General features: G+C 33.4%; 4 protein-coding genes and 1 long non-coding RNA gene across 5 annotated transcripts; 1 reads left to right on the top strand and 4 right to left on the bottom strand.

Annotated features, from left to right (window-relative positions):
* Positions 1-10915: 10915 nt before the first annotated feature.
* LOC112722726 (uncharacterized) lies at positions 10916-13814 on the bottom strand. The gene is made up of 3 exons (XM_025773857.2): positions 12756-13814; positions 12284-12418; positions 10916-11375 (listed from the first exon to the last, which is right to left on the bottom strand). The coding sequence occupies exons 1-3, from the start codon at positions 13183-13185 to the stop codon at positions 11236-11238; spliced, it is 705 nt and encodes a 234-aa protein (XP_025629642.1). The 5' UTR covers positions 13186-13814; the 3' UTR covers positions 10916-11235.
* A 113-nt stretch (positions 13815-13927) lies between these two features.
* On the bottom strand, positions 13928-17768 carry LOC112722725 (cation/H(+) antiporter 19). The gene is made up of 4 exons (XM_025773856.3): positions 17644-17768; positions 17178-17430; positions 15753-16754; positions 13928-15503 (listed from the first exon to the last, which is right to left on the bottom strand). The coding sequence occupies exons 2-4, from the start codon at positions 17388-17390 to the stop codon at positions 14283-14285; spliced, it is 2436 nt and encodes an 811-aa protein (XP_025629641.1). The 5' UTR covers positions 17391-17430; positions 17644-17768; the 3' UTR covers positions 13928-14282.
* A 5224-nt stretch (positions 17769-22992) lies between these two features.
* On the bottom strand, positions 22993-24562 carry LOC140176407 (uncharacterized). Its single transcript, XR_011867805.1, has 2 exons — positions 24434-24562; positions 22993-24138 (listed from the first exon to the last, which is right to left on the bottom strand). It is a non-coding gene; the product is annotated as an uncharacterized lncRNA (long non-coding RNA).
* Positions 24563-25241: 679 nt separating this feature from the next.
* On the bottom strand, positions 25242-26825 carry LOC112722724 (rhomboid-like protein 14, mitochondrial). Its single transcript, XM_025773855.3, has 2 exons — positions 26359-26825; positions 25242-26285 (listed from the first exon to the last, which is right to left on the bottom strand). The coding sequence occupies exons 1-2, from the start codon at positions 26569-26571 to the stop codon at positions 25479-25481; spliced, it is 1020 nt and encodes a 339-aa protein (XP_025629640.1). The 5' UTR covers positions 26572-26825; the 3' UTR covers positions 25242-25478.
* Positions 26826-46943: 20118 nt separating this feature from the next.
* LOC140176217 (uncharacterized) lies at positions 46944-47450 on the top strand. The gene has a single exon (XM_072206142.1). It carries the CDS (start codon positions 46944-46946, stop codon positions 47448-47450), a length of 507 nt encoding a protein of 168 aa, XP_072062243.1.
* Positions 47451-60948: the final 13498 nt, after the last annotated feature.

The following is a 60948-nucleotide window of genomic DNA, read 5'->3' as shown; positions in this document are numbered from 1 at the left end:
GTGTTTGACCGTAGTTTTAGCCGTTCCGTTGGTTTTGAAACTTCTGCCTCAGACCCTCAGAGACTTCATTTTGATTTCTTTCCTTTTTTCTTTGTAGGATTCGTTGCCCCTTTTAAAAAGATGTCTACCTTAGAGTTTCTTTCATTATGGGTTGACGGTACGGTTCTTGGGGAAGAACCTTGGGTGGATACTGACTACATCACAGATCTCCGCATACGTCATAGGCTTTGTACTTCTGATGAGGATGAGCCGAAATATGAACTGATTGCCCCGGGTCTGGAAGACCGGGTTTGTTTTGGGAGGGCTTCTGAGGCAGCCCCTCATTTTTTCTATATGTATGAGAGCATGATTACCCGCTTGGGTATTTTTCTTCCTTTTTCCGACTTTGAGATAGCTGTTTTATGTCACTGCCATGTTGCTCCTAGCCAACTTCACCCTAATTCTTGGGGTTTTTTAAAAATTTACCAATTTATCAACCATGCATTAGACTTTCTGACTTCTTTGAAGATTTTCTTTTTTCTCTTCCATATGACTAAGTCCTTCAGTGGGCAAAATAACAAACAGCAGTGGGTGTCTTTCCGGACCATACAGGGTCGGAGAGTTTTTACCCTTTTCGATGAATCCTTCCATGACTTCAAAAATTTCTTTTTCAAAGTTCAAGCTGTAGAAGGTCACCACCCCTTTTTCCTGGATGAGAATTCTTCTCCTCGCTTTCCCCTGTACTGGCTAGAGACCTCTTCTTGTAAAAAAATATAGTTTGGATGATTTGGATAAGGTGGAGGCGGCCATTGTGGGGTTCCTCCGAGAAGTATGGGGGAGAGCCCCCTACCTGGATACAAAAAATTTCTCCAGGGGTCTCCGACCTTTGTCCAGACTCAACTAGGTAGCTTTTGTTTGTTTATCATATTTTCCAACCTGATGGTCGCCCGACTTGTTTTTTCAGACTTGTTTTACTGACTTTAGCTTCCTAATTGCTTTTACAGAGATGGCGAAGAAGAATTACAGGGAGTCTTACCAGAGAGTTCAGGAGGCCAAGGCGAGGTCCCGCGCCAGAGTCGGCGGCGCCAGGGCAGCTGGTCCTTCTCTTCCTTCCCCTTCCCCCGTTCTACAATTTGGGGACCCCCACCCAACCTATTGTCATTTCTTCCTCAGCCTCTTCTCTGCCGCCCCCTCCTCCCCGATCTTCCCCTGAGCCAGAAAAGAAGAAGCGCAAGACTTTAGAGTCTAGCTCTTCTTTTGAAGGTGAGGCCAAGGTGGATGTGCCTCAGTTCATTCGGAAGCATATCTATCCTCATACTCGTATAGGTATGAATGATGCTTCTGTTCAAAACCACCTTACTATTCTGGCTCAGGAGAGTATCAGGGCGGCAGGGGTGTCCACAAAGTTCCTTGATATTTTTGAGAAGACTCCCCTTAGCTCTTTAGGTTCATCCTCGAGGGTTGAAGAGCTGGAGGAGAGGCTGCTCTTATATCAAGGGCAGGAGAAGGTGTTGAGGGAGGAGGTCGTCAAATTGAAGGAGGAGAGGAATGGCCTCCAGGAGAGGGAGAGGAAGTTGTAGGCCTAGTGTTCCATGGCGGAGGGCCTGAGGGAGAAGGCGCAGGAGAGTTATTCAAGCTTGTTCGAGGACCTTGTGGAGGTGAAGAAGGATTTGATGAGAGCTCGGGATGCCTATACAGAGTTGGAGGACTCCATTGCTGACGGGGCTGAAGAAGCGTGGAGGATCTTTAAAGAACAGGTCGGAGTTCTTGCTCCCGACCTGGATCTCTCTCCTTTGGATCCAGACAAGATTGTGGTCGATGGAGCCATCGTTTCTCCTCCCACTCCCCGATACGTCACCGAGTCTGATCTAAAGACTCGGGGGCAGAGGATAATGGAGTCCCCTCCCCGACCAAAAGATGCCCCGAGTTCTTCGAAGGCTCCTGGAACTTCCACTCCGTCTCCGATGGATATTTCTCTTCCTGGCCCTGAGAGTGCTCCGACTACTCTCCCTGACTCGGGTGGTGCTCCGACTACTCTCCCTGACTCTGGTAGTGGTCCAACTACTCCTCCTGGCCCTGGTGGTGACGTCCTTCCTAAGTGAAAAAATGTATTGTGGCTATATGGGGGCCCGGCCTGTGGGTTCCCCCTTTTTTAAACTATTTATTTTTATGATGTGGTGGTATTTTGCTGACATTTTCTTAGCCTTTTATGGCTGTAAACAAAATATTTAAAAATACCCTTTTTTGGATAAGGGTTTAGGTTACCTTTCTTTGTCTTGTTGTGCGCATGCTTTTCTGTTTTAGGTTTCAAAAAAACATTTTTGATCCTTGTTTTGAAAAACCTTTTCCTTGGCTGGCTGTCTTTTCCTCTAAGTTTTTCTTAAATTTTTCTTAAGGACTTGGGACGGCCTTTGCCTTGGTGCTTTCAATAGGTTTTCTGATCTCTTTTTGATATTCCTTATACTCAATTTTTTTATTTATTGAGTTCTTATGACTTAGGTTATTTTTGCGATTCGTTTCTTTGCTTCTCGATTTTTTCGACTTATAAGTCGGATGTTTTCCGAGTTTATCACGATTGACCTTTATAACCTCTTTACACCGACTTGTACCTCGTCGTTTTACCCTGACGACCATCTAGGTCGGTTCATGGGATTTTCACGTTTTGTCGAGCTTAAGTCGGCGCGTTTCGTAGAAAGAAAGAAAGCGAGAAGGAATTTATAAGAGATATTGTAAAAGATCTTTATTTATTTGTGAAGGTACCTTATTGCTACTAAGGGTTTTTGACTATCTATGATCCCTTAGTCTCTACTGTGATGCCTCGTTAAAAACCCCCCCTTCAGGAAAAACCCTTTTCTTTCGGGAAAAAACCATGAAGTTGGGAAAAGAGTACATCAGGGAGTAGAGTTCACTTTTAACTGTAGTACCTTTTCATATTACAAGTATGCCACGATTTAGGTAACTCGGTGCCGTTTAAGTCGGTCACTTTGTAATAACCTTTTCCTAAGACCTCACTGATCTTGTATGGTCCCTTCCAATTGGCAACGAGCTTCCCTTCCCCAGATTTGTTGACTCCAATGTCGTTTCTGATTAAGACCAAGTCGTCTAGGGTAAAACTCCCTCGAATGACCTTTTTATCTGGTAGTCATTCTTTGCTTTAATGCCGCTTCTCTTATATGGGCTTGTTCTCAGACTTCGGGGAGCAATTCAAGTTCCTCTTTGTGCCCCTATATGTTTCCGATCTCATCGTGGAAGATTACCCTTGGACTTTGCTCGTCGATTTCTACTAGTATCATGGCTTCCACGCCATAGACAAGTCGGAAGGGTGTTTCCCCTGTGGTAGATTGTGGCGTCGTCCGGTAAACCCATAACACTTGGGGGAGCTCCTCAGCCTAAGCTCCTTTTGCGTCTTGTAGCCTTTTCTTTAATCCTGCCAGTATGACTTTGTTAGCTGCCTCGGCTTGTCCATTTGCTTGTGGATGTTCCACCGAGGTGAACTGGTGTTTGATCTTCATACTGACTACCAGGCTTCTGAAGGTAGAGTCGGTGAACTGGGTTCTATTATCCGTGGTGATGGAATGGGGTATCCCATACCTTGTGATAATGTTTTTGTAGAGGAACCTCTGACTTCTCTGGGCCATGATGGTGGCTAATGGTTCTGCTTCTATCCACTTTGTGAAGTAGTCTATTCCCATGATTAAGTATTTGACTTGTCCTGGGGCTTAGAAAAAAGGTCCTAACAGATCCATCCCCCATTTTGCGAAGGGCCGTGGAGAAGTTATACTGATGAGCTCCTCCGGGGGAGCCGCGTGGAAATTTGCGTGCATCTGGCATGGCTGGCACTTCTTCACAAATTCTGTGGCATCCTTCTGCAAGGTCAGCCAGTAGAACCCAGCTCGGATTACTTTTCTGGCTAGCGACTTGGCTCCGAGGTGGTTTCCACAAATCTCATTATGAACCTCCTCTAGTACTTCAGTGGTCCTTGAGGTCGGTACGCACTTCAGCAATGGTGTTGATATTCCTTTTTTATAGAGGATATTTTTCACCAGAGTATAGTATTGTGCTTCCCTCCGAATTTTTTTGGCCTCTTTTTCCTCTTTGGGGAGGATGTCGAATTTTAGGTATTCGACCAAGGGATTCATCCATCCAAGGTTTAGCCCGGTTACTTCAAGGACATCTTGTTTGTCCTCTGCTTTCACTACAGAGGGTTCTTGGAGAGTTTTCTGGATCAAGCTTCTATTATTCCCCCCTGGTTTGGTACTTGCTAACTTGGAGAGGGCGTCTGCTCTGGTGTTAAGATCCCGAGTTATATGTCTGATCTCGGTTTCTACGAAGCGCCCGAGGTGCTCCAAAGTTTTTTCCAAGTATCTCTTCATATTTGTGTCTTTGGCTTGATACTCTCCATTTATTTGGGAGGTCACCACTTGAGAGTCGCTGAATATTATCACTTTTGTTGCACCAACTTCTTCTGCCAACTTTAAACCTGCGATCAGGGCTTCAAATTCTGCCTGATTATTAGAAGCTGGGAATTCAAATTTGAGGAAAACCTCTATTTGTGTTCCCCCTTCATTAACCAGTATTATGCCTGCACCGCTTCCTGTCTTATTTGAGGATCCATCTACGTATAGGTCCCATGTAGTTGGCTTTTCCTCTTGGTCTCTCGCGTACTCCGCTATGAAGTCGGTGAGGCATTGAGCTTTAATTGCCATCCGGGTTTCGTACTCCAAGTCAAACTCGGAGAGCTCTATCGCCCACTGAACCATTCTCCCTGCAACATCCGTCTTTTGGAGGATTTGCTTCATAGGTTGGTTCGTTCGGATTCTTATTGTGTAGGCTTGGAAGTAAGGCCGTAACCTCCGTGAGGCTATTACTAAGGAGTAAGCGAACTTCTCTAGTTTATGGTACCTTAGTTCAGGGCCTTGTAGAACTTTGCTGGTGAAGTACACGGGATGCTGCCCGACCTCATCTTCTCGTATCAGGGCTGATGCTATAGCTTTGTCTGCTACAGACAAATATAGAACGAGCTCTTCTCCAACTAGAGGTCGGGTCAGGATTGGAGGTTGGCTCAAGAACCTTTTGAACTCCTAGAATGCTTCTTCGCACTCTGGAGTCCATTCGAACTGGCATCCCTTTTTTAGTAGAGAGAATAGTGGAAGGGATTTTAATGTTGATCCTGCCAAGAATCTGGAGAGGGCTGCAAGTCAACCATTCAATTGTTGAACCTCTCTTAAGCAAGTCGGGCTTTTTATTTTTAGGATGGCTTTGCACTTGTTGGGATTTGCTTCAATCCCCCTTTGCGTCAGCATAAACCCCAGGAATTTTCCAGCCTCCACCGCGAAGGTACACTTTGCGGGATTTAGCCTCATCCCATGTAACCTTATGGTGTTGAAGACTTGCGAGAGGTCCGTCAAGAGGTCGGTTTCTTCCTTGGTTTTCACCAGCATGTCGTCTACGTAGACTTCCATTAAGTTCCCGAGGTGGGGAGCGAACACCTTATTCATCAGCCTTTGATATATGGCCCCGACATTCTTTAATCCAAATGGCATGACCACGTAGCAGTAGTTTGCTCTAGGCATGATGAATGATGTTTTTTCTTGATCCGACTTGTACATCGGGATTTGGTTGTATCCCGAGTAGGCATCCATAAACGACAAGTATTGATACCCCGAGCTAGAGTCCACTAGAGTATCAATGCTTGGAAGTGGATATGGGTCCTTGGGACATGCCTTATTCAGGTCGGTATAGTTGATGCACATCCTCCACTTACCGTTTTGCTTCTTGACTAGCACTACATTTGCTAGCAATGTTGGATATTTAACCTCTTTGATGAAGCCGGCTTCCAGGAGTGCTTGTACCTGCTCCTCCACCGCTTGAGCTCGTTCTGGACCAAGCTTACACCTTCGTTGCTGTACAGGTCGTGACCCCGGATATACTGAGAGCCTGTGGGACATGAGCTCGGGATTTATTCCCGGCATGTCGGAAGCTTTCCAGGCGAAGAGGTCGGAATTGTCTCTTAAGAGCTTTGTCAACCTTTGTTTTAAGTTTTTCTCTAGGTTGGCTCCTATGTTGGTATTTTTTCCTTCCTCTTCGCCGACCTGTACTTCTTCAATTTTTTCCCCTGGTTGTGGCCGCAGCTCTTCTTTGGCTCTTGCGCCGCCGAGCTCTATGGTGTGGACTTCCTTGCCTTTTTCTCTCAGGTTCAGGCTTTCATTGTAGCATTTTCTTGCCAATTTCTGGTCTCCCCATATCGTTGCTATCCCCGCATATGTTGGGAATTTCATGCAAAGGTGAGGTGTAGACACCACTGCTCCGAGCCGATTTAGAGTAGTTCTGCCAATCAAGGCATTATATGTTGACCCACGTCGATGACTATAAAGTCTATGCTCAGAGTTTTGGATTTTTCCCCCTTTCCAAAGGTCGTGTGGAGGGGTAGGAATCCTAGTGGTTTTATTGGCGTGTCGCCTAGTCCGTACAGGGTATCAGGGTAAGCCCTTAACTCCTTTTCATCCAACCCTAGTTTGTCGAATGCGGGTTTGAAAAGGATGTCTGCTGAACTCCCTTGGTCTACTAGTGTTATGTGGACATGAGCATTGGCTAGGATCATGGTTATCACCACCGGATCATTGTGTCCAGGGATTACTCCTTGCCCATCTTCTTTTGTGAATGAGATGGTTGGGAGGTCGGGTGCTTCGCTCCTGACCTGGTAAACTCGCTTGAGGCGTCTCTTGCGAGATGACTTGGTGAGTCCCCCTCCCGCAAATCCTCCCGAGATCATATGTATGTGTCTCTCGGGGGTTTGTGGTGGTGGGTCTCTTCTATCCCCGTCATCTCGCTTTCTTTTTCCATGATTGTCTGACCTTTCCATGAGATATCTGTCAAGTCGGCCTTCCCTGGCCAACTTTTCTGTCACATTTTTGAGGTCGTAGCAATCATTTGTTGAGTGACCATACATCTTATGGTACTCACAGTAATCGCTGCGGCTTCCTCCCTTTTTGTTTTTGATGGGCCTAGGAGGCGGTAGTCTTTCGGTATTGCAGATTTCTCTGTACACGTCCACTATGAAAACTTTTAGAGGAGTATAAGAGTGATATCTCCTCGGTCGGTCGAGGCCGACCTCCTCTTTTTTCTTGGGCTCCCTTTCTTTCTCTTTTATCGAGTGGGGGTGCCCAAGTCGCCAACTCGGCTCTCGTAATCTGGCATTCTCCTCCATGTTGATGTACTTTTCTGCTCTCTCTTGTACATCACTCAAGGAGGTGGGGTGCTTTTTTGATATGGACTGCGAGAAAGGACCTTCTCTAAGTCCATTTACTAGCCCTATGATGACTGCCTCAGTGGGTAGGTCTTGAATCTCCAAGCACGCCTTTTTGAACCTTTCCATATAGTCCCGTAAAGGTTCTCCAACCTCCTGCTTTACTCCCAGAAGGCTCTGTGCGTGCTTTACTTTATCCTTCTGGATGGAGAACCTCATTAAGAACTTTCTCGAGAGGTCCTCAAAGCTGGTGACCGACCTTGGAGGGAGGCTATCGAACCACTTCATCGCCGCTTTTGACAGGGTGGTCGGGAAAGCTTTGCAGCGAGTTGCATCAGAAGCATCAGCCAAATACATCCGACTTTTGAAATTGCTTAAATGATGCTTCGGGTCTGTGGTTCCGTCATAGAGGTTCATATTAGGGCTTTTGAAGTTTCTTGAAATTTTTGCCCTCATTATGTCCTCACTGAATGGATCCTCTCCTCCCAGGGGCGACTCTTCTCGGTCGCTTCGGGAGTTCCGACTTCTAAGGGAGGATTCTAGCTTCAAGAGTTTTTCTTCTAACTCTTTTCGCCGCTCTATCTCTTCCCTTAGACTTCGCTCCGCCTCTCGTTGTCGTTCTAATTACTGTTCCAGCTACTCCAAACGACCTTGATGACCATGGACCAACCCCATTAGCTCGGCTGCATGGGGTGGCCCTTCCTTTCCTGATTCGCGTCCATCCGAGGAGTTCACCTTAGGATTTTTAAGTCCCGAGGTGCCTTCTCTGTGCTGGTCGTTGGCTCCCTGGTTGAGGGTTAGGTCTGCGTCATTATTTCCGGTATCTAGATTTTCTTGTTCAGAATCAGACGCCGTATGACCATCCTCTGGTGAATTATCCGCCATTACTGGTTGATCTCTCGGGTCCCCGGCAAGGCGCCAATGTTACGGTGGGTAACCGGAGATTAGTGGGCTGGATTCGTTGGGTTGGCCCAATCGTCTGAGGAGGAAAACTTTCAAGCGGGTTCGCGTCTTTGGGGCCTCCGTCCGACTTGTGAGTATGGGTGAATAGGGGGTGGTACCTGCAAAGACACTCCGATGCCTAAGTCAACAAGGGTGTAAGCAGGTCTAGAGAGTATTAGGACTTAGAGATACCTGAGGGATGTCAGTGTATTTATAGTGGTGAACCAATAACCACCGTTGAAGTAGTTCCACTTTTTAAGGTGGATAACCGTCTCTTTATCTTAGGGAAATTGAGATATGGCTCCTGGAAGTGGGTTGAGAGTTTTTAGGGGCAGTTATTTTAATATTATCTGCCAGCTAATTCTCGTTCCCGACTTCCTTAGAGCAAGTCGTGGCAAGAACCAACTTCTCAGGGGAAGGTTGGTGTAAGGTGAGACTCAATCCTGTGGGTTGGGTCTTTCGTTTGGACCTGGGCCTTAGCATTGAGTCAGGGTATGAACACCAATATAGGTAGATTACACTATTTTCTATTCTATTTTTAAATAAATTTTCGCTTAAAAAAATTAAATTAATAATTTAATAATAACTAAAAGTAATAAATTCTAATAGCCTCCTAATATTTTTCTTACACAACTAAAGTTATTCCAATAGTTTTAAAATTAATTGTCCTTTTTTAATTATATATAATTATTAAAATAATATTAAAATTATTAAAATATGAATTATAAGAAAAATAAAAATATCTTTAATATTATTGTCTTATCAATTGTTTACTTTTCTAAACATTTTTACATTAATATTAAAGAATATAATAAAGAAATTAATTAATAAGTTTTTAAAATTAAAAATAACATTTAATTTGCAACAAAATAAAAAAAGAAAAGAGACCAGTCGCGGAGGAAGCAGCACACATGCATTTAATTATCATCAGACTTTTTTATCCTAGGGATTAACTAGCAACTTAAAAGTCAGGACTTATGCCGTTAAACTATCTAAGTATTTTCGTAATTAGGGGTGACAATGAGGTAGATTTTTGTCTTATTTGATTTCGCTCCGTCTTATAATAATTTGCAGAGAATTCGCCCTATAATTATTCGTAAATAATAAAAAGTTGTACTCTAATTCACTTTTACAGGTATCTACTCTGCCCTTATAATTATTAAATCCAACAAATAAAATTAAATTTTAAAATTTATATAACAATCATCATATAAATAATATAAATTAAAATAAAAATTTAAATATGATACAATATTATTAATTATTTTACTAAATATATTACATATTATATATATATACCGGGGGCGAATAGGACAAGTATTACCTAAACTCGATCCTGTCCTCGTCTCACCTAAGATCTTGCCCGCAGAAAACTCGTTTCGCACCAAAGCAGGTAATTACCCGCCCTAAACTGGTAGAGGCGGAATGAATACCCACAAATTTGAGTAGGATTGTCACCCCTATTCATTGCTAAGTAACCATAATTTTTACGTGAGCCATTGAGCATTGATATTAATGTGCAGAATTAATGTATTTTTTTCCATGTGAAAAGCACATATCTAAGGGTTAGATTTGTGACCTTTAATATTCTTTCTTTTTAACATGCAAATTTGAGGACCATATTTGTTTTTTTATTTAAAATTTTTTTAAACATACAAAATTTAACTCTCAAATTTGTATTAAAATAATTTTTAAATGTGTAAATCAAAACTTTCAACTTATTTTTTTTTCAACACAAATCGATTCCTTCGATTTGTGAACTTAGAAAATTTGACCATTAGATTTCTTTACAAATTTTATTATTCTTCAAATATGAGATTTCGATTTGTTATTTAAAATAAAAAATAAATAAAATTCATATAAAATAAAACACACCAATTAACCATTACTATAAATTACACAAAATCTTCCATATTTAAAGTTTAGCCTTAATTTCAAGCTTAGTTGTTCGTTCAAAATTTTCAGAAAAATTTCATTTAGACATTTTTAATACATTACTAAATGAGTATTTATTCAAATTGCTCCCAAAAAATTTCAAAGTGGATATTTTAATCTTCAACAAAAATTAATTATATAATTAGTCTCCAATCATTTCAAAGTGGATATTTTAATCTTCAACAAAAATTAATTATATAATTAGTCTCCAATATTTTTTATCATAAAACGAATTGGTCCTTTTTGACATCGCTCCATTAAGAACAAACAGAACAATCTAACGTGTTATGTTAAACTGGTGACTCAACTGTTAAGCGCTACGTGTTAAATTAAGACAAATTGATCCCCCCTTAAGAAAACTATTTATCAAGCAGATAGGTCCCAAAAAAATCACATATAAAACAATTAGATCTCTAATCATTTTATTTAACCGTCAACTAAAATTTTCCATTTCCCTAAAACCAAATTTTATACACACAATTTTAATACTACAAATATAATCACAGCAATAAAAATATAATCACAACAGTATAATTAATTTCTGTTGAAGACCAAAACGTCCACTTTAGAATTCTTTGGAACCAATTTGGATAAATAATCCTACTAAATCTTCACTTTCTTTTTATAATATAAAAAATACAATTTTCATCTCTCATTTTTTATTAATTATTTTAAGTGTTAAACTAACATTTGTCCAAAAATCATCAATTACAAATTTTTTATTACAAAAATATAAAATTTAAGTTTCTAATAAATTTATTAAAATAATTTACAAATTTCGGTTGATAATACTATACTCTTATCGTGAATGAATTTGACACCTAAATCCTTATATTATTCCCAACAATAGAAAATATACACACAAACTGTACACAGAGTGATCCATATTGATTGTTAATGACCAAAATTTATGTAACATACTAACATCCTTAACACGAGGAAATGGTCCATCTTAAAATAATAATAACAATGCTCGTAAACAGTGGCAACACAGAAGTTCCAAACTCTGGCTCTTTATTTCACAACAAAAGTCCTAGAAAGCAACACAATGCTCATAACAAAAGGAGATTGTATTTAGCCAAAGATTGCATGATACCCTACAATCTCACTTTCCTTGTTTACATTCTAGTATTCTAGTGAGAGCTACGCATAATTCCATGCAAGTAACCACCCGTCATTATAAGGGAGACTAAGGAAACAACACCTGCTGGAAAGATCTTCCCTGATTTCTTGAAACGAGAACCCATCACCCCCAAAAGTGCAGCCGATATGCCTACATGTATATCAAGAAAAGTAATCACAAAAATCAGACATGAGGGCAAAAGACACGAAACTTACACCAATTGCCTTGCAAGGTTGAGAAACTTGAATGTTTAAATAAATATCAAATACATCAATATATATACATATTCTGGTTCCCAAAGTTAGTCTGGGTTAGGCCATCAGGGAACTCCACACTAGTTCTATTGCTAAAGAGCCTTTACCGATAACAAACTTCAATATATCTTACACAGGAAACCACCAATCCATGCTACAATTATATATATTGGGAATGCATCGTAGTCACTTACAAGGAAGCTACGAATCCTCATTGAAATAATACACCAATAGCAATGCATCAGTCTCTTCAATTATGTGCCAAACATCATAGTCTCTTTTCTTTGTCTTTCTTTGTTAGGTTCAGTAAAATTCAGGGACTACCAAATGATACTTCTACTTCTTTAACCAACTACTTGTCGTAACTCTGACATTCAGATAATTCACCTCCAAAGGAGCTCCAGAGTTTAGACAGGAGTATGTTTTTTAGTCTAGAATTGGTAGATATTAGAGAAACATCAACTACAACAATCTTTTCTCCAAACCACGCCCCCCCCAAAAAAAAAAACACACACACACACACGAAAAAAAGTAAGGTACTAGTGCACCCCATGAAGACATGCGTATATAACTGGCATATGAAATGAAGTGCAACGAAATGATACCACTCAATTGTAATGATGGAATGAAATAATAAAATTACCACTAAATTTTTCGGATGCTCAACTAGAAATGCACCCTATTATAGTAACAACAGATAAGATAGCTGCTTCCTACGATGGACTTCAACCAATGTTGTAGTAATTTACAACAGCCTAGTCAGAGTAAGATATCTTGATCCTTGACCAACAACAAATCACTTACCAAGGCCCACAGATGATGCAAAAACAGGCCTCAGAGGTAGCTCAGTGTAAACATAATACAGCAAAGCGGCAGACACACCACCGGCCAAAAGCGACTTCTGGCTCCCACTCTTCAAATAGCCCATCAGACCACCCACTGCCAACAATGAACAATCACCAACAACAGCATTGTCAGAAGAATGCAGATACCACTGGGGAAAAAACCAAAACAGGATTCTATGACTACAAAATTACTCGATACAATTTATCAAAATTAGCTGCTAGAGATGACACTCTGACTCTTACGTGATCCGAGTTAATTAATATTCAGAATTCCAACAAATCAAACACAAACAAGTTCAACGCTAGTGCTAGCTCATCTTCCTAGGGTTTTCCACACTCCAGGGTTTAGCAACAAACGAGTTTCTTCCACTTTCTAGGGTCTTAACAAAAGCGATTCAAGCGGGTAAAATAAATTGAAAAAAATTAAGTACCTCCTACAAGAGCAGCGTAACCAAGAGTGAATTTCTGAGACATCAAGAGAGCCATCCTCCTCTTATGTTCCGGGTCAGATCCTTCTTTGTCCTTGTTATCGTCGTTCCCACCGCCGCCGCCACCACCACCACCACCGCGGTCTCCAAAACCGTTTCCGGCACTACCACCACCACCGGTATTGTCCAATTCTGGTTGACCTAGGTCAACGGAAGATGCTTTCGAATCGGAAGAGACAACGGCAGCGTACACGTGAGAGCTAGTGTTGGAATGAGTTAAGCTTTGACGCAAGTAACTGAATGCAGGAGTGTGAAACAGCGAAACGGTGGTGGTTGTTGGAAGAGTGTGGAAGGTTCTAGAAGAAGTGGTGGCAGTTGTGGGCCGAAGAGAGAAAGAAGGACTCGTCGATACACCAAACACAGCTTCTGCCATTATGATTGTAATCGCGGATGTTCTTGATCTGTGTTTTTTATTTCATTTTTGTTGGTAATATTGTTTCATTCGGGGGGTTTAGTGTTAATTAAACTTGGATTTTCTGGTGATTTGTGTTCCCGAGTCCCACGTGGAGTCCACCGAAGCTTAGCCCAAGAACGAGGCCCAATCTTCCTTGGCCCCCACTTTCTCATGTATAAAAAAATAACCATAAAAACAGAACTCGCCCTGACCAAAAGTAAAAAATACAGAACTCACAAGTCACACAACTCACAAGTAACAATATTGTTTGAAAAATCGTATTTGCATGATATATCATTAATAATATACTTTTTTATGTTATAGAAAATTAATTGAAAACATTTTTAACTTATTAATAATTTAAGTACTAACAATATAAGATATATATTAGAGTAAAATATTATTTTAATCTCTAATATTTTGATTAAATTTTAATTTTATTTTTAATATTTAAAATGCCTTATTTTTATTTTAAATATTTTATTTTGTTCTATCATAATCTTCTAATAGAAACAAATTTTTTTTTTAAAATATTCTTTTTTTTAATAATTTTCTTTTATATTATGATAAAAATTATAATTATAGAGGTTATAATAGTTATTAAAGTGATTTGAGAACAAAAATGATAGAATAATAAAAAAAAAGATAACAATAAAAAATATTTTAAAAAAATTAATCAAAAAATAGAATAAAATAAAATATTTAAGATAAAAATAAAATATTTTAAATATTAAAAATAAAATTAAAATTTAATCTAAATATCTGGACTACAATAGTTTACTTTACTCTGTACATTAAGAGGAGATATTAACTATAGCTTATAGATTACAGAAAAATATAGTTACTCATAAAGATATAAGAATAAACAAACACTCACCTAAACCTATAATATTAATGTAAAAACATTAATTAATCAAACTAAAAGTACTAACTTATTATCGGAACATCTAAAAACTTGTCCAATGAGCAGCCCACTTGCATATCTTTTACAACACATTTGAAAGTTAGACCATCCTTCAAATCAATATATACGAGGCCGGGTAGTGGGGTACTAAAACAATTAAAAAGAAGTTAGATCAGAGCGGGGTATCAGGCTCCTCAAGTTGATCAATTTCCTCCATGACGAGTGGGTGAGCATCAGCAGCTGGATTATACTGTTGGATGACAACAACAGACGCGGTGGTTGAGAATTCCGAAGAAGCCAAGAAGCTTCCAACAGGGCCAAGTTGAGCAGAGTCACTGTTGTAAACCAAGGGTGCAACGGATGGCATTCTACCAACCAAAATAAGGCTGGACCTACTCATCTCCCTCAAAGCAGCCTCAATGTCGTTTCGGCTATCCACTAGTCTCTCCTCATACTTGATTGACTTCCCCAAGAACTCGTTCCACAACTCCTCGTCTAACTGTTTTTCGTTTTCATCAATCTCTGTAACCACTTTCTGTTGCTTGTCTACTGACACAGCGACAAGCTTCGCCCCGAAGGCCAGGCTCTTCCCCGGTGCTGTAACAAACTTAACAACCGTCAGCGAGATACCCGGGTGCTGTGCCATCCTCATACCATAAGAAAGTGCTTCTCTACAATCACGTCCACCGAAGAACAACACAACTATGTTGTATGACACGTCAGATGCTTGAACCTGGCTTGCGCCGCCTAGTCCACGGTCAACCAAGATCCCTACAGAGCAAGGAGCGTGGCTCAAAACAAGCTCGTTCATGTGACGGAACGAGCTTCCCAGAGACTCCATGGATCCATCAACGAGTTGGTGCTTGTGGAATGGAAGGACGATCATTGCAGCACGCTTTTGGTGAGCGCTAGTGCAGATATCTTCATGGATGTTAGCGAGATCAGAGATAGCAGTCATGGGACGAACGTTAACCTTGTTGAGTTTTCCGTAAGCCTGGAAAGCAATGATCATGTGATCGTTGTTGCCGTTGGCGTCGTCGGGTTTGTTGTTCCAGAAAGGAAGGCCGTTCCTGCGTGCCTTGTGGGCCATAGTGATGGCAGAGGAGCGCTCTGAGAGCTCCATAAGGTGCATGGCGTAAATGCAAAGCTTCCCAAACTTCTTGGTTCCGCGGGAAGATTCGATGAGGTTCAGCAAGGTTGGGATGCTGCGTGTGCTGTGGAAACATGCCAGCATCCTCAGCTCTGTGTCCAGATCCTTGCGCTGGATTGTTTTGTGTTTGTATGGTGCTCCTCTCCGAGCTGGCTTGTACACTGCCATCACTATTGGGGTCGTGATGAAGGTGGTGAAAAGTGCCATCAGAACACAAATTGCAAATGCTTGGTCGTTCAGCACCTGCATTACAAATTGGCATTTTGTAAAATGCAATTTTTGTTTGTTAGTATGGGATTAAGAGAAATGCTAATGTTCATCAGAATATATTGTTTTTTGTTATTAGTTAGCCATTAATTCAATTTTTTTAGTCTAGTCATCTAACAATATATTTTATTCCATACTTTTAAACATTAATAACTAACTGATTATCAAAAACAATAAATTCTGATAGTTCTCTAACATTTCTCTTGGATTAACGAAGTTACATACCTTGCGATCCTTTCCAATGTTAAGAACAATGAGCTCTACCAAACCCTTAGTGTTCATGAGAAAGCCAAGTGCCAATGATTCTCTAAAAGGCACCTTACATGAGAGTGACACCACAACAGTGCCAACAATCTTTCCAAAGCAAGCATTGAAAATAACAAGTGCAAGCAATGCCCAAGAAGTGCCTCCACTAATAGTAGCCACATTTGTCTTCAACCCACTAGACACAAAATATAGTGGCAAGAAAATCCCACTGACCAAGTCTTCAATCTTCTCAATCAAAACCCCAGCAAAAGGACCATCTTTTGGGACAATTATACCAACCACAAATGCACCAAACAGAGCATGGATACCAATTGTATCGGTCAGAAAACTACAAGCCAAAACCAACGTCAACGTGAAGCATATGTAGGTCTCTTTAACCGGCTCCCCAGACAGCGAATGCTTCGCCATTATCACCAGCAAAGGCCTTATGCCATACACAGCAAAGAGTATAAAACCGGCACCACAAAGCAGAACCCAAAGAGAGATTATCGGAGAAGTGTTGTCACCGGAGACAGCTATTGCAAGAGCTAAGAGTATCCATGCTGCAACATCATTCACTGCAGCCGCAGACATGGCAATGCTTCCAACATCAGTGGTTAGAAGCTTGAGCTCGGCGAGGATTCGAGCCAAGACAGGGAAGGCAGTGATAGATAGAGCCACGCCCATGAAAACAATGAAGGCAAGTGGCTGAACACCTTGTGAGATGGTTGCTCTGAGAACAAAAGAGGTTCCAACGCCGAGAAGGAAAGGGAAAGTGATGCCGCACACGGCAATGGCTAAGGCCTTTGGCCCAGTACGCTTAATGGAGCGGACATCAAGCTCAAGACCAACGAGAAACAAGAAGAACAAGAGACCTACATTGGCTATGGTGTCCAGAACTGTTAAGCTCTTCTTTGGAAAGATTGTGTTTAGGAACTTCTGGTTTCGTCCAAATGCAGATGGTCCTAGCAGTAATCCTCCCTGGATCATAATATTCAATGAGAACTCATATTTGCACCATTTTTTTCCCCTTTTTTTATGATATAAAAAATAAAAAGATGTATAAAAGAAGCGTATTCAAAAGTGATGTATAAAAAAAGTTTATGTTTATATTTTTTTTATGTAAAATAATAAAAAAAAATGTGTAAATATTATGTAAAATTTTTCTATAAGAACTCAGTATAATTTCAATAGCTTACAAGTTTTGAAGGGTTAATAGCATAATTAAAATCTGATTTGAATGGAGATCTTATCATGTGAGACAAGAAACAATATAGTTAACAGGGAAAGAAAGTGACAACAGAGAAGTAACAAACTTCTTTTCAAACTGGGATCTAGTTTATCCCTACAAAAAATATGAAAAATACAAATAAACAAATAAAGAGAGTAATTAGAAAAGCTTACGATGATCTCTGCAATAACTCTAGGCTGTCTAAGGGGTTTGCAAAGGAATGCAAGGAATCTGGTGAAGCCAACAACGATACATATTTGAACAATTAGCAATGGAAGAGCATAGTCAAGAGGATTTTCATGGTGGAACGCCCCATTGGACGTGGCTTTCATTGGTGCTGGACATGCTGGTGGTGCTGCTGCTGTTACTGGATTCGGCGTAGCCATTCTTGTGTCTTGTTAATCACTCTCTCTCTCTCTCTCTCTCCTTCACAAGAGATAGAGCAGCATTAAGATGATTCAAGAAACAATCTTTTATAAAAAGTACAATAATTAGTTAATCACAACAATATAATGGAATCACAGTGCAACGTAACCACCCAGCTTATCGTCTAGGGTCAATGAATAAGAGATTGAATCGGGAAGTTACGGAGGGTACCGAAAATAAACAGTATGGTACATATTATATGACAATGTTGACCTTTGAAGGTTTTTTTCTTCTTCTGTATTTTCTTTTGCTATATATGGCTTGGTTCAACAGCTAGGATACGGTTGCGTTTGCAACTTCCGCTTTTCACCTTATTAATTTGGGAAATCAACTTTCATCATACAGCTAAGTCTATCAGACGACTCTAGGTTGTTGTAACTTTTCTTCTTTTATGCCAAGTTTTTTTTTCTTTCATTTTTTTCCTTAAGTGGATAAAAATTGATTTGCAACTATTTTGGTTATTTATTTCTTAATTAGTTGGCTATTATAAGAGGATATGATAAAGAAAATGCGAATAAAGAATGAAGGATAAGAAGAAACGAAGAAAAGATAAGCACAATGAAAATACAAAAAGATAGATAAATTTTTTTTATTATACTTCTATAAAATCTGTTTTTAGTCACTAAAAAAGATTTTTTTTACTAGATTTTCAAAGAACATATTCTTAAAAGTTTAGAACAAAAGGTAAAAATTAAAAGAAACTAGCTAATACACATAATTATCTTAGTTGAATATTTCAATTTTTTATGAAATAAACAAAGTAAATTACTCATCTCTCTTTATTAAAAAAAATGTGCATAAAATAACTAAAAATTTTTATTCATCAAAATTTTGTTAGAATAAGTCACAAAAATGTTTAAATAACTTTTTAACAAGTCGGTTGATAAAATAAGATAAGAGAACTTAATTTAAATTTTTTACAAAAATAAGATAATTTAATAATCAAATTTGATCTTATTAGATTATATTATATTAATTTAAATTTAAAATTCTTAAATAAATACTAAATCAAATATTCAAATAAATCTTAATAACATAACAAAACATAAACTTAATAAATTCAAAAATAAATATTAATTTTGTGACTCTCGCTAAACTTAAAAAATAGAGTAAATTATCGTTTTTGTCCCCAACGTTTGGGATAAATTATATTTGTGTCCCTAACGTTTAAATCGTCCTATTTGTATCTCTAACGTTTGTAAAAGTGATTCAATATTATCCTGCCATTAATTACACATCATGTGCGCTTTAGTTTGAGTTTTTAAAAATATCTTCTTGTAGTTAGAATACAAATGTTTGGGATAGAATCGATGATCTACTTCGAAAAATAGCTCATCAAATGTTGAAACTAATTCCTACAACAGTTACATAATTCACTTTTCTAGGGACATAATTGAATCTAAACACAAATAGTGGGTATAATATTAAAATCGAATATATCCAAGTGAGACCTAATTGAGAATGAATACATCCAAGTGAGAATAATTGAAAAATATAATCTGATTTGTTAATATAATTGATAGTAGGATAACATTAAATCACTTTTATAAACGTTAAGGATACAAATAGAACGATTTAAACGTTAGGGATACAAATAAGACTTACCCCAGACGTTAAAAAAAAAAACATACTTTACTCTAAAAAATATTAATGAACTTCTTGTTGTCTTGACTTAATCAAATGAACTTTATCTTTCTCTTCATGGTTAGCAATTGATGTATCTCTTCATTGCTAAATTCTCAAAGCTATCTTTAAATTTCTTTATGCGTGCTCTAGTAACAAGACTATCCGAAAATATAAAATTTTCATTTTGCCATTTTATCTTAAAATGCCTAAATTATCCTCCGATACATGTATTAGGATATAGTAGACAATTTTTCTTAGTGATTTATTTATGTCATTATATCTTTCCCTTTCCATAGCATCAGAGTTTTATCCAGCGGAGAAAATAGAAAGATGAGTCAATGTCATCACTTTTATCATTTTACAAAGCTTTTGAGTTTTGATTCTAAATTATCTTTAGTTATTTATTTTTGAAAGATCGATTATTTATTACTCCTTATATGTCAAAAAAATATATTTTTTACCAAAAATAAAATATTCGAACCCGCAACCTCTTAATTGAGTATGGAGAAACTATGTCATTTGAGCTATATCTCATTGGCTATTTCAAAAAATATTATGCTCAGATTATTTGGAGTAGTTAAATAAGCATTAATTATATATTGATAATTTTGACCATCATGCAATTTTAAGCATTGTCATGATCTATTTATTTTGTAGATTTTGAATCAGGAACTAATCTCTCTACTTTATAATCTAAATTTCACTTGAATGCAAATAATTAAATAAGAATTAATTCATTCAACTTTATATTTAAACATTTATTTTAGTTGTTCATAGTATCTTTTAATTTGACAGGTTAAACATTAATTCGTCGTTGATCTAAATTTTATATATACAAGATCGAATTTAAATCTCCAATTGATTTTATTAATTCATTCTTTATTATGTTTGAATTCTATTTACTATTTTATTTTCTATAATAACAAACTATGAGAATAAGAAATTACTTTCATAGCCAATCAATTATTTTCAACATAGTTATCAAATTCAGATCAGACCGACCAATTTGACCGAAAAATTAGTGAATCGGATTCTAAACCGATTCAAATTAACATTTTAACCAGACAAGTAAACGAATCGGTCAAACTCAAAAAATTCGGTCAAATTCGATCTAAACCGAAACTCAAATCGAATCGGTTGACCTGCTGATGTCAACAAAAAAGCCTACAACCACTGGGACAAGTCTTCTCTTTGTATTGTATAGTATCTTTTAATAAATATATTACTAACTATTAGACATATCTTAATTAATAATTTGTGTATTAATTTTTTTAGTCATGTAAATTTAAGATATTTTTTATCTTTTTATTCTAATGAATAGTTTTCATATTAATTTAATTTATTTTTTATTTTATACTTACTTTTTTTAAAAATGAATTATTTTTTAATTATATATAATTATTAAAATAAAAATAAACTTTGTTAAATATCTTTAAATTAAAAAAAAATAAGCAAAAAATTTTTATTAATCAATGACATATTTTTGTTATTGATAATTATATAACATCTATTAATATAAATATTTTTTAACATATATTTGAATCGAACGCGCTACACATCCCTATAACCATGTAACCAAGTTGGTCCAAGTCCAAATAGAGTCACGCGCATTAATGACGAGTGAAAACACGCGCTTGAAAACCCTTCGTTACTTCGCGCTCATTATGAAAAAATGTTACTTTTTCCTCAACATGAAACCGCTCATTCTCTTCGAATTTCTCTCAAAATCACTCAAACTTCAGTCACGTTCTCTGCGAAAACCACCACTGGAGAAGAATCGCGAGAAGATTTAGCAAGGAACAACCAGAAACGAACGAAAACAGCAACAGAGATTCGCCTTCCTCCTCCTCCTCATTCTCCTCCTTCTTTTTCGCGTTCTTTCTTCTTCACATGTTTTCTCCTTATCTTCATTCTTTTGTTGTTATTACTGCTATATTTTTTTTTTGTCTTTTTCTCTTTCTCTCCCTTATGAAGAAGCAGTAGAAGGTGAGGAGAAAGAGTTTTAAATTGTGCATAATAGAAATGAATCGAAATGGCCAACTCCACTGAATCGAACATCATTCATATACTGAATAAAACGTCATAAGCATTTAATCATCAAAGAAAAATATACTATGATAGTAAATCCACTGCCCTCTCTAGCCCTTATTTTAAATTCACATATGAAAATTTAGATAGTAAATAGCATATACTATAATTGGCTGTTTGTAATTAACAATATTTTGTTTAACTTGTTTAAAAAACAAAAAATGCTTACTTCAAATGTATATATGTGAATATTAATCTAAATGTTAATGTTAATATTTGTATTTGATTCAAGATAGATTACTCATCTGAGATGTTAATTTATATATCTGTTGGAACTATTTGGCTGCAGTTTTATTCCAGGTTCTCGGTTATTGCAATCACTGTATTTACTAATACATTACGAACTCCAAAAGAACACAGTGAACCGAAATTAATACACTGGGCAAACCGAAAGTTGGAAACACACTGAACCCCTAAACCCTGAACCCTAAACCCTAAACCCTAAATACTAAAACCAGAACTCTGAACACTGAACCCTGAACTGATAAACCCTAAACCCCTAAAATCCTAAAACTCTAAACCCTAAACCTTGAACTCTAAACCCCTAAACCCCTAAAATCCTAAAATCCTAACCCCTAAAACACTAAACACTAAACCCTAAACACTAAACTCTGAACCCCTAAACCTTAAATCCTAACCCTGAATCCTAAACCCTCAACCCTAAACCCTGAGCACAATGAACCAAAATTAATACACTGGGCAAACCGAAAGTTGGAAACACACTGAACCCCTAAACCCTGAACCCTAAACCCTAAACTCTAAACCCTGAACCTGAACCACTAAAGCCTAAACCCTAAACACTAAACCCCTAAAATCCTAAAGCCCTAACCCTAAACCTTGAACTCCTAAACCCCTAAACCCCTAAATCATAAACCCTGAACCCTAAACTCTAAACACTATATTCGTCTAATTATTTTTAGACTCCTTTCTGCATACCAAACCGAACACATGCACATGGTGAATCAACTCTTTAGTAATTACTGAACAAAAAAGTTACTCAGATTTACTCACAGTTACTCACAGTGACTCACACTCACAGTTACTCACAGTTACATATTATCAATTCAATTCAATTCAGATATAGATCACCTCAGTATATTCAATTCACTTCAAATAAAATTAGCAATTTCATTCCATTGAATTCGATTCAAAATTCAATAATCCAAACCTCATCAAATTGATGCGTTTCGGAAGAATTATCAAAATCGCACACTCATTCAACTGATTTAAAGTTGATTCATTCATTGTTTCAATTCAGAAGTGCAAATCAAAGAAGAAAACAAAGAAGAAGATGAACGACGAAGCTAATTACGTTGAAGTCAATCCAGATCCATAATGCAGAGAAGAAAAATGCGAATAGAGGAGAACAACGAATTTAATTAGGTTAAAGAAGAAGAAGGAGAACAGGAAAAAGAAGAAGAAGAACAACATCAAGAAGAAGAACGCGAAAAAGGTTTACGTTATATGGAAAGGTTTACGTTGAGAAAGGTTTACGTTGAGAAAGGTTGATCACGCAAAATAAGGATTACGTTTATACGTTATATAAGGCGCGCGTAAAACAAACGAGTATGTGGAGGGGGAAAATGCGTGGAGTGAAAGGTACTTGGATACCATTCATGTAATTTTTACATGGATGTAGAGCTTTTCTGTATTTGAATAATGTAATAGATACTAATTAATTAATAAATTAGAAAATAAGTTAATTTGATATAAAAAATTAAATGTTATATAATTATTTAATTATGACCGGATCAATCGGTTGAACCTGTGACCTACCAGTTGAACCTGTAACCCAATGACTCAGTGACCTGGCCAAGTCGATTGCCGGGTCGGTTCTGATACTATGAGTTTTAAATTGTAACAATTACACAAACTTATCATGTATCATATTCTGTTCAAACTTCAAAAAGAAGGAAATATAGGACACACTCCGAAAATCACGAGTCAGTTGTCAAACAAATAAAAGTAATGCATCTCTCTTAAAGGCCTTTCAACATTACATGCACGGCAAAACCAATGCCAGAAACCTTGTCAGATAGCAATTTTCTATATAAACTATGATGAGGTTTCATCTGTTTATGTTTTGCATCAGATACTGTTGAGTCCGAAGCAGATTGGGAACAACAAGGAAGCCTAAATGGAAGCTTATGTGGCAATATTAGCAAAGATAACTTATCTTGTTGCCCTGCTTTTTCTGGTAATAGGGTTGTGCACCCCAATTGTTGTTGAGGCCAAACATGTGAGCATCAAGAACAGGCTAGGATCTGGGAAGAACATGACCCTGCATTGTAAATCCAAAGATACTGATCTGGGTGAGCATAGTATAGCATATGGGGATGAGTTTGGGTGGGACTTCCATGACGACGTTGTCGGAACCACACTCTTTTACTGTGATTTGGAGTGGGAGAGAGTTCAGGAGTACCATTTTGATGCCTATGACTTCCACAGGGACTTTGTCCGATGCGGCGGTGATGGATGTTCATGGCTGATATCTGCTGAAGGCATGTATGGTTCAAATAGTCAAACAGGGCTCTGGGAATTCATGTACTATTGGCCAAACTGACATGATTCTTCTTCAGTAGTTCAGTGTTGGATATCATATATTACAAGTATCCTATGACTATAATGATGAATTAATAATACCATTCTCTTCTTGCATTTGCAGCTTTTATTTATTTTTGGGTACAATGATTGATTGATTGATTATCACCCTTAACACCACCACCTCCAGCAATCCACCAAACCGTCAACCACCACCAATACCCTTCGTCTTTACCTTTGAATAGCTCCATCAACACCTTTAGAGCCACCATGGATGATGGACCCAACAAGGTCACCATGTTTTGCTCAGCCACCAACGAAAACACATCAACCCCCCCCCCCCCCTTCAACCATAATCCCAGACATTACCTAAACACCATTCCTTCTGTCATCATGTCCTTACCCATCCTCTTTGCCACTTTATTCTGGTTCAAAGGATCACATAATCACAATCTGGAATATCAATGTTTTTTCGCCTTTAGTTTGAATTGTGTTTCAACCAAAGACTTCAAGTAATAGAGATTAATTGCATATATATAATGACAGGCGACAGCTTGGCCTTTAGGTTGAATTGCATTTCAACCAAACACTTCAACAAATAGATGATTGATAGGTTAAGCAGGACAGTGGATAATAACAAATAACTAGAAGAATTGGAAAAACTGCTTCTTTTCTTTTCTTTTTTCTTTTTTGCCCTTTTTTTTTTTTACAAATGTTAAAAATAAGAAAGACCAGTTGGGTACTCTACATTTTTTAACTCCAGGCCATGGTCACAAGTTGCACCAGCAAGAACTTGAACATGGGCCATTTTTGCGGTATCCACCATACTTGAAGGCTGCCGTTTGTGCTCCCTTTCGCTGTTGAGATTTTTGGATGATTTCATCCACCTATTTGTTTACTTCCTAATGTCATAAATTTAGAATGGATCAAGACCATAACTCCATAAGAGTACATATGGAATATTGTGAATCAAACAAAAATTTGAGAAAACATATAGATCAAACCATGAAACTTAAGAGCAGATGTTTTTCTTATTTATCCAGTTCTACGGAAATTAACTTTGCAACCCAACCAAATTCCCCCACTCATAAGCGTAGGAACAAGAACCAGCATCCATAGCACCATAATCAAACCATGGAGTCCACTCCCTAGTGAATTCATGCACTAGTAACAAATGAATAGGTGGCAGATGTTCTAGAAAAAAGGAAACTAGGGCAAGAGGGTTTGGTGTGTCAAGAAAGTTGAGAGGTTTAACTCTCTGGAACTATACTCTGTAATTTGTGTGCCTTCTCACTCTACCTGACATTGTATCTTGAATGATGTAACATCACTATAATGATTTTCTAGTTTACTTGATAATCCAAGAACAAGTTACTGTCATATGCACAATCTAATATCTTTGAGCTATATAGCATAATACTTCATCTTAAATGCTATCTATATGATCTGTCTAAAAGTAAAACCACGCAATCCCAAAAAGAACAAGCATCAATAACTTTGGTGAATGTAATTGGAATGAAATGAACAAACCAAAAAAAGGCACGAAAATATCCATCTTTTGGTGAATGTAACTTACTGAATTGATATTAATTGCGGGCGACGAATTGCAGTTAAGTACAAGGCAATTTGGACATCTGGTATAGTCGTATAGACGTATAGTTCTTTACAAAACTATGTCCTATAAAAAAATGATGCTAATACCTATGAGATGAAACCTCCACATTCAACTTAATTCATATACAGCAATCCGGAGACCCTGTCTAAAACAATCCAATCATCCACCATCAACATCATCATCTTCTACCAGTAAATCTGTCGATCCTTCGGCGCCGCAATTCATCCAAGGGAAGTCCATCCAAATCCCTGTCCCATTGCATAGAAGCCAATCCACTTCCATCCCTTGTAGTAGCACACATCTCACAGACACTCAAATACGCTGAATTATCATAAGTGCAAGCCTGGCACCTCCAGAAACCCCCATTATCACCACCATTAACCCTCCTCCTCCGATTGCCGCCACCACCAACCGTCCCCCTCCCGGTGATCCTCCCACGCCGGGACCGAAACAACCCTCCCAAAAACCTAACCGGCCAATTCAACGCAGAACCAACACTCCTCATCAAAACACTCAGAGGGTCGGATCCAAAGTAGTTTCCCCTCAACTTCATGTAAAGTATCCCGGCAAGTATTCCACCAAGGTGGCCCAAGAACGACGCTCCAGGAACGAACATCTGAATCAGAATTAGCTCCGCCCACGCGGCGTACCGCGAGGGCACAATAACGCCGTGGACGGAAGTGTATTCGTCGGAGCGGGAGTTGAGGACGACCTTCATGGCAAAGAGAACGCCGGAGAATCCAACCGCGTACTCGTGGTAGTAAGGTCTCTCGTAATCGAAGAATAGAAGCAGCGATTTGGAGAGCATGAGCGTGATCCCCTGCGACAAAGCGAGCAAAGAAGCCACCATGGAAGCGAATTCGAAGCTTCCCATTGATGTCTCCAATTGGATCCCCTTCCAGAGAAGGGAGAGCATGTTGTAGACAAGATGAGGTTCTCCGATGTGGTAGAACGGCGATAAGAGGAAGCGCTTCAGGTCCTTGTGCTGCAAATAAGATGAAATTGAAGGGTCAAATGTGAATTATGAAAAGTGAAGAGTGAGAGGGGAATGGACTTACCCTGAGGATGAGGTGGGGGTTGAACCAGACTTGGTCGATGGAGGGGAGGAGGGAGTGGAGGAAGGAGGGGCGGAGGTAGATGAGGGTGTTGGCGGCGATGAGGGCGGCGGTGATGGGGGGTTTTGAGTTGGAGCGGTAGTACTCGCTGAAGGTGTGGAGGGCCAGCAGTGGGATCATTCCCCGAGAAACTGTTCTTCCGATTCTCACTTCCATCGTTCGTTCTTTCTTTCTTGTGATTGGTGATTGCGTTCAACTCTGAAAGCAGCGCGGTGATGCAATTGGTTAGGTGATGATTCTGTGACAGAGAAAGAGAGGGGAGGAATAAGATTATGTGGGGAGGGAACTTGCGGCGGAAGAAACGATTCTAGAATTTCGTGTGCGCGAGCGTTGGGCAAAGAAAATTCCAGACACTTCTCTTTGCCTTTCTTCGACTAGACTGTTGTTTTGGTGTTCAAAATTTGTTCACCATCTCATCCTTTTATATTTGTTAATTTTGTACTCAGTATTAGGTTTTCAAATTTAAACCGATGCAAATTAAATCGTTCATCTAATTTTTATCTTTATCTTTATTTTTATATCTTTATTTTTATTTTTATCTTTATCTTTATAGTAATATAAATGGGGAGCTCATTTGCTGACGTGATGTTCATAGGTTAAGTTTAGAAGTTTATTTGCTTACGTGTTGCCACTAGAAATTTTTAGATTTATATTTATAAATTATAAATTATTATTTGCTTAAATTGTTATTTTCAAATTTTAAGTTTGGATTATTTTACTTAGGTTGCTATTTTTTAAATTTTAAATTATTTTATTTGTTTGAATTGTTTTACTTAGGTTGTTATTTCTTAAATTTTAAATTATTTTATTTAAGTTGTTATTTTTTAAATTTTATTTAGATTTTACTTAGATTGTTCTTTTTTATATTTTAACATTATTTTTTAAAAATCTATTAATTCTTTTTAACATTATTTTTTAAAATTTTGTTGATTTTTTTTTAAATTACAGCTACATAAATTTTTTTAAAGAAATTTAGAGTTTTAAAAAAATTTACGTTAATTATTCTTCGGTTGTTACATACTAATATTACTATAAAGATTTACGTTAGTTTAAAATTTTTAAATTATTATTTGTTTAAATTGTTATTTTCAAATTTTAAGTTTTAGTTATTTTACTTAGTTTGTTATTTTTAAAATTTTAAATTAAAGTCAACCAAATTTAAAAAAATTTAGTTATGATGCAACTATAAAAGTATAAGTTATGAGAGATGTAAAACACCACAATTTAAAGTACATCAATTCCTTTCTTTACATATATCTAAAATCTCTCTACTTATTCCAATGGCTGGTATTCACAAAATTGTTGACATCAATCCTACAATCGATAATTTGTGTGTACGTATACGAGTGATACTGTTATGGACATTACCGTTACAGAAATTCTCCATTGCCATACTCAATTGAGATGGTTTGGCTCGATGAAGACGTGAGTTTTCTACTAATATTTTTCTATTTTATTTTAAATTTATATTATTTATATTTTAAATTTATTTGTTTATTCCCATCTAATCGTTTTTTTTTTCATTAATTCTAGGGAGGAAAAATACACGCCTCAGTTAAGAGGACTTTTATGTCTCGATTCATGAATTTGTTGGAGGAAAGAATATCTTACCAAATAAGATATTTTGGTGTTGGACTCAATAAGGTTTACTTCAAGACTACACAACATGAGTATGTGGTTAATTTAAACCAACGTACTGATGTGCACATACTCTTAAAAAGAATGATAAATTTATCAAGTATACTGTTATCGAATTAGAGATTGATGATAGGTAATTATCTATTTATTTTTATAAATATAAAAATTTTGATAATCTCATTTTTTAAAATTATTATTTTAACTTATTTTATTATAAATATTTTTATTAATATTATTAATAAGTAACAAATGTATCTTAACTAACATTAAGCTTAGTTAAAATTTTTTAGATTCAAAGGCACCGTTTTTAAACGTCTAAGTATTTAAATTTTTTGAAAAAATCACTTCGGATTGATTTAAAAAAAATTTTAAATTTAAAAAAAAAATTAATAAAAAAAGCATTCTTTCCGTAGTTTGTTTATTACGAATTTAAAATAATTAATTATTTATTTATTAATTTTTTTAAATTGTATTTGATATTTTAATTTTATTATTAATTTTTAAATTTTAAAAATATAAAATATATATAATTTGATATTATTTTATTGGTAGTTACTTTTTTAGTTATAATTATTTTTTGTTTATTTTGTTATAAAAAAATATATTTAACATTAAACATTCTATTTGATATAGAAAAATAATGGAGTGTGCACTTTTTGGCAATTATGCATATGAATTAAATGCTTTTTTGGGATCCGGCAATAAGGATGCAGCTGTTGTCGTCTTACAATTTGTTAGAGTGAAGTTATATAACGGTAAAATTTATTCATAATTTTTTAACAATATATTTTTATATGTGAGTTTTTACTTATTGTTTATGTGAATTTTTACTTATTTTGTATTAAATTAAATTTTCCAGAAAAGGTAACTGTCATCCAATTTAAAAATAGGTGGGTTTTTTATTTTTAATTCTTTAGTTTCATACTATGTGTGTGTTATCTAACATAGTTTTTTTTTTTTTACTTTATTTATCTAGCTTTGTAAGATTTGAAGAACCTAGAGGTAACATCGGCGGAATTCCAAATGAGGCTGCATTCTTAAAAATTTATCAAGGCAAAATCATTGAGCAATTAAAAGAATTAGATACGGTAATTTTCTTTTTTGAAAAAAAGTTGAGAAAAAAATAATTGAAATTCGTTGTAACTGTAATTATAAGTGTATTTTTTATTAAAAATTAGTTTATTTTTCTCTTCTTTGGTCATTAGTAGTATCTAATTTATAAATAATAATTAATAACTAATTATAATTTTAGGATGTTAACTATATCGGTGGTTTGCTTCCAACTTCAAAGGCATCATCAATCATTGAAGGGGAGAAAGTAGAAGGTGCTAAGGTATTTGTTCAAAAAATGAATTTTTTGTTTGTTTGTTTTCTAAAAATTAAATCTTTATTTTATTCAAAAAATATTATTGAGATAAAATCAAATGTGAGAAGGATGTCTTTAATTTAACGTGGTATTTTGTACAGAATTTGTTGCTTGAATTCTCTAATGAAGTTGCGAACAATGATGAATCCGAAGTGTTGAAAAATGCTATTACACCAACCAAGCGACTATCCTCGGAGTCGGAAGATTCGAAGGTGCAAGGAGATACCTCAACTTGCAAGAAGATTAAGATTGAGAATGAAACTTGAGAATTTGGATGCATATGTTTTGGAATCCCTTTTAGAGTCTATCTAATAGAATAATGCCAAGCATATGTTTGTTTTGGTGGAAACATTATCTTTTCTTGAGTTGTTATTTTTCTTTTGGTTCTTTTCGATTTTTATGTTTGAAATTTAGAATTTTTTTAAATATAAATTGAAGTTATTTGGTTATTACTTATGATTTTATTTTTAATTCGATTCACACCGTTGATATTATGTTAATTTCTAATTTAGTATTTAATGTCATAAAGTTATAAATTTCTTCTTTGAATTATTATTGATACAATTAAGTTAATTATTAATTTTTAATGTGTATTATTTAAAAAAATCTAATTATAATTTTTAATTAAAGTATTATGTTTAGAATTTTAAATTTAAATTCAAATATGCTTTTTTTTTTTAAATTTTTACGTAAGCAATCGGGTTTGAGAATATTTTTTAAGAATTTATATAATTTATAAGCTACTATACTAATTACAAAGGATTATAATAAAGTAAATAGAATTACCAGTCTTATTAAGATGTGAGGTTATTTATACTATTTAAAAAAAATGTAATACTGTTTAAATTTTAGAAAAGGTATAATAAAGATTTTTATGTTTGAAATTTAGAATTTTTTTAAATATAAATTGAAGTTATTTGGTTATTACTTATGGTTTTATTTTTAATTCGATTCACACCGTTGATATTATGTTAATTTCTAATTTAGTATTTAATGTCATAAAGTTATAAATTTCTTCTTTGAATTATTATTGATACAATTAAGTTAATTATTAATTTTTAATGTGTATTTATTTAAAAAAAATCTAATTATAATTTTTAATTAAAGTATTATGTTTAGAATTTTAAATTTAAATTCAAATATGCTTTTTTTTTAATTTTTACGTAAGCAATTGGGTTTGAGAATATTTTTTAAGAATTTATATAATTTATAAGCTACTATACTAATTACAAAGGATTATAATAAAGTAAATAAAATTACCAGTCTTATTAAGATGTGAGGTTATTTATACTATTTTAAAAAAAATGTAATACTATTTAAATTTTAGAAAAGGTATAATAAAGTTAATACTGTTTATGATGAAACTAAAAAAAATTATTTTTAAATTAACAAATTTTTATATTCCTAATAGACAACGAACGTTTGATTAGAAAATTTTATTTAAAAATTTAAAATTTATACTAACTAATTAAAAAATTCTATTTAAAAATTTAAAATTTGAATTTCTAATACTAATTTCTAATTAAGTAAGTTCTTAACCATTTCGATTTTTAAATTTAATTTTTTTACTTGCCACATTTATAAATTTTTATTATTATCTTTTAGATTATCTCTCCACAATAGAAGTACTTTCATCTTTTTCTCTCTTTTTAAATATTTTTTTCTAAATTTACGTAATTTATAAGGTTATTAATTTTTAGATTATATTTAATTTTATTATTTTTATCGATAAATAATAGGATTGATACTATTTATGACGAAACTAATAAAATTTATTTGTAAATTAACAAATTCCTATATTCTTAATGAACAACAAACGTTTAATTAAAAAAATTTATTTAAAAATTTTAAATTTGCATTAGCTAATTAGAAAATTCTATTTAAAAATTTGAAACTTAAAATTCTAATACTAATTCCTAATTAAGTGACTTCTTAGCTGTTTTGATTTTTAAATTTAAATTTTTTTATCTGTCACATTTATAAATTTTTTCTATTTACTTCATTTACATTGTTATTTTTTAGATTATCTCAACACAACAATAGATGTACTTTCATCTTTTTCTCTCTTTTTACTTATAAGTTATTCATTTTCAATCTCTTTATTTAAGGAAATGAAAAAAAAAAGATTTTAACTATAAGTTGAATTTATTGATCGTGAGATTAAACTTATATTTATTTGAAAAAAGATACTTTTGTAAAAAAATATATATTATTTTCCGTAAAATATGTTTACGTAACTAAATAAATGAGAATAAAAAGGAAATTAAAGCAGCCAATAAAAATAAAACCTGTGCGATTTTATATAGACATAGGAAGACACTAATTTCATATTATATATGGTAAGTTAGACATGAAAAAAATTGTAAAAAAATTAGTGTCTCAACATTTTAGACAGACACAAAATACATGTTTTTAATGGGTATTTGTGTATGACCATGTCTTTTATCATTTTTGTCTCAGTAAATAAACACCATACATATACTCCTTTGTACTCCCATGTCTATGTTTTGATGGACATGTATACCAAAAACAAATGATGTCACTCCTGTGTACTTTATTTTTTTAATAATATAAAAAAATTGATAATAAAAATGTATTATGTATAATGTATATATATTTTTAATTGGTTAAAAAATTTATTTATTTGGTATTTTCAGGTATATATTGAAAGATGCAAGAAGTCCAAAAAGAAGCAAGATTGAAGAGAAAATTGATATTAAAAGACAAAGAAATTACAAAGCGGACCACAATTCAAGGTAGATTTCATACAAAAAATAACTAACATGTCATGAGTATTTTGGCCGAATGAAAGTCCATAAAATATAATATTTTTTATATATTATTTAGCTCTTGACAAGTAATAAATTATTAATTTACATTGTTTTCGTAATATGTTACTAAATTTGTTATGAAAAAATTACAGAAAATTCGAGTGATGGTTCCAATAGTGTGCATTTTCAATCGGTGTTGTCGAACATTACAAATAGCATCAATACAGGTTGATTTTTGGATGATTTTTTTGGAACTTACTTATGTGAATGTACATGCACTTTATGTATTTTGATTTTCCTACTATTTATTCAATTATAAACTTTAACATAAAATATGTTCAAAACTAATATCTCGAGTTATCTTATTAGATAATAACCCAACACCATATCAATCAAGGTCTCCAACTACTAATCTACACTCTGTAGGTGAAAAAGAACGATGTTCCAATATTAGTGATATTAGTAATTCGGGTATCACACGCGAAGCATATGATATCCCATGTCATCACACAAGTCAACAACAGCTCCAACAAACATCAAACAATATCGACCAGTTGCAAAGCCAGCGTATGTTAATATGTTTTTATTACTTAAAGACCAAACATTTAACTTTTCAATTGGTCTATTAAAAACAATCTTTGGTATATGCTAAATAATTATTATAGATTCATTGGAGTACACAAATCGAATTAGATTGCAAAGGGATGCAAGACTGAATAGGAAGACTATGCTACTTCAAAAGAGACATGGTAAGATAAGCATGATAGATTATAATTATCACAAAGCCAAACATTTAACATATATTCATTTTTCTTTATTTATAATATAAAGTGCTTGATTTATTATCTCTAATGATTACAGGAGTAAGTACATCTAATTCAAATTTAGATACTAAAGAATTAGAAGAAGTGTGCATAGCTGAAAAAGGAAGACACCTGAGACAAAGAAAAACATTCTTAAAGGAATTGACTATAAATCTTTCAAAAATTTTTGAAGTTGAGGATATTACTGAAAACACGACTATATTAGATGATTCTGTGCAAATTGAATACCCAGCCATATTTGATGTTGCTGAGAATACAGGTAATCTAAGAAGTAGCAATATCAGCACTTTATTATTTACTATTGTTATACTTTTTATAAACAAAAAATTATCGTTTAGTGTTCAAGTTTTTAAAATTCAAACTAAGATATGGTTATATATTATAATTTTTGTATTTGAACATTGATTTATTGTAATTCTTATTGTTTGATTAGCATGCATGTAAAACTTAAACCTTGAGGTTGGTACAATGAAATTGTATTATATGATCTCATCTTTTTAATCCATAAATTGCAGTCTTCGATAATCTTTTATAAATATTATTTTTATACTTAACATGGTGAAAGAAAGATATATTTTTATATAAAGTATTTGTTGCAGATATAACTGAAACATAATTTATTATCTTGGTGATTATTAGATGTGATAGATATTGGTGACCCAGAATTTTTTTGTCGGCATTACGACACCATGATGTAGTATGAGGAGAGATCAGAGAAGTCCAAAACAGGATCCAGTATTGAGTTCTCAATATGTTGTATGCGAGGAAAGGTACAACTGCCCTTTTTGCAACGTCCACCTCAGCTCTTGCAAGGTTTAATATCTAGAGCAGACCAGAGAAGCAAACACTTTAAGGATAATATAAGAACTTATAATAGCATGTTTTGCTTCACGTCCCTCGGAGGTAAAATAGAGACCTCCATCAATGATGGGACAGGTCCTCCTCAGTTCATTGTGAGTAGACAAAACTACCACAGAATTGGAAACTTGGTGCCAATTGAGGAACAAAGACCAAAATTCGCGAGTTATATATTTATGATACAGAAAATGAGGTCTCAAACAGGATAGAGATTTTCAGGTTTGTATCATGCATTCCAAACTGATTAAAAATATATTTAGGTAGTTCGTACTTTGATTTTGGTTAATTATGAATACTAATATTTTTAATTGATGTTATATACAGTTCAAGAACAACCAACAACAACATTGACCAGTTCTTAGTTCTAGATCTCAAGGACATGATCGATCAACATAATGTTCTTGCTCACACATTTAGGATAGTGAAAAACTACCTGAATCAAGCAGATATTGCAAATATAAGGCTACGGTTGTACCGGAAAAGATCAAAGGACGCGAGAGTCTACAATTTATCATCTTCTAACGAGGTCACAGCTCTAATAGTAGGAGATTTTGATTATGGAGATGCAGGACGTGATATTATAGTTCAATTAAAGTCCGGACATCTGCAAAGGATTCATGAGACACACACCGCATTTATTCCTCTTCAGTACCCTATGATGTTTCCTTATGGTGAAGATGGCTACCAAGAAGACATTCCTTTGCGAGAATCTCATAGGGCTGATGCAAATAGAAACAGACAGCGTGTGAGTTTAAGGGACTTCATAGCATTTAGAATACAAGAGAGAAAGGTCGAGTATGCAACCATTGTCAATGGTGGAAGATTATTTCAGCAGTTCTTGGTTGATTGCTTTTCTATGATTGAAGCACAAAGGTTGACCTACTATCGAAACAACCAAACCAAGGTGAGGAGTGATATATACAAAGGGATTCAAGATGCAGTTGTTAGGGGTGAGACACGTACTTCTAAAGCAGGTAAACGTATCATCCTACCTGCATCCTTCACTGGTGGATTGAGATACATGTTTAATAATTGTCAAGATGCTATGTCAATTTGTAAGAAAAATGGATATCCATAACTCTTCATCACAATGACATGTAACTCGAGTTGGCAAGAGATTGGCAGGGTTAACAATCCAAGGAACTTAAAGGTTGAAGACCGGCCGGATATATCGTGTAGAGTGTTCAAAATTAAGCTTGACATGATAATCTCGGATCTTAAGCAAGGAATTCCATTTGGAGTGCTAGATGCAGGTATTGCTCATCATCCAACCTTATTTTTAGAGAAATATTCCTTTAGATTGTTATAAAATAAATGGCAAAATATTTTCTTACTTAACATATTGTTGATTTTTTATTTTCACCATTAATTTATCAAAGTATATACATAAAATAGATAGTTTAAATATAACATGTAATTTTTTTTATCTTTTTGGTATAAGGGATGTATACGGTGGAATTCCAAAAAATAGGTCAACCACATGCTCACATTCTTTTATGGTTAAGTGGAGACCATAAGATAACAACGACAACTCAAATTGATCAGTTAATATCTTCAGAGTTGTCAGATCCTGTTCGGCACCCAAAATTGTTTAGAGCTGTATCTACATATATGATTCATGGACCATGTGGTAGAGCATTCTCAAAATCTCCCTGCATGAAAGATGGGTACTGCACCAAATATTATCCCAAGACATTTAGTAAAACCACAGTTATCGATGATAGTGGATACCCATCATATAGAAGACGAGACACAGGGGTGGTTACTGAGAAGAAGGGAGTCCATATGGATAATAGAAATGTGGTTCCATACAATGCATATCTGCTGATGTCTTATCAAGCGCATGTTAATGTAGAGTACTGCAACAAATCGAATGCTATCAAATATTTGTTCAAGTACGTGAATAAAGGTGCAGACAGGGTAGCAGTTGGAGTTACAAAGGAAGCTTCCAGTGGAGAGGATGCTCAGGTTATTGATGAGATCAAACAATTTTATGATTGCAGATATTTGTCTGCATGTGAGGCTGTGTGGAGAACCTTAGCGTATAATATTCATCAAAGGTGGCCTTCAATGATGAGATTAACCTTTCATTTGCCTGGAGAGCAAAATATCATCTTTAAAGATGATGACGATCTTGAAGAAATCGTGGAAGAAGAGGAAGAAAAATGTACGATGTTCTTAGCATGGATGGAGGCCAATAAAAAATTTGAAGCAGGTCAAACTTTGACGTATGTTGAGTTTCCAAATCAATTTATTTATGATAGAGAATCAAGGGAATGGCATCCACGCAAAAGAGGGTATTCTAACGGGAGGTTAAATTATGTTCCACTGGGTACAGGTGATATTTATTATATGAGAATTTTGTTAGCTGTTCAGAGAGGTTGCACAAGCACAACATATGAGTTTATTAGGACAGTTAATGGAATTATATATTCTAGCTTCAAAGATGCTTGCTATTCCATGGGACTACTGTGCGATGATAGGGAATTCATTGGAACTATTAATGAGGTAGCTGAACTTGCATCTGGTTATCAATTGAGAAAACTATTTGCGATGCTACTGATATCTAATAGCATTAGCAACCCAGAGCGTATTTGGAATGCAACTTGGACATTATTAGGTGATGGAATACTATATGAGAGGAGAAAAGCTTTGAAAAACCAAGGTATTTTACTATGTCTTTTTATATATATATCAAGATTGTATTCTCTTATTATCTTTATTTTTATTAATAATATTAATAGTTTTATTTTTGAATTACTTATTAAATATTTCATAAAACCACCATATGTTTTTGCTAGGACTAAACATGACTGATGACGAATTGAAAAATTTCTGCCTTATTGAGATTGAGAAGATACTCAACAGCAATGCGAGATCTTTAAGAGACTCAATCAATGCCATATCCTAAGATGTCTGATATTCGCCTTTTTCAGAATAAGCTAATAGAGGAGGAGTTAGCATATGACACAAATGAGTTGACTCATACAAACTTATATACGGAACAAAAGATGACTCATGAGCAAAGGTTAGTATTTGATGAGATACTCAATGCTGTTATTACAGACTCTGGTGGTTTTTACTTCGTTTATGGGCATGGTGGGTGTGGTAAAACATTTATTTGGAATTGACTTTCTTCTACTATTCGGTCTAGAGAAAAAATTGTTTTAAATATCGCATCCAGTGGAATTGCTTCTTTACTCCTACCTAGTGGCAGAACGGCTCATTCTAGATTTTCAATACCCATTACAATTACTGATGAATCTACTTGCAACATCAAGCATGTCAGTTTGAAGGCTGAGCTGCTCATCCAAAGTAGCTTAATAATTTGGGATGAAGCTCCAATGCTCAATAAAATGTGCTTTGAAGCACTTGATCGGACGCTCAGGGATCTTATGTCAGTTACCGATCAACATAAGACACATAAACCATTTGGTGGTAAGGTTGTTGTTCTAGGAGGTGATTTCAGACAGATACTTCCGGTGATTCCGAAAGGAAGTAGACACGATATATTGGCATCTGCTATTAACTCATCCCATCTGTGGTCATTTTGTAAGGTTCTGAAACTGCATACGAATATGAGACTTCTAATGTCTTCTTCGGATCAAGATAAAGGTGAAATGAAGAGATTTGCTAATTGGATACTTGATGTTGGAAATGGAAATATTGGCTCTATTGTTGGTGATGAATCAGAAGTTGAAATTCTAGATGATCTATTGATTACAACTACTGATGACACTCTCTCTCATTTGGTAGACTTTGCATATCCAAATTTGTTGCAAAACATGTCAGATTACAGGTATTTTCAGAGTAGGGCAATTCTTGCACCCATGCTTGAGAGTGTCGAGAAGGTAAACGATTTTGTCTTGGCAATCTTTTCAGGGATGTAAAAGGAGTATTTGAGCTCTGACACAACATGTCAAGCTGATGAGAATAAAGATGTACAACAAGAGTGGTTCACACCAGAGTTCCTAAATGACATCAAATGTTCGGGACTACCCAATCACAAGTTGACTTTGAAGCCAGGAGTCGTTGTAATGCTACTGTGAAACATAGACCAAACTTCAGGTTTATGCAACGGGACAAGATTAATAGTTAACGAACTTGGTAGCAACGTAATTGGAGCGATGGTAGTGACTGGTAAAAATATTGGAGATAAAAGTACATTCCAAGAATGAACTTGATCCCTTCAGATTCAGGATTGCCATTTAAGTTCCAACGGAGACAATTTTCATTAACAGTATGCTTTGCAATGACCATTAACAAGCGTCAGGGTCAATCATTATCACATGTAGGGCTTTATTTTCCAAAATTAGTGTTCACCCATGGACAACTTTATGTTGCTTTGTCAAGAGTTAAGAGTCGCAGTGGCCTCATGGTTTTAATTCTAGACAAAGACGGCAATCCAAAGTCATCAACAACAAATGTCGTGTTCAAAGAGGTTTTTAATAATATTTAGGTAAGAATAATATTATTTTATTTTAATAGCATGTCATGATTTATACTTTTGTACAAATATTTACTATAGATATAACTAATTTATCTATAACTCTTTTTCAGATTTGAAATAAAATATGTAACAAGGAGTACAACATCGTATGCCAATTGCTTTTCTAATGAAGTTACTAAGATACTAGATTATCGATTGATAAATTTTTATTAGCTTTTTGATATAAAATTTAGTGTAAAATTAACATGCTATTATTACAGTTATATATATTCTTATTTTTTTCATGTCTCCCTCCTTATGGTTCAAGAATATTATAAACTTCAAATTCGTCTATTTATATTTTACTTTGAATAAAGATAAAACAACATATTTAACACGTTTATTATATAACGACGATGATAGTGTTATACTAAATTTAAAAAATATATGGTTATAAAATATTATTTTTAATTTAACTTATCAAATTTAAATAATCGCACGGGTTTAACACTAGTAGTAATACAAATGGAGAGCACATGTGCTGACGTGGCACTCATACGTTGAGTCTGAAAGTTTATTTGCTTAGGTGTCGTATTAGAAATTTTTAGAATTATATTTATAAATTATAAATTATTATTTACTTAGGTTATTATTTTCAAATTTTAAATCTTTTGTTTAGGTTGTTTTACTTAGATTGTTATTTTATTTGTTTAGATTGTTTTACTTGAGTTGTTATTTTTTAAATTTTAAATTATTTTATTTAGGTTGTTATTTTTTAAATTTTAGATTGTTATACTTAGGTTAGGTTGTTATTTTTTAAATTTTAAATTATTTTACTTAAGTTGTTATTTTTTAAATTTTAACACTATATTTTAAAAATTTGTTAATTCTTTTTAGCATTATTTTTTAAAATTTTGTTGATTTTTTTTAATTTGAGCTACATACGTTCTTTTAAAGAAATTTAGAGTTTTAAAAAGATTTACGTTAATTATACTTCGGTTGTTACATACTAATATTACTATAAAGATTTACGTTAATTTAGAATTTTAAAAATTTTTAATATATTTATATTTATATTTATTTACTTTGTCTACAAATTTAATTTAAATTTAAATTAAAGTCAATCAAATTTAAAAAATTTTAGTTATGAGTCGACTATAAAATATAAGTTATGAGATATGTATAGCACCACAATTTAAAGTACATCAATTCCTTTCTTTACGTATATCTAAAATTTCTCTACTTATTCTAATGGCTGTTATTTACAAAATTGCAGACATTAACCCTACAATCGACAATTTGTGTGTACATATACGAGTGATACGGTTATGGACACTACCAAATTACGAAAATTCTCCATTGCCATACTTAATTGAGATGGTTTGGCTCGATGAAGACGTGAGTTTTCTACTAATAATTTTCTATTTTGTTTTAAATTTATATTATTTATATTTTAAATTTATTTGTTTATTCCCATCTAATCGTTCTTTGATTTTTGTTTATCAATTCTAGGGAAGAAAAATACATGCCTCAGTTAAAAAGGGCTTTTGTGTCTCGATTTGTGAATTTGCTGGAGGAAGGAATATCTTACCAAATAAGATATTTTGGTATTGGACTCAATAAGGGTTCCTTCAAGACTACACATCATGAGTATGTGGTTAATTTAAACCAACGTACTGATGTGCACAGACTTCTAAAATTGTCAAATATCCCACGATATAGATTTAAGTTTGTGAGTTTTGACACTCTCAATACTCCTCGGTACGATTGCACCTATTTAGTTGGTAAGTTTATTATTTAAAAAAAAGTATGATTTATTTATAAATTTATTTATTTTATTGATAATTTCGGCTGTGTTTTTTTTTTAGCAAACTTATTGATCTAAAATTGGGAGAGAAAGAACTCTTGAAAAAGATAATAAATCTACCAAGCACACTATTATTGAATTAGAGCTTAATGATGGGTAATTATACATTTATTTTTATAAATATAAAAATTTTGATAATCTCATTTTTTTAAATTGTTATTTTAACTTATTTTATTATAAATATTTTTATTAATATTATTAATAAGTAACAAATGTATCTTAACTAACATTAAGCTTAGTTATAATTTTTTAGATTCAAAAGACGCCATTTTTAAACGTCAAGTATTTAAATTTTTTGAAAAAATCACTTCGGATTGATTTAAAAAAAAAGTATTTAAATTTAAAAAAAATAATAAAAAGCATTCTTTCCGTGATTTGTTTCTTACGAATTTAAAATAATAAATTAATTATTAATTTTTTTAAATTGTGTTTGATATTTTAATTTTATTATTAATTTTTTAATTTTAAAAATATAATATATATATATATATATATATATAATTTGATATTATTTTATCGGTAATTACTTTTTTAGTTATAATTATAAAATATATATATATATATATATATATATATATATATATATAATTTAATATTATTTTATTGGTAGTTACTTTTTTAGTTATAATTATTTTTTGTTTATTTTATTATAAAAAAATATTTAACATTAAACATTCTATATAATGGAGTGTGTATTTTTTGGCAACTATGCACATGAATTAAATGCTTTTTTGGGATCCGGCAATAAGGATGGAGCTGTTGTCGTCTTACAATTTGTTAGAGTGAAATTATATAATGGTAATATTTATCCATAATTTTTTAACAATATATTTTTATATGTGAACTTTTACTCATTTTTTATGTGAATTTTTACTCATTTTGTATTAAATTAAATTTTTTAAAAAGGATTGTTTTACAAAATTTTATGTATGGCACAAAGATGTTCTTCAATCTTAAAGATGCAAGTGTCATCCAATTTAAAAATAGGTGGGTATATTTTTTTTAATTCTTTAGTTTTATACTATGTGTGTGTTATCGAACATAGTTTTTTTAAATTTGCTTTATTTATCTAGCTTTGTAAGATTTGAAGAATCTAGGGATAACATCGATGGAATTCCAAATGAGGCTGCATTCTTAAAAATTTATCAAGGCAAAACTATTGAGCAGTTGAAAGAATTAGATATGGTAATTTTCTTTTTTGAAAAAAAGTTGAGAAAAAAATAATGGAAATTCGTTCTATATAGATTATTTTTGTTTATTCATCTTATTTATTTAAGTATATCCTTTAGATTTAAAAACTCACCAAATTTAAGAAATTTAAATCATTAAGTTTTTTTTTTTAAGAATGTTGTTTGTGTTGTCTTGGCTACTATAAGTCATATTATGGATACTCTAAACTAGTGGTACGGCCAATGTGAATGCAACAGGTTCACATATGCTTTTACAAAACCTTTCAAATGTTCATAACTCAAAGGTTATTTATTTATTTTTTTAAATAAAAGTCTATGCACATTGGATTAGATATTGAATAAGTTTATATTTAACTTTTTTTTATGTTATTTTTTTTTAAGCAGGTACCGAATAAAACTTGGTGTCATTGGTGATTCTGACTGTGCATGTTTCGTAATCTTTGACAAGGAGGCAAAATAAGTTTTGGGAAAGAGCTGTGCAGAGATACTTGATCCACTCCTATTGATAAGTTCTAACCAATATTTATTTCTAAAAACATTCGTGAAGATATTTTTTAATGGTAATTTTTATATTATTTATTATTAATATATTATGTATACCATCTATCAGATATATCTACACTTTTACTCAACCTAATTGATAACACATTTCTCTTCATCGTTGAAGTTCAAATCTTTATAGTAATACAAATGAGAAGCTCATATGCTGATGTGGCGCTCATACGTTGAGTTTGGGAGTTTATTTGTTTAGGTGTCGTCACTAGAAATTTTTTTAGATTTATATTTATAAATTATATTATTATTTGCTTTGGTTGTTATTTTTTCAAATTTTAAATTATTTATTTGGGTTGTTATACTTATGTTGTTATTTTTTAAATTTTAAATTTTTTATTTAGGTTGTTATTTTTTAAATCTTAGATTGTTGTACTTAGGTTGTTATTTTTTAAATTTTAAATTGTTTTACTTAGGTTGTTATTTTTTAAATTTTAACACTAATTTTTAAAAATTTATTGATTCTTTTTAGCACTATTTTTTAAATTTTTGTAGATTTTTTTCAAAAATTGCAGCTACATACGTAAATTTAAATATATTTACGTTAATTTAGAATTTTAAAAATTGTTAATATATTTATTTACTTTATCTGCAAATTTAATTCAAATTTAAATTAAAGTCAATCAAATTTAAAAAATTTTAGCTATGAGTCAACTATAAAAGTATAAGTTATGAGATATGTGTAGCACCACAATTCAAAGTGCATCAAACCCCTTTCTTTACATACATCCAAAATCTAAAATTTCTCTACTTATTCCAATGGATGTCACATAATCGCGGAAATCAAACCTACAATCGACAATTTGTGTGTACGTATACGAGTGATACGGTTATAGACACTATCAAGTTACGGTAATTCTTCATTGCCATACTTAATTGAGATGGTTTGGCTCGATGAAGACGTGAGTTTTCTACTAATATTTTTTATTTTGTTTTAAATTTATATTATTTATATTTTAAATTTGTTCGTTTATTCCCATCTAATTGTTCTTTGATTTTTGTTTATCAATTTTAGGGAGGAAAAATACACGCCTCAGTTAAGAGGGTTCTTGTGTCTCGATTCGTGACAAGGAGGCAAAACAAGTTTTGGGAAAGATCTGTGTAGAGATACTTGATCCACTCTTATTGGTAAATTCTAACCAATATTTATTTCTAAAAACATTAGTGAAAATATTTTTAATATTAATTTTTATATTATTTATTATTAATATATTATGTAATACCCTGCAGAAAGGAGATCTGTCGGACACACCTACACTTTTACTCAACCTAATTAATAAGACATTTCTCTTCATCGTTGAAGTTTAAATATCTGATAATCCATATTTTTTTCACCTTTTTATAAAGTTAAGAAGATGACTGATAATGTGTCCCTCATAAATAAATTCAAAAAGGCTCACCCTATTCAAATTGTGAGTACATACAGTTTATAAGTGTACTTTCTATTAAAAAGCAGTTTATTTTTCTCTTCTTTGGTCATTAGTAGTATCTAATTTATAAATAATAATTAATAACTAATTATAATTTTAGGATGTTGACTACACCGGTGGTTTGCTTCCAACTTCAAAGACTTCCTCAATCATTGAAGGGGAGAAAGTAGAAGGTATTAAGGTATTTGTTCAAAAAATGAATTTTTTGTTTGTTTGTTTTCTCAAAGTTAGATCTTTATTTTATTAAAAAAATATTATTGAGATAAAATCAAAGGTGAGAAGGAAGTCTTTAATTTAACGTAGTATTTTGTACAGAATTTGTTGCTTGAATTCTCCAATGAAGTTGCGGACAATGATGAATCCGAAGTGTTGGAAAATGCTATTACACCAACCAAGCGACTATCCTCGAAGTCGGAAGATTCGAAAGTGCAAGGAGATACCTCAACTTGCAAGAAGATCAAGATTGAGAATGAAACTTGAGAATTTGGATGCACATGTTTTAGAATCCCTTTTAGAGTATATCTAATAGAATAATGTCAAGTATATGTTTGTTTTTTGGTGGAAACATTGTCCTTTCTTGAGTTGTTATTTTTCTTTTAGTTCTTTTGGATTTTTATGTTTGAAATTTATAATTTTTTTAAATATAAATTGAAGTTATTTGGTTATTAATTATGGTTTTATTTTTAATTTGATTCACATCGTTAATATTCTGTTAATTTTTAATTTAGTATTTAATGTCATAAAGTTATAAATTTCTCATATGAATTATTGTTGATACAATTAAGTTAGTTATTGAATTTTAATGTGTACTTATTTTAAAAAGAAAATCTAATTATAATTTTTAATTAAAGTATTATGTTTAAAATTTTAAATTTAAATTCAAATAAACTTTTTTTTTGAATTTTTAAGTAAGTAATTGGTCTGAGAATATTTTTTAAAATTTTATATAATTTATAAGTTACTATGCTAATTACAAAAGATTATATTAAAGTAAATAGAATTACCAGTCTTATTAAAATGTGAGGTTATTTATACTATTTAAAAAAAAATTTTAATTTGACATTTTTCTATATTTAATTCTGTTTCCAATGTTGTTCCGACAAAATTGAATTAATTTAGGAAATTTTATTTAAAAATTTAAAATTTGTACTAACTAATTAGAAAATTCTATTTAAAAATTTAAAATTTTAAATTCTAATACTAATTCCTAATTATGTGACTTTTTAACCGTTTCGATTTTTAAATTTAAATTTTTTTACTTTCCACATTTATAAATTTTCTCTTTACTCAATTTACATTGTTATCTTTTAAATTATTTCTGCACAATAGAAATACTTTCATTTTTTTTCTCTTTTTAAATATTTTTCTAAATTTATGTAATTTGTAAGGTTATTAATTTTTAGATTGTATTTAATTTTATTTATTTTTATCGACAAATAATAGGATTGACATTATTTATGACAAAACTAATAAAATCATTTTTAAATTAGCAAATTCCTATATTCCTGGTGAAAAACAAACTTTTAATTAAAAAATTTTATTTAAAATTTGCACTAACTAATTAGTAAATTCTATTTAAAATTTTGAAATTTGAAATTCTAATACTAATTCCTAATTAAGTGACTTCTTAACCGTTTTGATTTTTAAATTTAATTTTTTTATTTGTCACATTTATAAATTTTCTCTTTACTCCATTTACATTGTTATTTTTTAGATTGTCTCTGGATAATAATAGAGGTACTTTCATTTTTTTCTTTCTTTTTAATTATAAGCTATTTATTTTCAATTTCTTTATTTAAAGAAATAAAAAAAAGATTTTAACTAATAGTTGAATTTATTGACTGTGAGATTAAACTTATATTTATTTGAAAAAAGAAACTTTTGTGAAAAAATATATATTATTTTTCGTAAAATATATTTACGTAACTAAATAAATGAGAATGAAAAGAAAATTAAAGTCGCCATTGAAGTTAAACTGAGCATTTAGTTATTTATTTATTGAGTAGAGATGCAGAGGAGTGAGGTGGTTGAATTCAAACAGGATAGTTGGTAAAATGGTTGAAAAAAAAAATAGAGCGAAAATGAGAACTACATGGATATAAATATATAACAAAACATAATGATTGATTTAGAATTTTTGATGGAATAGGAACAGAGAAAAAGGAGCAAATGTGCGTGGTGGGTCACGGGTATTTTGGCGAAATAAAATCCCATAAAATACAATATTTTCTATACATTATTTAGCTATTGACAAGTAATAAATTATTAGTTTATATTATCTTCGTAACATTCTACTAAATTTGTTTATAAAAAAATTATAGGAAATCCGAGTGATAGTTTCAATGGTGTGCATTTTGAATCGGTGTTGTCGGACATTACAAATAGCAACATCAATACAAGTTGATTTTTGGATGATTTTTTTTGAAACTTGATTATGTGAATATGCATTCACTTTATGTATTTTGATTTTCCTACCATTTATTCAATTATAAACTTTAACAGAAAATTTGTTCGAAACTAATGTCTCGAATTATCTTATTAGGTAATAACCCAACACCTTATCAACCAAGGTCTCCAACTACTAATCCACACTCTGTAGGTGAAAAAGAACAATGTACCAATATTAATAGTATTAGTAATTCAGGTATCACACGTGGAGCATATGATAGCCCATGTCATCAGACAAGTCAACAACAGCTTCAACAAACATCAAACAATATCGACTAGTTACAAAGCCAGCGTATGTTAATATGCTTTTATTACTTAAAGACCAAACATTTAATTTTTCAATTGGTCTATTAAAAACAATCTTTGGTATATGCTATATAATTATTATAGATTCATTGGAGCACACAAATCGAATTAGATTGGCCTTCAGTGATGAAAACCTTTCATTTGCCTGGAGAGCAAAATATCATCTTTAAAGACAATGATGATCTTGAGAAAATCGTGGAAGAATAGGAAGAAAAATGTACGATGTTCTTAGCATCGATGGAGGCCAATAAAAAATTTGAGTCAGGTCAAATTTTGACATATGCGGAGTTTCCAAATCAATTTGTTTATGATAGAGAAGCAAGAGAATGACATCCACGCAAAAGAGGGTATTCTATCGGGAGGTTAAACTATGTTCCATCAGGTACAGGTGATATTTATTATATGAGAATTTTGTTAGTTGTTCAGAGAGGTTGCACAACATATGAGTCTATTAGGACAATTAATGGAATTACATATTCTACCTTCCAAGATGCTTGCTATTCCATGGGACTACTGTGCGATGATAGAGAATTCATTACAGCTATTAATGAGGTAGCTAAACTTGCATCTGGTCATCAATTGAGAAAATTATTTGCGATGCTACTGATATCTAATAGCATTAGCAACCCAGAGCGTGTTTGGAATGCAACTTGGACATTATTAACTGATGGAATACTATATGAGAGGAAAAAAAGCTTTGAAAAATCAAGATATTTTACTATGTCTTTTTTATATCAAGATTGTATTCTCTTATTATTTTTATTTTTATTAATAATATTAATAGTTTTATTTTGAAATTACTTATTAAATATTTCATAAAACCACCATGTGCTTTTGCTAGGACTAAACATGACTGATGACAAATTGAAAAACCTCTGCCTTATTGAGATTGAGAAGATACTCAATAGCAATGCGAGATCTTTAAGAGACTATCAATCAATACCATATCCTGAGATGTTTGATGTTCGCCTTTTTCAGAATAAGCTAATAGAGGAAGAGTTAGCATATGACACAAATGAGTTGACTCATACAAACTTATATACGGAACAAAAGATGACTCATGAGCAAAGGTTAGTATTCAATGAGATACTCAATGCTGTTATTACAGACTCTGGTGGTTTTTACTTCCTTTATGGGCATGGTGGGTGTGGTAAGACATTTATTTGGAATGGACTTTCTTCTGCTATTCGGTCTAGAGGAAAGATTGTTTTAAATGTCGCATCTAGTGGAATTGCGTCTTTACTCCTACTTGGTGGCAGAACAGCTCATTCTAGATTTTCAATACCCATTACAATTACTGATAAATCTACTTGCAATATCAAGCATGACAGTTTGAAGGCTGAGCTGCTCATCTAAAGTAGTTTAATAATTTGGGATGAAGCTCCAATACTCAATAAAATGTGCTTTGAAGCACTTGATCGGACGCTCAGGGATCTTATGTCAGTTACCAATTAACATAAGACACATCAACCATTTGGTGGTAAGGTTGTTGTTCTAGGAGGTAATTTCAGACAGATACTTCCGGTGATTCCGAAAAGGAGTAGACACAATATATTGACATCAACTATTAACTCATCTCATCTGTGGTCGTTTTGTAAGGTTTTGAAACTGCATACGAACATGAGGCTTCTAATGTCTTCTTCAGATCAAGATGAAGGTGAAATGAAGAGATTTGTTAATTGGATACTTGATGTTGGAAATTGAAATATTGGTTCTGTTGTTGGTGATGAATTAGAAATTAAAATTCCAGATGATCTATTGATTACAACTATTGATGACCCTCTCTTTCATTAGATAGACTTTGCATATCCAAATTTGTTGTAAAACATGTCAGATTACAGGTATTTTCAGAGTAGGACAATTTTTGCACCCATGCTTGAGAGTGTCGAGAAGGTAAACGATTTTGTCTTGACAATCTTTCTAGGGATGGAAAAGGAGTATTTGAGTTTTGACACAACATGTCAAGCTGATGAGAATGAAGATATACAACAAGAGTGGTTCACACCAGAGTTCCTAAATGACATCAAATGTTCGGGACTACCCAATCACAAGTTGACTTTTTAGCCATGAGTCGTTGTAATGCTACTGCAAAACATAAACCTGATTATGCAACGGGACAAGATTAATAGTTAACGAACTTGGCAGCAACGTAATTGGAGTGACAGTAGTGACCAGTAGAAATATTGGAGATAAAGTGTGCATTCCAAGAATAAACTTGATCCCTTCAAATTCAGGGTTACCATTTAAGTTTCAACGGAGACAATTTCCATTAACAGTATGCTTTGCAATGACCATTAACAAGAGTCAGGGTCAATCATTATGACATGTAGGACTTTACTTGCCAAAATCAGTGTTCACCTATGGACAACTTTATATTGCTTTGTCAAGAGTTAAGAGTCGCAGTGGCCTCAGGGTTTTAATTCTAGACGAAGACGGCAATCTAAAGTCATCAACAACAAATGTCGTGTTCAAATAAGTTTTTAATAATATTTAGGTAAGAATAATATTATTTTCATTTTAATAGCATGTTATGATTTACACTTTTGTATACTATTTACTATAGATATAACAAATTTATCTATAACTCTGTTTTCATATTTGAGATGAAATGTGTAACAAGGAGCACAACATCATATGCCAATTGCTTTTCTAATGAAGTTAGTAAGATACTAGGTTGTCGATAAATTTTTATTAGCCTTTTGATATAAAATTTAGTGTAAAATTGACATGCTATTATTACAGTTATATATGTTCTTATTTTTTTCATGTGTTTCTCCTTATGATTCAAGAATATTATAGACTTTAAACTCTTCTATTTGCTTTTTATTTTGAATAAAGATAAAACAGCATGTTCAATACGTTTATTATATAATGACGATGATCGTGTTATAGTAAACTCAAAAAATTTATAATTATAAAATATTATTTTTAATTTAACATATCAAATTTAAATATAAGCTCGTGCATCGCACGGGTTTAATACTAGTCTTTATAGTAATACAAATGGGGAGCCAATTTGCTGACGTGGCGCTCATACGTTGAGTCTGGAAGTTTATTTGCTTACGTGTCGTCACTAGAAATTTTTAGATTTATATTTATAAATTATAAATTATTATTTGCTTAAGTTGTTATTTTCAAATTTTAAGTTTGGGTTGTTTTACATAGGTTGTTGTTTTTTAAATTTTAAATTGTTTTATTTGTTTGGGTTATTTTACTTAGGTTGTTATTTTTTAAATTTCAAATTATTTTATTTAAGTTGTTATTTTTTAAATTTTATTTAGATTTTACTTAGGTTGTTCTTTTTTATATTATACCACTATTTTTTAAATATCTGTTAATTCTTTTTAGCATTATTTTTTTAAAATTTTAAAATATTTTTTTTAAATTGTAGCTACATAAATTTTTTTAAAGAAATTTAGAGTTTTAAAAAAATTTACGTTAATTATTCTTCGATTGTTACGTACTAATATTATTATATTATTATATTATTATAAAGATTTACGTTATGTTAGAATTTTTAAATTATTATTTGTTTAGGTTGTTATTTTCAAATTTTAAGTTTAGGTTGTTTTACTTAGTTTGTTATTTTTTAAATTTTAAATTAAAGTCAATCAAATTTAAAAAAATTTAGTTATGATGCAACTATAAAAGTATAAGTTATGAGAGATGTAAAGCACCACAATTTAAAGTACATCAATCCCTTTCTTTACATATATCCAAAATCTCTCTACTTATTCTAATGGCTGGTATTCACAAAATTGCTGACATCAATCCTACAATCGACAATTTGTGTGTACGTATACGAGTGATACGGTTATGGACACTACCAAGTTACGAAAATTCTCCATTGCCATACTCAATTGAGATGGTTTGGCTCGATGAAGACGTGAGTTTTCTACTAATATTTTTCTATTTTATTTTAAATTTATATTATTTATATTTTAAATTTATTTGTTTATTCCCATCTAATCGTTTCTTTTTTTGTTCATTAATTCTAAGGAGGAAAAATACACGCCTCAGTTAAGAAGGCTTTTGTGTCTCGATTGATGAATTTGCTGGAGGAAGGAATATCTTACCAAATACGATATTTTGGTGTTGGACTCAATAAGGGTTACTTCAAGACTACACATCATGAGTACGTGGTTAATTTAAACCAACGTACTGATGTGCACAGACTTCCAGAATCGTCGAGTATCCCACGATATGGATTTAAGTTTGTGAGTTTTGACACTCTCAATGCTCCTGGGTATGATTGCACCTATTTAGTTGATAAGTTTATTATTTTAGAGAAAGTATAATTATTTATTTTATTGATAATTTATTCTACGCTTTTTTTAACAAATTTATTGACAACAATTTTTTTTATTTTAAATCATTTCAGATGTTGTTGGATATCTTGCTGGAATTGGGAATGAGAAGACTCTTGAAAAGGATGGCAAATCTACCAAATATACTGTTATCGAATTAGAGATTGATGATGGGTAATTATCTATTTATTTTTATAAATATAAAAATTTTGATAATCTCATCTTTTTAAATTATTATTTTAACTTATTTTATTATAAATATTTTTATTAATATTAATAAGTAACAAATGTATCTTGACTAACATTAAGCTTAGTTAAAAACTCACCAAATTTAGGGAATTTAAATAATTTTTTTTCAGAATTCTATTTGTGTTGTCTTGGCTACTATAAGTCATATTATGGATACTCCAGACTGGTGGTACGGCCAATGTGAATTCAACAGGTCCACATATATTTTTACAAAAAACTTTCAAATGTTCAAGTTGTGGCCATCTCCTTTTATCCATAACTCCAAGGTTATTTATTTATTTATTTTTAAATTAAAGTATATGCACATTGGATTAGATATTGAATAAGTCTATATTTAACTTTTTTTTATGTTATTTTCTTTTTTAAGCAGGTACCGAATAAAGCTTGGTGTCATTGATGATTCTGACTATGCATGTTTTGTAGTCTTTGACAAGGAGGCAAAACAAGTTTTGGGAAAAAGCTGTGTAGAGATACTTGATCCACTCCTATTGGTAAGATCTAACCAATATTTATTTCTAAAAATATTAGTGAAGATATTTTTATTGGTAATTTTTATATTATTTATTATTAATATATTATGTAATACCCTGCAGAAAGGAGATCTATCGGATACACCTACACTTTTGCTCAACCTAATTGATAAGACCTTTCTCTTTATCGTTGAAGTTCAAATATCTGATAATCCACATTTTTCACCTTCTTATAAAGTTAAGAAGATGACTGATAATGTGGAGCTCATAAATAAATTCAAAGAGGCTCACCCTATTCAAATTGTGAGTATAATTATAAGTGTACTTTCTATTAAAAATTAATTTATTTTTTGCTTCCTTGGTCATTAGTAGTATATAATTTATAATCGATTCAATCCAATCCAAACCGCACAATGTGCTATAATATTATTATTTTATTATTATATTTATAATTATATTTATAACATGTTCAATTTTTTATACATTTTTATATTATTCATGTATTATTATTATTTAATAAATATTTTATTTTCAAAATGTTATTTATTTATTTTAACTAACCTATAATTTTATTTCTATTGTTATGTTATCGTTGATTTTTTAAGATATTGTTGAGACTTGTTATGTCATTGTTGATTATTTAAAATTTGATATTGAAACTTTTTATATGTATTTAATTTTTTTAATTTATAAAACCGCAAATCCAATCCAATCCAGACTGCTTGAAATTGGATCGAATCGGATCAGAATTTTTTAAAAAGCATCCAATCTAAATCACACCGCAAATAAAATTAGTGTTCGAATTGAATGAATTTTTTACTCAAAAACGATCCAAACCGCACCGCAAACATCCCTACTCAGCATTATTATTGATCAAGGAGTAAAAGGTCAATTGAAATTGATCATTCTTATCTCTCACGTGAAAAACGGTTTTAAATTTGATAGCTAACCAACTAAGGTACCAATCTAACTTAAACAATTTTTTAAAATTATTAAAAAAATGAAATTTTAAATTTATAATCACTTTTAAAAAATAACATTTTAAATTTTAAAAATAAAATTTTAAACTTATAAGTTGTAACAACTTCGTCAACATGAAACTCCATCTTATCCCCTCTTATTACGTCATCGTATCTTATCTTCAACTGCCGTGCTGCCATTGTACCCTCTACCGCAATTTTTTTGTGCGCCATATGGGATCAACCTGCATCAAAATATCCCAAGTTTAAGAAAAATAAACATCCAAAGTTTAATAAAAGAAAAACATCTCAACTTAACAAAAGAAATATTTCAAGTGTAACAAAAAAAAGCTCCCAAATTTAATAAAAGAAACATTTCAAGTTAAATAGAAAGAAACATCTCACAGTTAGTTTAATAAAAGAAAACATTTCTAGTTTTACAAAAAACACATCCAAGTGTAACAAAAAAATCAAAATTTCTGCAAAAAAAAAAAAATTTGAATCCCGCAAAAAAAATCGGCAAAAAGTGATAATATGTTAAAAGAGACATCTGAATCCTCGCAAAGAGAAACATCAGTTAATCATGAAAGGACATCTGATCATCAATTACATGTTCCAACAAAAAAATTTTCAAAAAAAAATGAGAAAACGATAACGAACACAAGCGGTTACATTGTAATCAGCGGCAAACAGCGGTTATAGCGCCGCTCATTCTGTGCAGCAGGTGCGGGAGTGATCGCCAGCAAACATCCGTTCGAGGTCGATGTCAAGTCTCGCAGCGCAGTGATGCTGCTAAGAAAGTTCCGTCGTGTGTGTTGTGGAAGTCAATTTCGGTGCTAGGTGCAGCGGCTCCTTCGTGCAATAGAAGATTGATTGCCACGGTTGGGTGCAGTCATGATGTCTCCCGATGACGGAGCTAACCAGAGAAGATGAAGTACGATGTGGTTGGGAATGGGAGCGGAAAGAGGGGTGCAGTTGTTTTTTTATTTTGAGTAATAGTGAGAAATCAAATTAGAATTAAGTTTGGGTAATGTTATGAGATTTTTTTTATGTTATTGGACTTTTTGTTGCGACCCACATTATAGTCGGTAAAATTGATTGGTACCCTAATTGGTTCCCTAGACTTTCTCAAACGGTTTAATTATCCTATCCTTTTATAGCAACTACACTAACGGAAATCGATCCTCTCCATTTTTTTTAACACTTGAGAAAATAAAGTGTGATCTCTCACCTTTAATTCTATAAGTGGGACCAAAAATAAATAGGAGAGAGAGAGTAATGAAAAGTGCGATTAAATACTGGACACCATCTAGTTTTTTTTCCACTGGAGAGGATCCACTCCCCTATACTAACCACAAACCACGTCCAAACACTTTCAACATTCACATCTCTCTCATTTATTCATTTCTTCTTCTAGCTAATAGGAAAATTCATTCCAAAAATATATTTCGATTTTTATTTTGGTCTTAAAAAAATTAAGAGTAAAGTATCGTCTTTGTTCCTAACGTTTGGGGTAAATCTTATTTGTGTCTCTAACATTTAAATCGTCCTATTTGTATCTCTAACGTTTCTAAAAGTAATTCAATGTTATCCTGCCGTCAATTACACATCATGAGCGCTTTAGTTTGAGTTTTAAAAATCTCTTCTTGAAGTTAGAATACAAATGTTTGGGATAGAATCGATGATCTACTTCGAAAAATAGCTCATCAAATGTTAAAACTAATTCCTACAACAATTACATAATTCACTTTTTTAGGGACATAATTGAATCTAAACACAAATAGTGGGTATAATATTAAAATCAGCCACATCCAAGTGAGACCTAATTGAGAATGAATACATCCAAGTGAGAATAATTGAAAAATATAATCTGATTTGTTAGTATAATTGATAGTAGGATAACATTGAATCACTTTTATAAACGTTAAGGATACAAATAGAACGATTTAAACGTTAGGGACACAAATAGGACTTACCCCAAATATTAGGGACAAAAACGATACTTTACTCAAAAATTAAATTAGTCAAAATAGTTAGTTGTATGAGTCCTGCTAGGGAGACAATGAAATATGTATACAATGGCTACAATGGGCTGTTTATTAGGCTCAATTACAATTAAAAGAGAAAATTAACCCATCAATAACCCTAATCTCTTATGGCTGCTTAATTTACCACACCACCCAATTTCTGCTATTTTCATTTTTTCCCCAAAATCCCAATCCTTTTGGTTGCCACCGTTTGCCTCCCCCACCCAAACCCCTCCCAATTGCTGCACAGACCGGCGACGACGCAGACCCGTGAGCGTCGCAAGCTGCAACCGCGGAAGGCGACCCGTCTTCGCAAGCGTCCTCGTCGCTGCCCTCAAGTCCGGTGCCCTGTTGCTACTGAACATCCCGCCATCACTACAACTGAGCCCTTGTGCGCTGCCTCCGACCAGAACTGCAGCCAAGGGAGCCCTCACCGCTGAACCGAGCAGCTGCACAATTCTCCTCGCGCGGACGCCGTTGTCTCCAAGCAGCGAGCATCTGACCCTGGAAAAACAGCCACCTGCTCGTCAACGGTTCACCGGAAACACAACGAACATCATGACCGGAAGAATGCTAACCATCCAAGGTAAGTGGGTGGAGTTCTTCATTTTTCGAATGGTAATCGCTGTTGCATGTTGTACTATAGGTAGATTTTGTTGCTGATATGAGTGATTAACCATGGTGAGAAAGCAGTAGGTGCGATTTTAGTATCCCAGAGCCTGTGGAATATGTAGTTAGTTTAGGTTGTTGCAATTCATGATGATTTAACTTTAGCGCGGGAAAGGTCAAAAAAGTTTGGCGATCTTGTCTATATAGCAGTTAAATTTAAAAAAAAAAATTCTCTTTCCGTGTGGACCATGTGCATGCAATGTGACGTAAACTGGTTGACCATTGTTGAAATTTGGTTGATATTTGTTGGATGGTTACTTTAGTAGGGTATTGGATGGTTAGTCTTGCAATTTTTCTTTAGTTTGGATAATTTCCAATTCTTACTATGTTGCTCTTGTCACTGTAGCCAAAGAATTACCTGAACTTTTAGTTATTGGTTTGTAATAAAAGTAAAATAATTTTCTTTTTAGGCTTGGACCGTTAGATTTTTAACCCCGGACGATAAAATTACATTTAGGAGACTCTAACAAGGTAATATCTGCTATCTGGATATAAGGAAAGGGTTGATGGCCTTGACTTGCATCTTTGTGTTATGCTGTTTTGTGCAAACCAAATGTGATTATGTTTTTATTTATTGTGTTTAACTCATGCTTCCAGCTACATGAGCAGGATAACTATACAATATCATCTATTTTTTTTGTGTGTGCCTCAGGAAGCAATAAAACAATCTCACTATCCCAGGTTCAAGATTTCTACAAGACAGGCGTCCTTAATTGCTAGGAGGTGAATCCCTTTGGTCTAGTGTTCCTTAGATATTAATTTTCACAACATTTATATTGGTTTCTATGACTTTACATCACGATGTCCACATTCTATTTTTCTGTATTCATTAATTTGTTTGAAGCCTTTTTAGATTCAGTGTGAATCATGTATCTTTCATCTTTGTTCCAACCTATTGGTAAACAATTTAGGGCCGTCACTGAATCTCATGCTAAGAAGAGGAATGAAACCTTAAATGTGTGTTTTGTGCATTTTATACTTTGTAGAAACTCTTTTTTATTATGTCATTGAATGGTTGGTCCTTATCATAGTTACTGGGGATATTTAATTGGATGGGTACATTAGTATGAAATGTGGCCATTGGTGTTGATAGATGATGTTTACGCAGAAAAATTTACAAAATTTGATTTCAATTACCGTGAATGATATTTTAATGTTATTATGTTGAAGGCTACTTTGAAAACATTTAATGTAAATGCTATTTTGATGTTAAGTTGTTATGTTCTAGTTTATTTTTCCTTTTGGTTTTTGCATGGTTTTTGCTTGTTAAGTAAACATATCCATTCTAGATGCTCAAATCGGAGTACATCTGTACTGGATAGCTAATTTATGAATCATTGATGCGCATGGCCTTTTGTGAAGGGAAAAATTAGTTTGTGGAGCTGCCAAGTTGATGGATTGTGTGAAAGTAGTTTACATTGATGATTGGTGTGGTTGTAATTGATAGCTGTGCTCCTCCTCTCGGTTTGTTAGTAATATTCGTAAGCAATTTAGATGGTCGCTTTAGTAGGGTATTGGGTTGTTGGTGTATCTGATAGACATTGCCCATATTTATTTGGATCATTACTTAAGTTTGTGGTTGGACAGTTGGATTTCGTATTTGTTGCTATGTCTTCATGAATTAGATTTTTATCTTAGTTATAGCTGGTTACAAAAGGGAAATTTTGAGGTCTGATCTTGATATATCTTCCATAGCATAGCAGACATAAGAAAAAGGCTAGAATCTTTGAGGCCAATATTTTCTTATTTGCCTCGATACATCAGTTTATATTCTCGTGCCATATAGCTCCAATAATTAATGTTACATCAATTGAAATGTAATATTATGCTATTATTTACGTTATTTGGCTGCAGGTCACCTTCCTCTTTTGCAAGAGTTAATGACTTAGAATTCAGGGGGACTATTGCGTGAGTAAATTATCACGGTGCTCGAACAAACCGATTTCTATACCGGCCGAACACAAACTCAGATGGGTAAAAAGGTATACCATTGATTACATGAATAAATGAACATATTTGGTTATATTTTTTGATGTTATTCTGATCCTTTTTTGTTTTGCTCAACAGAAATGAGTCGAGACGCGATGCTCACCTTGCTACATTAACAACTTGTTTACCCGCTTGGAATGACATTATGAGCAGGCTAAGTTGGCCGAGATTGAGGCCATTGGATTTGATTTCCTGCGCCGGGTACCACAATGGCATGTGAAGCAGAGCATCATGCTCCAACTAGCTAGGGCCTATGACGTGGAGACAAACACTCTCAGGGTCGACGCAGGGGACATTCGCATTACCGCCAAACTTATCGGCAATGTATTCGGCATACCTTCTCGAGGTTAGTGGAAGTTATGTAAGGTGTAAAAATTCCTCTGCGTGATTATGGTTTTTTCGTTGTTGACACGTACTGACTGTGGTAAACTATTTCGTTTTGCGTAGGGGACCCAATCCCGGAACTGCAGAAAAAAATGCATCGCATTTGGCAATTAAGAGAGAGTTTCAGAAGAAAACTACAACACAACTGCGGGACTTTATCTTTGCCTGTCCAATGGAGACCGAGCAACAAAGGATGACCTTTAGAAGATACTTTATCATGGTAGTTTTGAAGATGTTTCTTAACCCCACAAGCCAGCAGACTATTTCTCCATGGCACCTCCCTCCGATATTGGATGTCTCGAACCCAAGAAGATTTCATTGGCTGTATCAGATATTAAAGTGGCTGCGAGATGCGAGAAGGAAATTCCAAGACGAAAACCGTGAAACATGCGGCGGGTGCATGTTCGTGTTGCTGGTATTGCAAATAAATTACGTAAACTTAAAAACCATATACGGCTTAAGTTATAAGTCTTAATATTTAAATTACTTGTGTATAGGTTTTGTACTTTCAGCGCGTGCTTAAAGCATGGTCTGTTACATGCATGTCAAGTACCCGAGCCTTGGATTGTTGAATGGACCACTAATGAACTTGATAAGAAGGCCAACCATGTTATCTCACAGGTTCAATCTCTAATAATCTCTTATTTATAATCTAGTTGAACATATGCAATTGGAGGTTCACGTTGATTTTTTCCTCTCTTTGTTGTCCCATGTTGAACACACAGGGTTGCATAGTCAACAATGCAAAGAAAGGGAAAAAACAGAAGAAACAGTCTTCTAGTAAAGCAGTTAACGAGAAAGGAAGGTGTAAAAGGCCCTGCAAGGACCCTGACCAATCTCCGTCTACCCAAGGCAAGACTACATTTCAGCAAAGCTATAAGGGTGCGGATAAGGTAATCTGCTTTCTTTATGATAGATCGTGCGCTTATTTGATTGGATCTTTACTTATGTGATAGAATGGTTGGTCCTTATCATAGAATTTGCACTTATTTAATTGGATGCTTACTTTAGTACGTGGCTGGATGGTTAATTTTTTTTTGCTCTTTAATTCAGTATGTGATTAGATGGTTGGTCACTATCATGGGTCTTGGGATTATTTAATTGAACGGTATCTTCATTGTGTAAACGGATGGGCAGTTTTAATAGATAATGTTTAAACAAGAAACTAGTAAGAATTGTTTTCAACGACCGTGAAATCTAGGTTGGTGTTGTTATGACGAAGGCTTCTTTGAATACAATTGATGTGTGTTATTTCTCTTTGAGTTTTTATTTGGTTTGGGTTTGCTTAGTAAACTATAAACAGATGCATTAACGATGCTCAAATGGGGTTAGATTTGAACTGGATAGCTAATTTGTGATTCAATTGAGTTAGTATTTTGATGAATCCTCTTGTTATCTTGGTACATTCCACCTTCTCTGGTGTGCAACATCCTGTGTTTGTGCATGTAATTGTTAATTCTTGGTTTATTCCAATAGTGTGGCAAGGTTGACGGTGGAAGAAAACAGTGGCGCAAGGACTCCGAACATTCGCCACCTACCAAGAGCCGGTCCAAATCTCAGCATGGAGATATCGATACGTAGAAGGTGAGCTCGGTTAATTAAAATTACTTGTGTTATTATCGTTGGTGTTTATTTTATCATGGAAATGACGATATCTATGACGACTAGTTTGAGTATTTAAGAAGCAAATGATGATACGTATGAATATACACCACAGGAATTCAGGCCAGGTACGAGGAGAAAGGTACCTGTTCGCAGAAGCCGATCTAGAAGTAGTACCAAAAAAGCAATACCAAGAGAAAGTGTCCCAAGAAGTAATGTTCCACCTTTGGTAGTTTCGGACTCTGATGATGAAGACGACATGGCACTTGCTAGAAGGATACGATTATTCCAACAGCAGCCTCCACCACAGGATGTAAAACAAGCAGAGCCCGTGATCAAGGACGATCATAAAGGTCCTCAAGAAGAAAAAACTTACCAGAAGGATGCATCTCCACATACGCCGTTAGCGGCACATGTCCAGCTCACTGAGTATGACTTTGACCAGTTAGTAGTTTGTGGCTTACCTTGCTCTAGATTTCTCATCTTTATTTTTCTTATCCCGTCTTATGATTAGCCATGCTGGTAGGCATAACTTGTCGTTTTAGCTAACTTCTTATCGCATTTGTTTGCAGTGAATTTGACATCTCGATTGTTCAGTGTCCTGAATTTGAGGAAGTACTGAATAATGTTGAACAGGGGCAGCAAACAAAAGCCATAAGCATGCAGCCCCTACAAACGGTGTTGCCAATCAAATCAAGCTACCATACACCAAGTCCAGGGAGACCTAGCTTTTCACTAGGTTTAACTCAGCTTGAAAAGTCTCCAACCCTGTTCAATTCATCTAAGTCTAAGAAATATACAGAAGGGGGAGACTAAAGAGAAACAAATCAGAGCATGGATACTTAACTCGTCCTTGAACAAAGATCAAGATTTGGCTTCCTATGAAGGGCGGGACCATATGGTATTACAAAGGAAGGACTTCTGGACCTTAAAAGCCTGCAGTTGGGTCAACAGCTGTGTAAGTATATGGATTTATTCATACATTTTAATTCCCTATCTTTCTATCGGTGTTTAAGTTACACTTGCTGAATAAATTGTGTAGGTAATTCAATGGATGTGCTACACATTCAATGACACCTTGTCATCTAGATTCAAGCGAGATTTCTATTACGTGTGTCCAGGCATATGGTGCGGAATTTATAACCACAAACTAACCAACAAGTGCACCGGGTTGTACCAAGTAATACCTTAGGTGAGTGAGGGTCGATCCCACGAGGATTGATGGATCAAGCAACAATGATTGAATGATTGGCTTAGTCAGACAAACAGAAAATGGTGTTTGAGAGTTCAAAAGCATTAAACAGTAGATTCAGAATATCAGAAGGCAGGCAGTAAATAAGTTGAGAATAATATATGGAGAAACAGTTAAGGCTTCAGAGTTATCTATTTTCCTGATTGACTTTTCTTACCAACTATTTTAATCATGCAAGATTTAATTCATGGCAAACCATATGTGACTAAACCCTAATTCCTTAGACCTTTTTAGTCTCCTCTAACTCTCATCAACTGCCAATTCCTTGGTCAATTAATTCCAATTAGAGGGTGAAGTTCAATTCTAGTTATATGCCACAGAAATCCTATTACCCAAAAATAAGAGGATTATATGTCACGTATCCCGTTAAATGCAGATAATTAGAAATTTAGGAGAATATGTTTTCAAGCTGTTGTTCAAGTAAAGAGTTTTTCCAAGTTATACAAGAATTCAATTAGAAAAAGGGTCATACGTCCGTTCCACCCAAATTCATAAGATAAAGAACGAAAACAACAATTCTTGAATTATAAATCAGTACATGAATTAAAATAGAAAAATAATAGAATCAATCCATACAATAGACAGAGCTCCTAACCTTAACAGTGGAGGTTTAGTTGCTCATGGTTTAGAATGGAAACTAGGATTCTCTTAACTGTAAATTTGGAATAATGTGGAATCCTCCCCGAGAAGAGAAGTTTCTTTTTCCTTTTATATCTAATCCTAATTAATTTAAAAAATCTATTTTCTAAAACTAAAATAATATCTTTTTCTATTTTAAAAAATAAAATACAAATTAAATCAAAATTAATTAAACTATGCGTGCAGCCCTTTGAAAGAATATTGGGGACCACTGGTATTATCAGGATCCACGCTGAACTTGGAAATTTCCAAGTTCAGCATGGAGGAGGCAGTGGCATCTTTAGCGTGTTCCTTTGAATCCACACGG

Source organism: Arachis hypogaea, chromosome 11 (assembly GCF_003086295.3).
Source record: "Arachis hypogaea cultivar Tifrunner chromosome 11, arahy.Tifrunner.gnm2.J5K5, whole genome shotgun sequence".
NCBI classification, from domain to species: domain Eukaryota; kingdom Viridiplantae; phylum Streptophyta; class Magnoliopsida; order Fabales; family Fabaceae; genus Arachis; species Arachis hypogaea.
The sequence above is the reverse complement of the archived record's forward strand: the minus strand, read 5'-3'. Positions and strand labels throughout refer to the sequence as shown.

What these genes read in the sequence shown, in the direction of transcription:
- LOC112722724 (XM_025773855.3), bottom strand. Translation starts at nt 26,571, where the DNA reads ATGGAAGTGAGAATCGGAAGAACAGTTTCTCGGGGAATGATCCCACTG. An exon ending in ACCCCCACCTCATCCTCAGG is followed by an intron (nt 26,286 to 26,358) that starts GTAAGTCCATTC and finishes TCTTATTTGCAG; the next exon opens with CACAAGGACCTGAAGCGCTT.
- LOC112722726 (XM_025773857.2), bottom strand. Translation starts at nt 13,185, where the DNA reads ATGGCAGAAGCTGTGTTTGGTGTATCGACGAGTCCTTCTTTCTCTCTT. An exon ending in TTACGCTGCTCTTGTAGGAG is followed by an intron (nt 12,419 to 12,755) that starts GTACTTAATTTT and finishes CATTGTTGGCAG; the next exon opens with TGGGTGGTCTGATGGGCTAT. An exon ending in TGCATCATCTGTGGGCCTTG is followed by an intron (nt 11,376 to 12,283) that starts GTAAGTGATTTG and finishes ATATACATGTAG; the next exon opens with GCATATCGGCTGCACTTTTG.
- LOC112722725 (XM_025773856.3), bottom strand. Translation starts at nt 17,390, where the DNA reads ATGGCTACGCCGAATCCAGTAACAGCAGCAGCACCACCAGCATGTCCA. An exon ending in GAGTTATTGCAGAGATCATC is followed by an intron (nt 16,755 to 17,177) that starts GTAAGCTTTTCT and finishes ATTATGATCCAG; the next exon opens with GGAGGATTACTGCTAGGACC. An exon ending in ACATTGGAAAGGATCGCAAG is followed by an intron (nt 15,504 to 15,752) that starts GTATGTAACTTC and finishes TTTGTAATGCAG; the next exon opens with GTGCTGAACGACCAAGCATT.
- LOC140176217 (XM_072206142.1), top strand. Translation starts at nt 46,944, where the DNA reads ATGACTGATGACAAATTGAAAAACCTCTGCCTTATTGAGATTGAGAAG.